Source organism: Megascapheus bottae, chromosome 17, assembly GCF_031878675.1.
Source record: "Megascapheus bottae isolate mThoBot1 chromosome 17, mThoBot2.hap1, whole genome shotgun sequence".
NCBI lineage: Eukaryota > Metazoa > Chordata > Mammalia > Rodentia > Geomyidae > Megascapheus > Megascapheus bottae.
The window spans coordinates 12,451,024-12,521,867 of NC_143525.1; the positions used below are offsets into that span (position 1 = coordinate 12,451,024).

Consider the following 70,844-nt stretch of genomic DNA (forward strand, 5'->3'; position numbering starts at 1 on the left):
GTTAGGAAATGGAAAGACTTAGAAAAAATCATATTAAGTGAAGTAATCCAGACTCAAAGGAACTTAGGCTCGATGGTTTCCCTCATTTGTCATAATCAGTAGAAACCTTGGGCTCTACTAGCAGAGATTTGCAATAGAGCAAAACCTTGATACATAAGGCCATATAGTATGAAGCTAATTGAAAGGACCTCCAGGATATAGAAACAAAAGCCATATAATGAATGATTGTTGTCCTTAATGTACTATGTTATCTCTCAAACTTTTGCTGTCCCTTGGTTATATCATATTGTTACAGTATCTCACTTTGTTATCTGTTATATTGGATATATTTGTATTTGGTTATTTGAAATTGGATAGGGAAGGGGGAAAACCAAGATGGGAGGGGTGGGGGGAAGGGTAATGGGGACCAAGACATGTGAAAGGGTATCAATGTATGTGAATTAATGCACCTTCTATCTGGCAAATATCATGTAACCCTTTTATTAATAACAATAAAAAATATTTTTAAAAATTCAGGAGCATAGAAGGGAAATTAAGGGTAAAAGTATCATAATGATGCAATTTATTCTCAAATGGCTCAAGGAAAATACTAAAGACAAACAATTCAAGTATGGTAAAGTTAGCAATTATTCTAAGTTAAAGGTATATGGATGCTTGTTGTAGTTATGTTAGCTTTTCTGCAAACTTGAAAATAGGAGAAAAAACTAGGAAATTTTAAAATCTTTTTTAACTGTAATACTTTGTTATGATAGTCAAAATACACTGCTTCTTGGTTCCAGCTATTCAGAATTAATGGAGTCCCCTAACTTCTTCTGTACAAGCCTGTTCCCAGCCCTCCCCAGATGATAAACACTGCCCTCTAACACCTTTCTGATATCCTGAGCTCTTCCAGAATGCCCCACTCTCTTCATGGACCTAGCAGTTCTTTAGGGGTTCCCCTTGTACTTTAAAGTAAGCATATATGGACGTCATGTCATTGCATGTCCTTTCTCTTCCAAGAGATGGGGAGATCCCTTCAAGTCAGTATCTTTTTTCATTTTGTTAGCTTCAGTCTACAGTTTAATGTGTGCCCTCTAAGAAACACTGTACATATTAAGAAAGGAATCTACTGGCCAGGAGTTTGGTCTAGTGGTAGATTCTTGTCTAGCCTGCACGAAGACCCCTTCTAGGAAAACCCTCAAGAATTTTAGAAGTGTTTACCTTTTAGTCACTCATCTGACATTTGAAAACCTGAGCCCAGATAGGCATAAACCAGAAGAGTGACTGGGTACCAAGGCTGAAGATCTATGCGACCCTGTAGAGACAGAGGCCAGGGAACCCAGGGTGCTGTGGATGGCGGCCTTTAATCTTCACTTGCAAGGATTGAGGGAGGAGGGTGTGGAGTTTCAGGGGTGTCCTACAGCCAGCCCTGGCCTGTTCTTTGTGTGTCTGCACCAGAGTTTCCAAGGAAAGGATTGAGATCAACTGCATGAAATGAGGCCATGGAACCAGGGCATTTCTCAGCCTCACTGATGCTTCTCTCTCCACTGCCTGCAGCTCTTTCTTACTTGCCGTGACACTGTCTTCTCCAAGCTCTCTCTACTTTCACTAAAATGCACTTCTCGCCTTTTGGCCAGAACTACCATCTTCCAGTAATTTGCCAAAATGACGAACACAAAGAGAAAAAGGAGAGGTACTGGGTACATGATCTCTAGGCTCTTCAGGAAGCATGGAGTTGTTCCTTTGGCCACATACATGAGAATCTACAAGAAGTATTGTAGATATCAAGGGAATGGGTAATGTTCAAAAAGGAATGCCCCATAAATGCCCCATGGCAAAACTGGAAGGATCTACAATGTTACCCGGCATGCTGTTGACATTGTTATGAACAAACAAGCGAAAGATCGTTGCCAAGAGGATTAACGTGCGTACTGAGCATATTACGCACTCTTAAGGGCCGAGATAGCTTCCTGAAATGGGTGAAATAAAATGACCAGTGAAAGAAAGGAACCTGGGTTCAACTGAAGCGCCAGTCTGCTCCACCCAGAGAAGCACACTTTGTGAGAGCCAATGGGAAGGAGCCTGAGCTATTGGAACTTATCCCCTATGAATTCATGGCCTAAGATGTAAAATAAATAAATGACCTCTGGACTATTTTTTTTAATGCGCCTCTCGTCCTTAAATATGGTGTTATCCAAGTTTTCCACTCGGATCATTTATCTTTTCATCTCAGCTTCCCAGCTGATCTGTCCCCTGCCAATCCCCCCCCAACTCTGAGCCTTCTCCCACATTCCTAACCCCACATATGTAGCTGTTCCTCCAGTATTGCCAGACCATGAGGCCCGCTGAAGAGGCATCTTCTTGTAGAATAGATTTTTCCCAAAAGTTTTGTGCCAGAATCACTCAAACTATGTGTTTGGATAGTTCTCCCTTTCACTCCTCCCAGCACAAGGCAAATCCTATTACTTAGGGACAGGCCTTTCCATTTGAAGGATTATCTTGTTTCCAGTGATCCATTCTCCCAAACCATATCCGTAGGAGGTGGAAACTTCAGCAACGACTCAGCGCCACGAGAATGAATGACAACAGAATCCTGGAAGCCTGAGCCCAGAAGCCAACTCTTTGGAGGATAAAAACACAAAGACTGAGAGACTGCTCAGAACAGCCAGCCTTTGGCAAGAGTCCTAAAGCATCTGTGTCTGTGAGGCAGCTGCCCAGGAAAGCGTGCCCACAGTTACTTAGCCATGACAGAGCAGCTTGACCCTGACCTCCCTCTCTGACCTCAAGAGTTCCCAATCTCCACAAGTCTATGCTCATTGACAAAGCACACTGAAAAATAAATAATTTCCCTCAAGAATAAACTTTGGTGAGTTTTTTGTTGGTGGTGGTGGTGGTAGTGGTGGTGGTTATAGGGCTTGAACTCAGAGTCTGGACAGTGTTCCTATAAGCTCTTTTGCTCAAAGGCTAGAGCAGAGCCTACTACTTTAAGCCATAGCACCACTTTCCATTTTAGAGTAGTTAACTGGAGATAAGGGTCTCACAGGGACTTTTCTGCATGGCTGATTTTTTTTTTTTTTTTGCCAGTCCAGGGCTTGGACTCAGGGCTTAAGCACTGTCCTTGGACTTTCTCAAGGCTTAGCACTCTACCACTTGAGCCTCAGCACCACTTCCAGCTTTTTTCAATGTATGTGGTACCGAGGAATCGAACCCAGGTCTTTGTGCATGCTAGGCAAGCACTCTACCACTAGGCCAAACTCCCGGCCCCTGTATGGCTGATTTTGAACTCAGTTTTCAGCCTCTTTTTCTTTTCTTTTCTTTGGGAGGGGGGAGTCATGGGGCTTGAATTTAGCCTGAATGTCCCTGAGCTCTTCAGCTCAAGTGCTTTACCACTTGAGCCACTGCACCACTTCTGATTTTCTGGTGGTTAATTGGAGATAAGAGTCTCACAGACTTTGCTCAGGCTGCCTTTAAACCATGATCCTCAGATCTCAACCTCCTGAGTAGCTAGAATTACAGGCATGAGCCACTGGGGCCTGCGTGATCTCAGCCTTTTGAGTAGCTAGAATTATGAGCCACTGGCACCCAGCAAGAATAACTTTAAGCAAGGCACTCACACATGTAATCCCACCTATTCAGGAGGCTGAGATATGAAGATCATGGTTCAAAGCCAGCCCCAGGAGGACAGTCCATGACACTCTTATCTCCAATTCACTACCAGGAAACCAAAGTGGACCTCTGGCCCAAAGTGGTACAGCACTAGCCCTGAGTAAAAAAAGCTTAGGGACAACGCCAGACCCCAAGTTCAAGCCCAAGAGGAGAACGAGGAGAACGAGGAGGAGGAGGAGGAGGAGGAGGAGGAGGAGGAGGAGGAGGAGGAGGAGGAGGAAGAGAAAGTACTGGAGGCAGGGTGCAAGTAGTGGAGCACAAGCCATGAGCAAAGCTGAGCAAGAGCATAAGTCCCTGAGTTCAATCCCCTGTACAACATGAAAAAGAAAGAAAGGAAAAATGAAAGAAAGGAAGAAAGAAAAGAGGAAAGGAAGGGAAGAAAGAAACTCTAAAGGAATTTATACTTCTTACAATGAAGCCCCAGCCCCTGAACACAGATTTCAAATAAAAACCATTCAACTCCGTCTCTGCCCATTCATCACTGTACCACTTGCTCTAGCCACAACACATATTTAGCAAACCTAAGCAGAAAGCCTCCCTTAGATCCTCCACCATCTCTGAACCCCCCCCCACTTCTTTTTTTGGGAGGAGGGAGGGAAGCCAGTCATGGGACTTGAATACAGGGGTTGGGAGCTGTCTCAGCTTTTGTGCTCAAGGCCAGCACTCTTCCACTTTAAGCCACAGGGCCACTTCCATTTCTCTGATAGTAAATTGGTCATGAGAGTCTCAGGGACTTTCCTGCCCAAGGTGGCTTCGAACCGTGATCCTCAGATCTCTGTTTCCTGAGTGGCTAGGATTACAGGTGTGAGCCACCAGAGCCTCTACCCGCCCCCTACTTCTCTAAAACATATCTTCCTGCTGTACTGACACAGCTGAGGGCCCCCCAAAACAGAAGCATAGTTGACCTCAATAAAATCCCACTGTGCAACCTTCTTTTGATGGTACTGGAACTCAAACCCAGTGCCTTACACATGCTAGGCTAATACTTTACCTGAGGGTAAGACCACCTCCAAACCTTATGCAACTTTTTAAAAAAATGCTTGTCAAGTAATTTCAAACTAACTTTCAACTTTGTGTCTCATAAACATTAAACAGAACTTTATAATCAAGCTTTTAAGTTACTTTTATTATCTTGAAGTAAATGTACAAGAGTTACCACTCAACCTATCAGTTTATAAGTACTGTATCACCCCTTTAGTCATTCTTCCCCATCAAGCTACTTTTAATAGTAATTTTTTTTTGCCAGTCCTGAGGCTTGAACTCAGGGCCTAGGCACTGTCCCTGAGCTCCTTTTGCTCAAGGCTATTGCTCTACCACTTGAGCCACAGCGCAACTTCTGGCTTTTTATGTTGATGTGGTCCTGAGGAATCAAGCCCAGGGCTTCATTCACACTAGGCAAGCACTCTACCACTAAGCCTCGTCCCCAGCCTGACAGTGATCTTGACCCAAATTCAGGACCACATTCCAAGAAGCCTTCACTAGAACAAGCCTGGTTTGTCCTAGAATGAGTACGAAGTGCTCATTTACTACTCAGACCACAAGAACAAGCTGAAAGATTGAGGGCTTGCCGAAAGTCATAGGCTGTCCTTATTTCCCTTACTACCAAACCAGAAGTCCAAAACTAGCCTGAGAAACCCAGTTCGGAAGTGAAGTCTCATTTTAGGTTTTAGTAAGTTATCCCTCCATAAATCAAGACAAAACATGCATTAACCTATTTCTACCACTAGATAGTAGAATATAACAGCTATAATAAGTATGGGTACACAGGTAGATCAACAGATCATAAGAAATAAACATCAAGCCAGGTGCTGTGGCTCATACCTGTAATTCTACTTACTCAGGAGGCTAACATCTGAGGGCAGGAAAATCCATGAGACTCTTATGTCCAATTAGCCACAAAAAAAATTAGAAGTGATGTTGTGGCTCAAAGTGGTAGAGCACTAGCCTTGAGCAAAAAAAGAGGAAAAAAGAAAAGGTTTAGGGATAGTGCTCAGGCTGAATTTAAGCCCCATAACTGACATAGGTGGGGAGGAGGGAGAAACATCAATACCTTTAGAAATAGACCCTGTAATACAGGTAGTTTCAAATTTAAAAAGTGGGTGCATACATAATGGTATATGGAGGGGCAAGGAGTGTGGTCTAGTGGTAGAGTGCTTGCCTAGCATGCCTGAAACCCCAGGTTTGAATCCTTGATACCACATACACAGAAAAGTCAGAAGTGGTGTGGCACAAGTGGTTGAATGCTAGCCTTGAGAAAGCCCCAGGACTGGCATGTGGCAGCCAGGGCATGTGGCTCACGCTTGTAAACCTAGCTACTCAGGAGGTTGAGATCTGAGGGTCGTGGTTCAAATCCAGCCCGGGGAACTAAAGACAATCAGACTCTTATCTCTAACTAATCACTAGAAAAGGGGAAGTGGGGCTGTGGTTCCAGGGATAGGGCAGTAGCCTTGAGCTGAAGAGCTCAGGGACAGAGCCGAGACTCAGAGTTCAAGTCCCATCACACACACACACACACACACACACACACACTTCTAAACATTTATCAAAGAAAATGAGGAAGCTCTGTATGAAAACAGATCTTCAACTATCAATTCCACTTTCAAAAGTTCTCTCAATTCCACTTTTCTGCAATCTTGTAGGAAGCAAATGAATTAGATCCCAACTGGCATCTCTACCACTAATCTACTACCTTTCATCTATTCCCCTAGAACTTCAGACACAAATCATGCTAATTATCTGCTTAAAATCCTCCTGCAGCCTACCTAATCTCTAGTAAAGCCACATGATTTCATTCCCACTTCACCCATTCTTCCCCCGTGTTCATCTGCCCTTTTATTAATTCCCTGGTTCCCTTGAAAACAGCAAGACAGCTCCTTTTAGGATCTTTGTTTTTGCCACCAAAGTACACTCCTAAAAAACGCCCCAGAATTCTACACTGCTTTCAACTTTGAGAGCTGAAAATTACATATACAAGAGCCAGGTGGGGTAGCACACACCTGTAAGCCAAACACTAAGGAAACTGAAGCAGGAGAACCCTGAAGTTAAGGCCACTTGGACTACATTATAACTTTGAGGTGAGCCTCAACTAAAGACCCTGCCCTGTTTCAAGGAGAAAGTTTGAGTGTGTAGGAGATGGGAGTTAAGACTTTAAAACAAACCTTGAATTCTAAAGCACATGAATGTATTATTAATATAGCATAAAATTTACCTTGGGAAATGTCTACTCTCTAGACTCTTTCTTAAAGTCATTGTCAACTTTACCTATCTACAGTTTCCAGAAATTAGGTTCTTTCCCTTTCTGAAAAATTACTTGACTTTTTACACTTCTGCACCTCTGTCCTGAAAGCAAGGGTTTTTAAGCCTCAAGTCCTTCTCCACCTAATAAAAACACGTTTTGAACTTGACTGGGGGGAAGAGGAGAACTAACAAGAATTTTCAAATAGGGACATGGCTCTAGTGGTAGTGTAAAGGTCTGGCATCCATGAAGCCCTGAGTTCAAACTTCAGTACTGCCAATAAGTGAACAGGAAAAAAAGGATTATTGCAATATACAAAACATACTCATTTTGCAGTGGTATATGAAAACTCACTGTACTATAAAGACAAAATTTTTTTTTAAATCTAGGGGCTCTGAGTTCAGCCTAGTGTTAGAGTGCTGGCTTGCATGCACGTAGACCCAGGTTTGATTCCTCCATACTACTCTACATAGAAAAAAGCCAGAAGTGGTGCTGTGGCTCAAATTGTAGAACTCTAGCCTTGAGAAAGCCCAAAGATATGCTCAGGCCCTGAGTTCTAGCCCCAGGAATGTCAAAAAATAAAATAAAATCTAAAGCCAAACCATTATCATATCACTATTTTCTTAGTATTGACAATGGTAGTGTATGTGTGCCAGTCCTGGAGCTTGAACATGGCCTGTTTTTTTGCTCATCTAGTGCTCTATAAATTTGAGCCCCATCTATACTTCTAGCTTTTTGCTGGTTAGTTGGAGGTAAGTCTCACTTTCTTGTCTTAACTGGCTTTGAACTATGATCCTCAGATTTCAGCCTCCAGAGTATAGGCTTTTTTGAGTCACTGGAGCCCAGTTTTGAAACTATATTCTTCTTAATCTCAATTTAGGAAAAGGGCCATGATATCTACAAACTTTCATAGTCCTCTCCCATTCCAAAAAATGTGGACATATATTCTACAGATATATGCATACCTATAGATACATGTCTATGCAGATAGCTTCACATGTATCTATATGCACGCAAGGCTAATTTGAGTAAATATTGACAATTGCCAGTTCTATACAAGGATTATACTTTGGACAATTCTTGTAATTTTTCTGGGGTATTAACATTTTTCAAAACAAATTAGGATACATGTAGTTTAGAGAGATGACTCTCTTCTGTGTTTCAAAAGTATTTTTTGCTTTTTCCTCCCAAGAGCTAAAACATTTTAAGATCCATCAAGACTTAGGCTTGAGTGACACCAGAGAACTCCTAACTCTGTGCCTCTTAAGACACAACTCTAGGTTCATGCTTCCCAACAAGGACTTAAAAAAAAAAATACACACACACACACAAATAGTCTGGTGCTGGTGACTCATGCCTATAATCCTACTCAGGAGACTGAAATCTAAGGATCTTGGTTTGAAGCCTGCCTGGGCAGAAAAGTCCCTGACGTTTTTGGCCAGTCCTAGAGCTTGAACTCAGGGCCTGGGCACTCACTGCCTTTGGACACTTTGCTCCAGGCTAGTGCTCTACCATTTGAGCCACAGCACCACTTCCAGCCTTTTCTGTGTATGCGGTACCAATGAATCGAACCCAACCAAGGCTTTTGTGTATGCTAGGCAGGTACTCTACCAGGCCAAACTCTCGTCTTATCTCCAATTAACTACCAAAAAAGCTAGAAGTAGAGCTATGGCTCAAATGGTGAAGCACTAGCCTTGAGAAAAACAAAGTGGTGGGGGGCGGGGAGCAGGAGTGTCACCTTGTGGTACAGTGCTTGCTTAGCATACATGAAGCCCTGGATTCCTCAGTACCACATACACAGGAAGAGGCCAGAAATGATGCTGTGGCTCTAGTGGTAGAACACTAGCCTTAAGAAACCTCAAGGACAGGGCTAGTAGCATGGCCTAGTGTTATGAGTGCTTGCCTAACATGCACGAAGCCTTGGGTTTGATTCCTTGGTACCACATACACAGAAAAACCCAGAAGTGGTGCTGTGGCCCAAGTGGTAGAGCTCTAGCCTTGAGAAAAATCCAAGGACAGTATCCAGGCCCTGATTTCAAGCTCCAGAACTGGCAAAAAAAAAAAAAAAAAAAAAAAAAAAAAAATCAGGGACAGCTCCCAGAATTCAAGCCCCAGTACCAAAAGTGTGTGTGTGGGGGAAGTGTTTGTATGTATGTATGTATACATATATACTTTGTATGTATGTCATACAGAGTATGTATATATACACATGTACACATATGCATATGTGCATATGCTATGTTATATATTAATACGGAGCCATATAGGTCTATGATGTATGTGTGTATGTACTTCACATTGGCAGAAAAATATCCAGGTCTCAAGAGCAAGCAGGGTTTGGCCTTCCTGCCAAGGAAGGGTTGGGGTAAAGCCAGATGCCATCATTAGAAGTAGTTGCCCTAGAACAGAGTTCATCCTCAGCCTGTGAAGATCCCTTTGGAGTATCCAAAGTTCAGACTGTACAGAATTCATAACTAAACTCCATCACAATCACTCGAGCCATTCTCTCAGATCAAGGGATTGTATACACTGATATGTACTGGTTTGTGTGTGTGTTCACTCCCTGGCCCTATTAAGCCCTTTAGTTTTCTTACCCCTTACTCAAAAGCAAGGCTACACACAAACTGTTTATAGTGTTACACAAGCAATCCTTATCAGGAAGAGCAGTGGGCAAGATCTCTATAATTCATACACTAACTTACTGAGTGACAGAACTTACTCCTGTAAGTCAATGGCTCCTCCCTCAGACAATGAAAACAACAAATCAGCTGCTGGGGATATTTGAAGACTATGGATACCTTGCAAACCGCAGGGGACACCTAGGTTCCTGGCTACAGACAAGGTATAGCAAGAACCAGAAGCAGCATGAATAAGAACATAACTTTATTAGGAAGAAAGTGGTGGAAGTGCAGAAGAGGGCTAGGAGTCAGACTCCACGGTAGGCGGTGGCTTCTCATCATCGGGGGGACAATCAATGAAGTCAGCCAGCATGGCAGCTGTGTCATCCTGCTCCTTTTAGGGACAAAGACACAGGATTCAGAACAGTAACACACATAGACAGGAGGTGGATCAGGTTAGGGCAAACCTCTTCCTTTACACTAGCAGATGCACCCTTCTCCCACCCAGGCCTACCCCACGGTGTCCTCATTGCCTGGCCTACTCACCTTTTCCTGGAGAGCTGCAGTCTCTGCCTCTGTCTCCATCTCTTCTTCTACTTCAGGTATCTCTGGCGGAGGTGGAACCTTGTCACCTCCACCCTCAGTCTCCTCTTCCAACGGGGGTGGGTGCACAGAAGGTTCTTCAACAAGCTCCTGAGGAGGTGGCCCTACTGTGGGGCTTCCCCCTTCTCTTTCCACCTCCTCCTGGGAGGGGAGCACCTCTGGAGCCAGGGTGGGTGCTGTCTCAGCCCCAGGTTCCTCCTCTGTCCCTGGTTCCTCCACTTCTAACAGCAGCCCAGGTTCAGGTTCTGGCTCAGGCTGTACTTTAGGGGACTCTGGAGGAGGGAGAGCTGGAGGCAGGGTTGGGGGTGGAGGCCCACCTTCTTCTACCTCCCCTCCTGCTGAGCCAAACTCCAAGTCTTCTACCTCTTCCAACTCTTCTTCTTCCTCTTCTTCCTCCTCCTCCTCCTCTTCCTCTAATTCACCCTCTTCCTCCTCAAATTCTTCCTCAAACTCTTCCTCCTCTTCTTCCTCTTCAAAATACTCTTCTTCATCATCATCTTCTTCCTCAAAGTCCTCTTCCTCCTCCTCATCTTCCTCCTCTTCTTCCTCTTCTTCCTCTTCCTCCTCCTCTTCATCACTGCTGTTGATATTTATAACTGTCAGATCTTCTTCCAGGGCCGGAGCTCCTCCACCTCCAGGAGCCCCCTCAGGGACTAGTTGAGGTGGTGGAAGTGTTGCAGTCCCAGACACCGGCAGAGGGGGGGGTGGAGGAGGAGGAGGAGGGAGAGGCCCTGGGGTTGCAGAAAGTTCCTCAGGTTCCTCCTTGGCTGGTACAGGAGGAGAAGCTGTTGGTGGCCCAGTGGGGGCCACAGAGGGAGGAGAGGTGCTTGTGGGAGGTGGTGGTGGTGGTGGTGGTGGTGGTGGTAGGGGCGGAAGCCCCTCAGGCACAATCACCACACTGTCATCAGAGTCACTTTCCAAAGAAATTTCTACATCTGACACCTCCTCCTTATCATAGTGGACAAAGGCTGGTCTGGGCACTCTTCCCCCAAAAGTTTCATCTGGGGGTATGGTAGGTGGAGGAGTCCCGCTTGAGGCAAGGACAGGATCCTCATTGGGACCTGCACGGTGGTTCTCAGGGCCAGGAAGGAGCCGGGATGGAACAGAGACCAGGCCCGGGACAGAGAGGCCTAGGTGGTTGGTGGTGGCTGGAGGTCCAGGGCGGGTAGAGGACATAGGACCTGCAGAGGGCAGAGGGCCTGCCGAGGGAATGGGGCCTGTGGAGGACATTGGACCTGCTGAGGGTGCGGGGCCTGCAGAGGGCAATGGGCCTGCTGAGGGCATGGGGCTTGGAGTGGGCATGGGTCCTACAGAGGGCATAGGGCCTGGGGGATGGAAGGGTGGGGCCCTGAATGAAGATGGGGCCTCAGGAGGGGGAACTGGGGCAGGTGTGGGGCAAGTGGGGCCCATGGTTTGCAAGGCAGGAACACGAGGGTGGGTCAGAGCAGCGCAAGTCACCAGTGCTTCTGAACAGAAGGAGGAGACCTGAAGAAAAACAAGGGCCACGAATGAGCGCCAGTAACACAGAATCTGCAGCCGAGAGCATGGCCTAGTGGTAGAGTGCTCACCTAGCATGCACGAAGCCCTGGGTTTGATTCCTCGGTACCACATACACAGAAAAAGTCAGATGTGGAACTGTGGCTCAAGTGGCAGAGCATCAGTGTCCAAGCCCCGAGTTCAAGCCCTAAAACTATGGGGAAAAATCTGCTGGGCACTGGTGACTCATGCCTGTAATCCCAGCTACTCTGGAGGCTGGGATCTGAGGATTGTGGTTCAAAGCCAGCTGGGGCAGAAAAAATCCCTACGAAGCTCTTAACCCCAATTAGCTACTCAAAAACTGGAAGTAGAGCTGGGGCTCGAAGTAGAGCTGTGGCTCAAAGCTTAGAGCCGAAAAACTCAGGGAAAACACCCGGCCCCAGATTTCAAGCCCCACCATCAACAGTAACAAACAACACAGAATCTCACAGGTCTAGCATCCAAACCAGGGAACCCAAGAACAAAGCAAAAGGAGAGTTTGCCTCAGTTAACAGTACCTCAAGGCTGTCTTCTTGCTGGCCAAAAGAGAAAGCTTGCAGGGCACAGGCAAGAGGAGGTGGGCAGCGAGGGGAAGGGGCCAGCAACAAGGCCAATAGAAGACGGTAGAGTTCACGGCGGCAACAGGCACTGTTGTAGGGGGAGCTGCCCAGCACCTCACCCTGCTGGAGACTCATGAGCAGCGGCAGGACCAGATCGTGCAGTTTCTGAAAAGCAGAGAACAGACCTAGAAACTCCACCAAGACTGCTAAATCCTTCTCTAGGACCTCAGCCCAGGTTTCTGTGGACCCATCTCTAGGGTGGTACATATCCCCCACATTCAAAGAGTAGCAGCCCTTCCCCAGGTTCTAAGGAGATCAGGCTCTACTAACCCTGTGAGTCTCCTCCTTGATAAGAGGCCCACACATGAGGATGGTCCGGCTGAGACCTGGGAAGAGAATGGAATGAAGAGGCAAGCTACTGACAGAACAAAACACATTCAGGAACAGCGTCCAGTGAAGACCCAGCTCTGCCACTGGTGGCTATAGGAGGTGAAGGTGATGGTGGTGGCAGGGCCAGGCAGATGGGCAAGACACCTAACTTCTCTCAGTCTGTCTTCTCAGAGGAAACCACAGATATTATGCACAATACTACACATGTCCATCTATGTACACGAGGGAGAGTAGACTACATGTCACCCACACTAACTTCTATTCAGAGATCATGTTGCAGTGGAAGCAGGGAAGCTGTCAGGCAGCCTCCTACTCTGTAGAACTCCACCAGCCCTGCAGAAGCTCCACAGGTAGGGGCTTTTCCCAAGTGTTAGAACTGTACCTGGCAGACAGAGTGCATATATGAAGTGCTTCAGGAGTAAATGAGATAACTGAGATGGGGGAGAAAGGCACACGGCAGGGAAACCATCAAAACCTCAGTCTCACAGCATGACCCAAAAGTCCACCTGCAGCTCTTGGCCCTGATGCTTCTCCTGTCCTCTGCATTTGATATATACCCTTCCTCTTAGCCAAGTGGTTCTGAGTTCTCACTCCATGCCATCCTATAATCCCAAGGGTCCAAGGCCTCGCTCACCTCTCAGGGCAGCTGCACACACGTCACTGTTGGCATTGCTATCTCCTTTCCGGTGGCTGGGTGGGGCCATCGCATCCCCCATATCCAGCTTTAGCTTCTTGGGCGCACTGGGTTTTGCACTCTGCAAACCTCCATCAGAGTTCCCCCGGGGGCTACGAAGCTGGTAGTGAAGGGAAATATAAATCACAAATGTAAGACAGCAGGAAAGAAGAACAGAGTTAGGAGACAGTGTTTGGTGAGAACCAAAGAAAGGAGCCAATATCTCACTCACCTTAAGGGTATCAGTTGGTGGGGAGATGTCACTGAGCAGATGGGTGAGCAGAGCCTCTCCAGGGGCTCCTCCCTGAAGCACACCTGCTGAAGCCCCGCACACCTTCACCCACAGCTCTAAGACTGCATACACCTTGATCCGGATGGTGCTGTGGTGTGAGCCAGGAGGGCAGGTTATGAACTGAATCCATGTGTCAGAACCCCAGGGCCACTTTCATGCCCTCAAGCACACCTCTCTATCCCCTTCCTGACCGGTCACCTGTAAGGCCTCTCCTGGCCTGGAGAGAGGTTGTCCCTTCCGATGCTCCAGGCATTGAGGACCTGGGGAAGCAGACGGCTGATCAGCGCCCCAAAGCGTAAGAGCCGGCCTCCACACCTAGGGACAAAGATGGAACAGTGACACTCATTTCCAGCAGGGCCCAGCCCCTTCACATCCTGCCCAACCCCACTCACGCGAGGATGAGGGAGGAGAGCAGATCCAAGGCTTCAAGGTGGATAGAAGGCAGCAGCAACAACCTCAGGGGACCGTCGCCAAGTAAACTCTGAGGAAAGTCCCACAAAAATGGGAAGAAAACAAAGGGAGAGATCCAACAGACGTGTATGACTACATATACAGGCACAAACCATGAAAGAACCCATTCCCTGTCCCCAGCTCTCCCAACAAAACCAAAACCACATCCTCTGAGCAGACCCTGCATGCAGGGCAAAGGGATGACAGCTGACCCTCGAAGCAGTAACTTGGCTGGACACCAAATTCACGCTCTGCCAGAGAGGCACTGGCCACAGTGGTCCTGCTCTACATGAGCAAATCCACTAAAAGATATGTATCAGGCAAGCTCAGGGAGTAAGTAATAGCATATAGCCAGAAGAGTCTAGGGCTTCAGGATGACACCATCTGGAGTAAGTAATAGCATATAGCCAGAAGAGTCTAGGGCTTCAGGATGACACCATCTGGAGAGCTTCAAATCCCAGGCTCCTGAATAACAACTGCATGCGCAAGGGTTAGATTACTCACAATATTCTTGCCACTGATACTAAGAATCCGGCAGATGAGATCCAGAACTTCCTGAACAGGCACAGACACAGGAGCCCCAAACTCAGAACTACGGAGAGTAGAACAAAAGACCCTCAGTGCAGCCCCTTCCACCCAAGTATGACTCCACATCCATCTTAGCTTCTCCTGTGCCAACATAACTTCCTCCAACATCAGCATACCTGAGCATGAGTGCCATGCAGTGAGCCAGTCCTGAAAACCTCTGCTGAAGACGGAAGAGGGCATGGGTGTCAACATCGTCTAAGTGGGAAAGCAGCGTCTCCATTCCAGAGTCTTCACTCTGCACAGGAGCTGGGCAGCAACACAGTTTTCATGTACTTATGTCTTTCTTCCATCTCCTCATTTTCCATTTATAGTAAATGTTCTGCCTATGTTCTCATCCATTCTGCCCAGAAACCCGCGGCCTGAACAAGCATCCTGTTCCCTCTGGCCAAATTTTACAACCCCTGTCCTACTGATTCCCAAACCCAGTCCCCACCTGTTTCAGATCCCTCATACAGGGCCCCTAGCAAGCTGTGCAGGGAGGTCAGCAGGCTGTGCAGTTCCTGCTCCCAGTTCTCAGTGTGCTTCAGGCCCTGGGAAAAGCCAGCCCCTAAGGAGGGCAGCCTGGAGTAACACTCGCAGGCCAGCTGCAGAAGGAAGGACAGAAGGCTGGTTAGAATCAAACTAGCCCAGCCAGTGTCCCACCCTACTAATGCCCAAGACAGATGGACACCAAAGGGAGTTGAAGGGACAATGAGAAAGGTCTAGGCGGGCACAGGAAGCCAAAGTCTGGACTTATAGATATTAGCAGGAAGGAAGTGAGAACTGGATTCAAAAGCTGAACAGATAAAAGCTAAGAATGAGCCATAAGAGATGACCCAGGCTCAGATGGCTAAGCCATACATCTCTCTCCTTTCCTCTTACCTGCTGAAGCTGGGGGCTCAAGGCATCCACGCGAGACAAGAAAAAGGAGGCCAGTTTGCCCTGGAGGAGAGAGAAAGAAAGAAGTTATAAGGCAGCTCTAGGAGCCAAAGATATTCACCCATCTGTTCCTAGCAGCAAACATTCCACTCATGTCTTTTCTCCTTTCCTACAGACATGAAGCATGCTCCCCAGTGCAGCAATGGCGATCCAGACACACTTTCATAGTGCAAAGATACTCCACACATCACCTCTGGCTGGTCCACAGACTCCTGGCCTCTGCCCACAAATAATTCAGCTCCCTCTTGCCAACTGTTACGATAGTCATCTTTCTCAGAACAAATTGTTGAAAAACATAATCATCAAATTCCCAGTTCTATTGGCTTTGACTCAGAAATGAGGGTCCAAGATGGGAAGGTGGCATTATCCACAAGTATGAGGGCAGGAGTAGTCAGAAAGACTGTAAGAGCAGAGTGAAAGAAGCCAATTTCAGAGAAGCAACCTGAGAACAAACAAATCTCTTTGTCTGCTACGAGAAGGCCCTGGAGTGGAAGTATTCAACCCAAAAGCCATAATTTATTTGGGCCTGTCAACGTGGATAGGGAAAATATATATATTATTTTCACTAACTTATAAGTGAAATGTAGTGAGCTCTTCAATTCTAATCTGAAATTCTAGTAGTAGAAAGAGCTGCATATATTCCTGTAGTGAATTCTTCTAAGTCTACCTTACCTCAGCATTCAGTATGAATATATGCTGAGCAGTTTCTAGTTCTCTATGTCCTCTCATTCCTCCTGGTGGGAAATCCAGACATATGTGCCTTACAGAACCTCCTTCTGATAACCACTCCCTAGATCCTAAGGCTTGCTTTCTCACAGCCTGCACAAACTATGCAGAAATACCACAACGACTGCCTCTCAGCAGGACCTCTTGCTGACTACTGCTTCAATTAGAACCTCCCTACAGGACACCTAGTTGGAGACACCTAGTTGGTAATACTCTGGAGCTAATAAAAGTATTGGTCCATGGCTCTGAGTGTATGTGTGCCTCCTCACAATCGCTCATCTGTATATATGATTTCCAAGCATGACATAACCCTCAAATGTAGGTCCCTGTAGGACTTTTATTTCTCTAGTTTCCTATGTGTCTCGCCTAATCATTGAAGGAATGCTCTCCATGCTCAAGATTGTACTGTAAGGCCGGGAGTTTGGCTTAGTGGTAGAGTGCTTGCCTAGCATGCACAAAGACCCGGTTTGATTCCTAGGTAGCACATACACAGAAAAAGCTGGAAGTGGTGCTGCAGCTCAAGTGGCAAAGCTCTAGCCTTGAGAAAGCCTAAGGACAGTGCTCAGGCCTGAGTTTAAGCCTTAGAACTGGCAAAAAAAAAAAAAAAAAAGAGATGGTACAATAAGCCAGGTTCAAGCTATAATCCTAACTACTTGGGAGAAAAAGACTGAAGATTGAAAGTTCAAGGCCAGCCTGTGAAAAAGAGTATCTAAGACTCCCATCTCACTCAATGGCTAGGTACAGTGGCACTCATTTGTAATCTCAGCTACAGAGGAAACCTATTCTGAGCACAGTGGCATATGTTTGTCGTCCCCAGGTAGCTCAAGCAGGAGGGCTGCAGCCCTGGCTTGGGCATAATATAGCAAGACTTTACCTTGAAAACAAAGTAAAAAAGAGAGTATAACATCTCACTAGCAGATTCTATTCAACTATAATTATTTTAAATACTTTGAATGGGGAGGGAACTTTCCCACTTGAGCAAAAACACAGTTCTCTCTCTCTCTCTCTCTCTCTCTCTCTCTCTCTCTCTCTCTCTCTCTCTCTCTCTCTCTCTCTCTCTCTCTCTGTGTGTGTGTGTGTGTGTGTGTGTGTGTGTGTGTGTGTGTGTGTGTGATTTTTCACAGTCTTGCATTTTTGCCCAGTACCTGAGAAGAGAGGCCTGAGACACTACATCTAGCCACCATGGTGATACCTATATTTTAAATACAAAAGGTTTGCTTGCTATTCCATGCATTTTCTGTTTCTGTTCTTGGTCGTGGGGGTTGAACTTGGGGCCTGTGCACTTCCTGAGCTCTCTTTGCTCAAGGCTAGCTTTCTACCACTTTGAGCCACAGCACTACTTCTGGTTTTCTGGTGGTTAACTGGAAATAAGAGTCTCCCAGACTTTCCTACTGGGCCTGGATTTGAACCATGATCCTCAGATTTCAGCCTCCTGAATAGCTAGGATCTCAGGTATGAGCCACCAGCACCCTGCTCCTGCATTTTCTTTCCTTTTGTGTGCTGGTCCTGGGACCAGCTCAAGGCTAGTGCTCTATCACTTAAGCCACAGTTCCACTTCCAGCTTTTTAGAAGTTAACTGGAGATAAGAGTCTTTCTCATGGACTTTCCTGTTAGTCTGGGCTTTGAACCATAATCCTCAGATCTCAACTTCCTAAGTAGCTAGGATTACAGGCGTGAACCACCAGTGCCTGGCTCCATGCATTTTCTTTTATGAATTTTAAAGCATTCACTCTGAGGGAACTAGGAATGAGATAACAGCAACGTGCACGAATTCTATTAGCATGCAGAAAAAAACAGAACCTTAGCTAAGAAGGGGCTCATGGCAAAAAAAAAAAAAAAACAACAACAAAAAACAGCACTAACAATATAGAATAGAAAAGCAATTTCTATTTCTAATGAGTTTCTGTAGTCAGAAAAAGAAAAAAAAAAAAAGAAAAAGAAAAATTCAAGGCAAACAATAACCTAGACCCAAACACTTGAATTGTACAGGAAGGATAGAGTTGAACTGACCTGGTAAGGGCAGAGGAGGGGGGGGTGCCAGCACACACACAGGGACAGAAGTTACAATAAAAAAATCAGAAGATGCCACTGAGGCCTTCACACCCACACCAAGAATGAGAATGCTGGCAGCATCATAGATACAAAGGTAAACTTTTAAAAGACAAACTAGCCACAGCACCAGCCACCGCCACCAGGAAGGGCTTCGCTGGGAAGAAACCAGATGTAGGTGCCCCTCCCAGCATGGAGTTCAGAGACCTGTCCTCCAAAGACTCCCTCCTATCTACCTGCAGGCAGGAGCCAGATGAAGTTTCTCATTTTCCCTTTGACTTATAGAGCAATTATACACTTTGATGAAGTTCCAGAATATTCGCAAGGAGTTCCCACTCAAAAGCTTCTGATTTAAGACTTTTGAATCCAAGAAAGATAAATTCTTCTATACCAACACCTCATCTAGAGCGGCACTTACCACTTTTAGCCAATATACTGTTCAGGCTTTCCCTAAAGCCCTGATTCAAAAAGTCAGGCTTTTTGTCAGATTGTATGATTATGAATATAGTGAAATAAAGCAACATGGCTCCAATCAAGGTTTCTCCTGGCTGGTCCACAAAACAAACTCAAGTAATGGTTCACACGGAACATTTCCCTTAAAACATAAACACACATATGCAACATGTCCTGGATATCTTTGTGGGAGAGGGGGTGTCATAGGGCTTGAACTTGACCTGGGCGCTGTTCCTGAGTTCTTCAGCTCAAGGCTACTGCCCTACCTGGGTATCTCTTAAAGAGTGATCTTTCCATTCTTTCTTAGGAATTATTAATCATTCTGGCAAGAAGTTTTCAGGCTAGAAATGTGACTTAGTGGTAGAATGCTTACACATAAACAGAAAAGGCCACAAATGGTGCTGTTGCTAAAGGGGTAGAGCACTAGACTTGAGCAAAAACTCAGGGACCGTGCCCAGACCCTGAGTTCAAGCCCCAGGACTGGCCCCCCCAAAAGAAGTAGTTTCCACAGGGTCTGATTTCAGGGACTCAGAATGCTTGAGACACATCATCTCAGAGGCTGGAGACTACACCTGCCCTAGGAGCATCTAGGGGATGGAACCGAACACAAAACAAGACATCTGCAGTAACATCTCACAAACATTGGTTGGGGATAAACTGCTCTCATGAGTACCTGAAAAATTACCTTACTTAACATTTTATAAGCCAAACTGGTGGCTCACACTTATAATCCAACCTACTTAGGAGGATGAGATCTGAGGATCACAGTTTAAAAGTCAGCCCAGGGAGAAAGTCTGTAAGATCTCATCTCTAATAACTTACTTAGAAAAAGCTACAAGTGCTGCTGTCACTCAAGTGATAGAGTGCTAGCCTTAAGAAAAAAGAATCTCGGGGCCAGGAGTTTGGCCTAGTGGTTAAAGTGCTTGCCTAGCATGCATGAAGACCCGGGTTCGATTCCTCGGTACCACATACATAGAAAAAAGCCGGAAGTGGTGCTGAGGCTCAAGTGGTAGAGCTCTAGCCTTGAGAAAGTCCAAAGACAGTGCTCAGGCCCTGAGCTCAAGCCCAGGACTGGCAAAAAAAAAAAAGAAAAAAGAATCTCAAGGACAAGATCCAGGCCGAGTTCAAGACCCAGGTCTGCATACACAAATAAAAAAAAAAAGGCTGGGAGTTTGGTAGAGTGCTTGCCTACCATGCACGAAGACCTGGGTTCGATTCCTTGGTACCACACACATAGAAAAGCCAGAAATAGTACTGTGGCTCATGTGGTAGAGCATTAGCCTTGAGAAAGCCCAAGGACAGTGCTCAGGCCCTGAATTTAAGCCCCAGGACTGGCCAAGGAAAAAAAAAGCTTTGTTAACCATTAGTAAGGTAACAAGCTACTCCAAATACTTTCTCAACAAAAATCCTGCTCTGGGCCAGGAACAGTAGCTTAGTCCTGCTATCTCAAAGCTTCTACTAGCAGTGGTAAGGTAATTTACAAGTAAACAGTCAGCAAGGCTATTACCCTATGCTTACCAAGAAATATCAACTTCTCATACACTCTAAGTAATCAATTACAGTGGTCCCCTGCCTCAGTGAGTAGTATGTTCCAAGACCCTCAGCAGATGCATAAACCAGACAACAATATATATTAGGCTTATGTTTGGGGTTTTTTTTGTGTGTGTTTTTTGTTGTTGTTTTAATATGTATACTCATTCAACCAAGGCTTGAACTCAGGCCCTTGCATGTGGTTGACTTTTTTGCTCAATACTGGCACTACCATGTGAGTTTACCTCCACTTCCTCTAAAACAGAGAGGGACATCAACTCTAAAGAATAATTATAGCCGGGTGTGGTGGCTCATGCCTATAATCCTAGCTACTCAGGAGGCTGAGATCTGAGGATCGCAGTTCAAAGCCAGCCCAGGCACAAAAGGACCCGTGATTCTTCAATTAACCTTTAGAAAATGGGAAGTGGGGCTTGGCTCAAGGGTAGAGTGGTAGAGCAGGGACAGCCCCAGGCAGATTCAAACCCCATGCCTCACAACAACAACAAAAGATTACAATGGTAAAGTGAAACAAGACATCTTCTTATTTGCAGTGAAGCATGGTGGCCCCAACCTGCAATCTTACCACTCAGGAGGCTGAGGCAGGAGGATCACAAGTTCATCACCAACTGGGCTATTCTGGCTAAATAAAACTGTGTCTCAAAAAAAGGAAGGTCTTACTTTTTTGATTTGGTATTGAACCACATAATCAAAGTCCCTCATAAATTATAGCAATTTTCATTAACTGAACATGTTATTTTTTTTGGGGGGGTGGTGGTGGTAAGAGTAGGTCATGGAACTTGAATTCAGGACCTGGGTGCTATCCCTGAGCTTTTTTGCTCAAGTCTTACACTCTACAACTTAAAACCACAGCACTACTTTCAGTTTTCTAGTGGTTAATTGGAGAGAGAAAAGTCTCATAGACTTTATTGCCTGGACTGGGTCCTCAGCTCTCAGCTTCCTGAGTAGCTGGGATTACAGGCACAGACTTTGGTACCTGGCTGTAAAAGCTATTAATTCTAGTTCTCTATATTAGGAATTTAACTTCACAATGGCTCATCAAGCTAGTTAGAATAACGAAGGAAGAGAGAAATTCAACCTGTAGGGGAATGCCTACTGGTTCTTAGGTACAGCTAGCATCCAATTACATGGCAAACAAGAAAATGTGCCCATTACAAATGATTCTGTAACTGTTACTGCTTTGAGAGAATTTGAAAACCCTTATTTGCAACACTGCTCCTTGAGGATGCAGATTTAAGTCTTTCACTAGCTTCCTACCTCACCTGGCCCACATATATCCTGTCTGTAGGCCAGGATATATCCTGCTCTACCTTGCAAGGGTCACTGTTGGCAGGCTGGAATGCCTAACAGGAGAAAAGTTAAAGCAAGAATGTAAAAGGGACCAAGAGTTTGGCCTAGTGGTGGAGTGCTTGCTTAGCATGCACAAAGACCTAGGTTCAATTCCTAGGTATCACATACACAGATAAAAGCTGGAAGCGGTGCTGTGGCCCAAAGACAGTACTCAGGTCCTAAGTTCAAGACCCAGGACTGGCACACACAAAAAAAGTAAAAGTGTTAGGAAAGCTTTAGATCAGGAAGACTTACTGAAGAAAGTAAAGAACTTCAAAGAACAAAGTGAGACAGAATGGTAGAAAAATAGGCAGAGCCCTCTAGAGATTCAGGGAAGGCAGGGCAGAAAAAGCAATCTATGGGGTATAGCCTGGGACTTAGCCTCAGAGAAAGATAGGTTCCAATCTCTTCTGGTCTTTGCCAGGTGACTTAATTCAGATTTATCTGGGAAGACCAAATAAGTGTTCAAGGGAGTATCATTACAGTTGTCAAAATACACACTTAAAATCTCAGGAATGGAATCTGTGTTAAGCTAGTAATTATGGCTTATATTAGTAAAAACAGGAATTATCATAAATACTTACTTTGAGAGAACCACAAGCCCGAGGAAAATAGGTCATACAAGCCTTCATTCCCTCCAAAGCTGCATGTTCACACTGTGGGAAAAACAGAAGGTCAAGAGGCCAAAAATACCAATGGCCCCATATTACTCCACCTTAGCCACATCCCCTCTTGATCGCGTTCCCATTCTTCAATCCCATTTCCCAATCACTTCCTTTCTCACCTCTGGTCTAAGGCCAAGCAGAGAAGTGAGAAGGCCGGGGAGATGGTTGGTAGAGATGTCCCGGAACAGGGTCGGAAGCTGGGCTGCGTACCGCAGCAGGTCCCTCAGGACAGCCACAGCCAACTCCATGGTGGGTGGTGAGTCCTGGGACTAAACGCAACAAAACCCATGTGATTAACCTCAACATCACTGTTACCAAGAGGCTGAGGAAATATAACAGGAAGAGGAAGTATAACAACAGTGTACTTGACAAATACCATGGCTGATGTCAATATTATTATCAAGTCTACTAGCTCTAGGGGAAAAGGAGCAAAAGAAAATATAGAGGACCGAAAAGGATCAGCACTGTCTATAGAAAGGACACATGTGTACACTTTAGTAACAAGGATATATAGGAAAATAGGCCTGTAATACTAACGTAGCAAGCACTAGATTCAAACACATATACATATACGTGGAGTGCCTGGGCACTGTCCCCAAGCTTTCTCACACAAAAGGCTAGTGCTCTACCACTCTGAGTCACAGTACCACTTGGGTTTTCTGGCGGTTAACTGGAAATGAAAGCCTCACAGGCTTTCTTGCTCAAGCTGGCTTTGAACCGTGATCCTCAGATCTCAGCCCTCTGAGAGCTAGGACTACAGGTATAAGCCACCGGCACCCAGAATAAAAATAATTTTCAAATAAAAGGCTATCTGTGATCCTAAGAAATTGTCTGAGAAAAAAGGTAATCAAATAACAACTTACAAGATCTGACTAACAGGAAGATCTCAAGACCTTTGGTTTTTTTCCTCCCATACTATATATTTTTTTTTCCTGGTAAAAATGGAGAACACTTTTCAGACTGAAAAATAAGTCTCAGATACAACAAAACCCCCAAATTTCTAAGCTGGGCTCACACCTGTGCTAGACCACATGGAAGAAAAAAACACTGTGGATTTAAAACTTGGAAAGTTAACATCTACATTAAGAAAAGCATTTGGCATATATCTCCCTTTTCAGATATGGCCAGGTATCAACAAAACAAATGAGAGTACATAAAGAAAGAATAGCCAGGTATGCTGATTAATATCTATAGTTTCAACTACTCAGGAGGCTGAAGTAGTTAGATAAGCTGAACCCCGAAGTTTAGGCCCAACATGGGCAACATAAGCAACTTTCATTTATCAAAAAGATAAATGAAGGGGCCAGGAGTTTGGCCTAGTGGTAGAGTGCTCACCTAGCATGCACGAAGACAGGGGTTAAATTCCTTGGTACTACATACATAGAAAAAAAGCTGGAAGTGCTGCTGTGGCTCAAGTGGTAGAGCTCTAGCCTAGAGAAAGCCCAAGGACAGCACTCAGGCCCTGAGTTTAAGACCCAGGACTGACAAAAAAATAAACAGATAAATGAAAGTTTTTTATTTTAATTTTTTTTGCCAGTCCTGGGGCTTGAACTTAGGGCCTGGGCATTGTCCTTGGACACCTTTTGCTCAAGGCTAGTGCTCTGCCACTTGAGCTACAGTGCCACTTCTGGCTTTTTCTGTGCATGTAGTTCTGAGGAATCAAACCCAGGAGTTTATGCATGCTAGGCAAGCACACTACCACTAGGCCAAGCCCCCGGCTCTACTTTATTTTAAAAAGAAAGAATACTTAAGAAGCTAAGATCTGAACATCAAGATTCGAAACCAGCCAAGGCAAAAAGTCTATGAAACTCTTATCTAGCAAAAAGCAAGAAGCAGCCATCCTGGTGGCTCACACCTGTAAATCCTAGCTACCCAGGAAGCTAAGATTTGAGGACTAGGGCTTGAGCCAGCCCAGGTAGGAAAATTCCTAGAGACTCTTATCTCCAATTAACCACACACACACACACACAAAAAAAAAAAAAAAAAACAAAAGTAGACCAGTGGCTCAAGTGGTAGAGTGCTAATCTTGAGCAAAACAACTCAGAGACAGCACCTAGGCCCTGAATAAGCCCTAGAACCAACACACACACACACACACAAAAGCAGGAAATAGAGGTGATAATAGTGATAATAGTGCCTGCCAGACATGAGCAAAAAAGATGAACAGAAACATGAGAACTTGAATTCAATTTCTAGTACCAGCACCAAAAAAAAAAAGAAAAAAGAAAAAAGAACCGGGTGGCTTCTAAGTTCCAACTTCCCCACCATCAGCTCTGTATGGTCTTGCCTATAACTTAGCAGGAAAAACTGAAGTCCAAAGATAGGAAATGCGCTAGTGTTCCATTCCCAAACCTAAAAACCTAATCATTATCTTCAACTACCTTCTTCCTCGCTCCTCCTTCCCTAAATACTACTGCTATCCTCCTACTCACTCTTCAACCAGCTCTCTCCTATCCCAAGTGAATTCTTCTCAACAACATTTACATATTCCCAACATATTCTTACCTCAGAATTCATTCCAGAGCCTACACTGTACTATACTAGCAAATGCCAAAATTACCTTCTTTCCCTTATCATCCTACCTTTGCTACTTTGCTACTTTCATTCCCCTTCATCCACTTGTTCCCCCACAATCTCAAGCATCTCTACTTACATACTAGTGTAGCCATACAACTCTTAAAATTACTAGGATTAGTACTATATCTATCTTGTTCTAACTCAAATGAGTACAAACAGAAACAACTCATCTCTCTTTCAAGTAGTCATCCCCAGGAATCAATCCAACCCCTTCGCCTTCCACTGGATTACACCCAGCCCACATTTCTGAGTACTATGGATCAGATTGATGAGATCCATGTAATCTTCTAAGACTCTTCCCTTATAAAACATACCAACTGAAGTTCCCATTACAGAACCCTGGGAGGTTGCGGAGGGACACTGGTCACTAGTGATGCCATGATCAGGCTGTGTGTAAAGGGTTTCTAAACACTCAAGGCCACGACCGATAGCACCCCAAGTGTGACCAGAATCTCTTGCCCTACCCTCAGAGAACTGTTGCTATTACCCCTATAGATGAAATCTCAGAGCCAAGCCCTGGTGGCTCATGTCTATAAACTTAGCTACTCAAGAGACTAAGATCTACAGGGGTAGGGGGAAGGAAATAGGGACCAAGACATGAGAAAGGGTATCAATGTTTGTGAATGCACCCTCTATTTGGTGAATATAATGTAACCCTTCTATTAATTACAATTTAAAAAGAGAGAAAGAGAGAAAGAGAGAGAGAGAGAGAGAGAGAGAGAGAGAGAGAGAGAGAGAGAGAGAGAGAGAGAGAGCGCGCACGCGCACGCGACACTAAGATCCGAGGATCTCAAAGCCAGCTTGGGCAGGAAAGTCTATAAGGCTCTTATCTCCAATTAACCACTGGAAAACTAGAGGCGACACTGTGGCTCAAAGTAGTAGAATACTAGCCTTGATCAAAAGAGCTCAGGGATAGCACCCAGGCCCTGAATTCAAGCCCTACAGCTGACAAAAAAAAAAGGGAAGAGGGACAGGAGTGTGCTCTAGTGGTAGAGTGCTTGCCTAGCATGCATGAAGCTCTGAGTTCGATTCCTGGGTACTACATGCATAGAAAAAGTCAGAAGTGGTGTTGTGGTTCGAATGGTACAGCACTAGCCTTGAGAAAGGTCAAGGAGAGCGCCCAAGTCCTGGGTTCATGCCCTAAACCTGGCAGAAAGAAAGAAAGAAAGAAAGAAAGAAAGAAAGAAAGAAAGAAAGAAAGAAAGAAGCAAAGAAAGAAAGAAGCAAAGAAAGAAAGAAGCAAAGAAAGAAAGAAAGTACGTTTGAGAAAAGCAATTTCAATTTCCTATTTACACTCACTTTTATCATTATTTGGTTACACGTGAACTCCGTTAAGGGTAAGGGAAGAAGATGAATAGGAAGGAATGAATGTGAGGCTAGGAGTTTGGCTGAGGTTAAAGATGGTGTTTCAAAGGCAGCCTAGGCAGAAAAATCTATGGGACTGTTTTTTTTGTTTGTTTGTTTTGTCGACTGTGGGACTTAAGCTCTGGGCCTGGGTGCTGTCCCTGAGCTCTTCAGCTCAAGGCTACTGTCCTACCCCTTGAGCCACAGCAACACTTCCTGTGAGACTCTTTATCTGCAATAAATTACTCAGAAAAATCTGGAAGTGGCACTGTGGCTCAAATGGTAGAGCACTAGCCTTGAGCATAAAGAAGCTTAGAAAGAAAGAAAACAGCATATAAGCAAAGCACTGGTAGCTCATGCCTATAATTCTAACTATTCAAGAGTTTAGGGGGCCGGGAGTTTGGCCTAGGGGTAGAGCACTTGCCTAGCATGCACAAAGACCCAGGTTCCATTCCTTGATACCACATACATTAAAAAAAAAGCTAGAAGTGGTTCTGTGGCCCAAGTGGTAGAGCACTAGCTTTGATAAAGCACAGGGACAGTGCTCAGGCCATGAATTCAAGCCCCAGGACTGGCAAAAAAAGAAGTTTAGGATCTGAGGATTGATCATGGTTCAAAGCCAACCAGAGCAGACAGAAAAGTCCACAAGACTCTATCTCTAACTAACCAGAAAAAAGTGATTCACTTCCTAAATGATGCTTGTCACCTTAAAGGACTCAGGAACAGAGTACTAGTCTTCAGCAAAAATGCCAAGTAAGAGTGTTGAGTCTGAGTTCAAGCCCCAGTAATGGCACAAAACAACAACAACAACAAAAACATTTACTTTACTAAAATATTTACTTTCTGTAAATACTCCCTTCATGGAGGAAATGTCCCAACCCCTATGCTAGATTCCGCCTATTACAAAAGCAGCCTACGTATCTTTCTTGCCACTACCTGCCCCTAAAACACATATAACACCCAGAAAAAGGAACTTTAGAGATGTCACAACTTAGCAAAGCTAATGAATAAGTAAAACTATCAATTTAGTATGTGAAAGGTCAGATCAGTTAAAGTAAGGCAAGAGAAAAAAACATTAAAAAATTTGGGCTAGGAGTTTGGCCTAGTAGTAGAGTGTTTGCCTAGCATGCACAAGCTTAGCTAGCATGCACAAGACTGGGGTTCGATTCCTAAGTATCACATACATAGAAAAAAGCCAGAAATGATGCTGAGGCTCAAGTGGTAGAGCTCTAGTCTGGAGAAAACCGAAGGACAGTGCTCAGGCCCTGAGCTCAAGCCCAGGACTGGCAAAATAAATAAATAAACAAACAAACAAACAAATGCCTGTTTGAAGCTTACCTCACTCACAGAAAATTGCTTCTGCCTCCAAAGTGAAAAATGTCCAAACCACAAAGAAAATCCGAGACCCAGGATGGAGAATTGCATGGTTGAGAGAAGGAAGATGTTTGACTCCTTACCTGCAGCACATGCTGAATGCACCGAAGCCAAGACACACAGTGCTGCTGGAACAACTCTGTGGGGCTCTCCCCTACCAGCAGGGAGAGCAGACACAGGCCTTCAAACCTTAGAAGCAAGAAGAGAGTGATGACCAGTGAGAGGAGGTAAGATGTTGGAGTACCCTATTTACTGACTGCTGTTGCATTCTCACTGGGCTATGTAACAAAACCTCATGCTAAAACTAACTTCTACAGCTTCTACCTCTTGACTTGGAGTGAGGTGTGGACAAGGAAAGAAGGAAGCAGAGACAATCTCAGGTGGGAAATAGGAAACTTGAAAGCTGGGAAGAGTGGGTTCAACTCAAGTGAACTCACAAAAAGAATGAAACTCCCCATCCTCTTGGGAATGGAGAAATCTCTTGAATCCACGAGGGTGACAATGGAACGACAGATGTACAGGCAGCCCACTTCCTAAGGGAACATCCCCCTGAAGAAAAAACAGGGTTAAAAACTTACCGAGTTCTCATAGAACCAAGATGTGCATTACTGAGACTCACCAATGTCCCAAGAGCTGAAAGATTCTAGAGGAAAGAAAACAGAGGAATAAGTCAGGCAAGGTCAAAGATGAAGAATTTCCAGTCCTTTCTGTCCCAGCCCTTTCACAGTCACACCTCCTCAGAACTCAAAGTCCATCCTTCTAAAGGCCATTAGCCGGTATTATAGCTACCTTTCCTAAAGTTCTCTTGATTGACCCTCACCCCTCTTCCCCATCCAAACCAGAGTTAATAGAAGACAACCCAACTCCTCTACCCCACCAACCACCGAGACTTCAATAATGGATCAGCTTGACCTGGACCCCCGAGAGAACACCTAGCACAAAGATATCCACAAATAGATAGATGTACGTAGGCTTCTTTCATGGTGCTTGACCTGCTAACCTTCTTTAACATCACTTCTTCCTCCTGTTCTTAGAGCTAGAAGAGCACCAACAGATCTCATCAGCGTCCTCCTCCCAAACCTTCCCTTCTTCCCTTTCCTCACATTGTGGAAGCCCATGAAAGATGTTTTTGGTGTTTTTTTTTTTTTAAATTATCTCTTGATACCTCCTAAAAGGCCAGCTCCTCCCAAGGTACCTGAATCTCTGAGATTGAGGGTATATGTCATTCATTATTCTTAAACACACATTACAGCATTACTCAACTAACTGGATCAGGTGAAGGAAAGCACAACTGAGTAAAAAATAAATAAAGTCCCTACTCTGATAGATGGAAATGTTCATTTATTTAACTTAGTTAACATCCCCTTCATATGAGACATTATTTTCAGTGTCTGGTAGCTTTTTTTTTAGAGGAAACAAGAATTAATGAAATACAGAATATCAAAAATAATTCAGTCCAAAATGTTTTGAGAGCAGACATGACACAAATGGAAAACCCTATAAATAACCTCATGTGATAGATTAAAGCAAAAATATAGGTACACAAAAAGACCATCTTAGCTCCACCTAGTGGGCATGCATCTTTACTGAAAGCCCAGAATTTCTAAACACACACAAGACTGATTTGCCCGTTCACTAAGAATAAGAAAAGTCCCTCAATGGCCAAAATCTATTGCTCACTATGGATTTTTTGTTCCTTCTTATCTGTTCTATGATGTAAATATATTGTCTGAAATATCAAAAACAATTTTAAAAAAGAAAATCTGCAGACACATCCATACTCAAGAAAAGTAAGAACAAAGAAGAATATTTAACACACACACAAACACACACACACACACACTGTGCAAGCAAGCATGCTAGAAGAGACAAAGATGGCCTTAATATTGCAGATATTACAGCCAGGTGCGATGACTCACATCTGTAATCCTAGCCACTCAGGAGGCTGAGATGTGAGGATTAAGGTTCAAAGCCAGCTGTAAACTCTGTGAATTCTTATCCCCAATTAACCACTAGAAAACCAGAAGTGGCACTGTGGCTGAAAGGGTAGGGTGGTAGCCTTGAGCTCTAGAGCTCAGGGACAATGTCCAGGCCCAGAGTTCAAGCCCCATAACTGACAAAAACAAACAAACATTGCAGAAGTGGCCATACAGGACATGGGGAAGATTTGTAAAGGGATTACTTTACTAGAGAAGGAAATAGACAGGTGTGCATGTATGCATGCATAACAGAACAAGAAATTGTGTTCAATAAAACTAAAGGAAGACTTAAAAAAAATGTTAAGGATTGGAGAAATATCTGAAAAAGCCACTCAGATGAACACCTTCTCATCCCTACAGAACTCACTTGCTAGTCCTACAACTGCTTCTGATGTGTCTTCACACCTAAAACAGTAAGAGTTCAGTATATACAAACTTTGTTGTGAGCATAAAACTGAAAAAAAAAAACAGGATAGAAAACTTCCTTTAAGCTATGTGGATAAGTGTATATGAAAAAGCAAAAATGAATTTCATGTTTAGGCTTGAATACTATTCTCAGACATCTCATTATTTGCAAATATTTTCAAAATCAAAGAAACTCAAACACATAACACTTATCAGAGGCATTTCAAATAAAGAACAAAGGGCCGGGAGTTTGGCCTAGTGGTAGAGTGCTTGCCTAGCGTGCATGAAGACCTGGGTTCAATTCCTTGGTACCACATACACACAAAAAAGCTGAAAATAGTGCTGTGGCTCAAGTGGTAGAGCTTTAGCCTTGAGAAAGCCCAAAGGCGGCACTCAGGCCCTGAGTTCAAGCCCCAGGACTGGCAAAAAGAAAAAAGAACACTCACTCTGCAAATAGGGTGTCAGGTGGTGCTAGGTAACTGCTGCAGGAGACTGGGAGAATGAGAGTTGAAAGACATGGTACATGGAAGACATGGCACAAAGGAAATGTACTCACTTCCCGACTCATGTAATTGTAATCCCTCTGTACATCATGTTATAATAACAATAAAGTAAAATTTTTTGTATGGGTATGGGGCTTGAACTCTGGACCTGGGCTTGGATCCTGTGCTCTTCAGTTCAAGACTACTGGGAGCCACTTTCTAGTGATTAATTGCAGATAAGAGTCTTTAGTGCCTAGACTGGCTTCAAACCGTGATCCTCAGACCTCAGCCTCCAGAGAAGCTAGGATTACAGGTATGAGCCACTGTGCCCAGCTAAGTCAAAAAATTTTAAAGGTAAAATGGCACAGCCACATTAGGAAGGTCTGGCAGTTCCTCTGGGGGTCACATAGTCATCTGACTCCGTAAGTTAGGAATTCCACCCCAAGGTATATGTGCCCAAGTGAAATGAAAATGTCTTCATAATGGCTTGTATGTAAAGCCGCATTAGTTGCAATAGCCAAAATGTAGAACAACAACAAAAAATGCCAAAGTAATCTAGATGATTATTTAGCCATAAAAAGAATGAAGTTTTGATACATGAATGAATCTTGAAAACTAAATGCTACATGAAAAAAGTAAGAATCAAAAGGCCACATGTTATGATTCATTTATATGAAATGATGAGAACAGATTAGAGAGGAAAAAAAGTAACCATGTAAGGCTAAGGAAGAGTTGGTGCATGAGTGACTACAAAAGTCCTTGTGGAGTGAAGATATGTAACATGGATCCAGTGATGGTGGCACAACTCTAAAAATATAGGAAGGCTAGGAATGTGGCTTAGTGATAGAATGCTCGCCTAGCATACATGAAGACCTTGGTTCAATTCCTCAGTACTACATAAACAGAAAGAGCCCAAAATGGCACTGTGGCTCAAGTGGTAGAGTAGTAGGCTTGAGCTCAGAGAGGATCAGGGACAAAGCCCAGGCCCTCAGTTCAAACCCTAGAACTGACAAAATAAGCGTGCGTGCGTGCGTGCGTGCGTGCGTGTGTGTGTGTATTAAAAGCCATTCAATTTTATACTTAAGTTAATTGTTTGGTACATGAATTAATCTCAATAAAGCTATTTACCAAAAATGAGGAAAGGAGGTCCTGGGTTCCATCCCTAGCATTGCAGAACTTGAGGGGGTTTGACACTGAGCAGAGGAGTAACATTATCTAACTTGTGATTTATTAAAAATAAATAAATACATAAATAAGTAAGGGCATTGTTAAGGCAGAGTACAGATGAAATAGGAATATCCAGATACAAACCAATGTAGATAATGTCACTTCTGTGCTTAAGTCTTTCTTAACTTCCACACTTTTTCTGTTATTCAGGTTCAAAGCCAAGAGCTGCTTCTTTGACTCTACAAAGTATGGCCCCTACAGTCTTGACTCCCATTATTATTCGTGTTGTGTCTGTGTGCCCACACGCGCACACATATGCGCGTACAAACACAAACATACACACACACAGTTCTGGGATTGAACTCAGGGCCTGGGTATTGTCCTTGAGCTTTTTTTTTTTTTGCTCAGAGCTAGTGGAGTCAAAACTCCACTTGTTGTTTTTGTTTGTTTGTTTGTTTGGGGGGAAGTAGTTAATTGAATTGAAGCTCCCAGACTCCTCTGCTAGCTTCAGATGGCAATCCTCCTATCTCTTCTTGCTGAGCAGCCAGGATTAAGGCAAGAACCACATACGCTTCCTCTTCTTTTTTTGTTGCTGTTATCAGTATGCCTTTGAGATAGACAGACACAGAGACAGAAAGACAGACACAGAGACAAAGAGAACAGAGAGAGAGCAAGCACAAGGAAGGTACCTCAGGAGTGCTTATTTCACATGAACTCAGTTTGAACCTCAGCACCAGGAAGGGGGAAAAAAACATGAATTTACTTGAAAAATCATGCCAGAAGGATTTCAAACCAAATTAGACATGGATGATGAGCCATGGCTAGGAGTGACTCACACCTGTAAACCTAGCTACTCAGGAAGCTGAGAACTCTGGAGGCTGAGATCTAAGGATTATGGTACAAAGCCAGCCCGCACAGGAAAATCTGTGAGACTCTTGTCAACTAACCACCCAAAAAAGTGGGAAGTGGGGCTGTGGCTCAGTGGCAGAGTCTAGCCTTCAGCACAAAAGCTTGGAGACAGCACCTAGGCTCCTGAGTTTAAGGCCCATGACCAGCACCACCTCAAAAAATAAACTTAGTTATGATGGAAAATACAGAAATAGGTCAATGAGAACTTGAAGATGTTTCACTTATGCAACTAGAAAGATGGGGTTGTTATTTACCAAGAAGGGAAAGGATGTAGACAAGCAGGTTTGAGGGGTAAAAATCAGGAGTTGAGTTTCAAATGTATTAAATCTGTGGTATCTAACAAAGAGCTAACAAAGAGTTGCCAAATAGGCACTGGGTAAATAATCTGGAGTTTCAAGGATAAATCCTATGAAGCTGCTGGCCATGAGACTGGATCAGTTCACTAAGAAAATAAGTATACACACCCAGAGAAACAATGTGAGGACTGGATCTTTGAGCATACCAACTTTCAAAGGTCAGAAAGGTTCAGAATCAGTCTGACTAGAAAGGGTGACCAATATACTAAAGAAATAAGAGCCCGTTATCTCTTTGAAGCCAAGCAAAGAATTGTTCTTTTTCAAGAAAAAGAACAATTAACTGAGTTTTGTGGTGGGCTTTTTCTTTTAATTTCACTCTTGTTCTAGCAGGGTATCATTATATACCCAGGCCAACCTCAAATTCCTGATCCTCCTGTCTCTGCTCCCAAGTGCTCAGATCACAGACATATAGCACCATATCCAGCAAATAACAGGATCATAGAGTACAGGTTGCTCAAGAACCATGAGAACCAAAATTTGCCCACCAACTTCAAGAGTTACCATACTGGGGTTGGGAACGTAGTCTTGTCCTAGAGTGCTTGCCTAGGATGCATGAAGCCCTGGATACCACATATACAGGAAAAAAAAAGCTGGAAGTGATACTGGGGCTCGAGTGGTAGAGCACTAGCTAGCCTTGAGAAAGCGCAAGGACAGTGTCCAGACCCTGAGTTCAAGCTCCAGGAATTGAGTCACTATATTATACAAAAATGGTTGTTTTGGTGAAGTGTCCAGGTAAAAGCCTAAACAGAATGAGTTGAATTAAAGAACCATTATAATAATAATCCATTCATAGGATGGATGGATATTAGAACAAGTAGGTGAAGAGTGGACAAGAAATTGATATCAAGACACCTATTATGGGAAATATAAATTTATAGTGGAAAATCGCAGAAAGTATCCCATTAACCAAGTGATGAAACTTATCATCAACCATCTGGTGGTGCTTTTTTTTTTGGTGGGTCATGGAGCTTGAACTCTAGGCCTTGGCACTGATCCTGAGCTCATCAGCTCAAGCTATGGCCCTACCCCTGGGCCCAGGAGTTGTCTCTGAGCTCTTCAGCTCAAGGCTACCGCCCTACCCTTAAGCCATAGCCCATTTCCGTTTTCTGAAGGTTAATTGGAGATGAGTCTCAGGTCCTTTATGCCCAGGCTGGCTTTGAACCTTAATGCTCAGATCTCAGCCTCCTGGGTAGCCAGGATTACAGGGGTGAGCCATCGCCCCCAGCTTAATGTTGGATTTCTTAACCATAAAAAAATTCTGACAAATGTTAATCCACTACCTACTAAATCAATAATATAGATGTGGATCCATTTGAAAAGTTCAAAAAAAAAAAAGTCTACCTGAGATAATGGCTAAAAATTTAAAGTAAAATCTGAAGTTTTTAATTCCCATTTCCTACATAGGAAGCAGTACATGTTTCTCTTTTCCATTTCACCTTCTTGGAGCCACATAATACTAAAATAAACCCTTGCTTCAACTTTCAAAAAATAAATAACAGAGGGCCGGGAGTTTGGCCTAGTGGCTGAGTGCTTCCCTAGCATGCCCAAAGACCTGGGTTCGATTCCTTGGTACCCCACATATATAGCAAAAAGCTGGAAGTGGTGCTGAGGCTCAAGTGGTAGAGCTCTAGCCTTGAGAAAGTCCAAGGACAGTGCTCAGGCCCTGCGCTCAAGCCCAGGACTGGCAAAAAAATAAAAATAAATAAATAACAGAAAGCCAAGCACCAAGCTCAGGGATAGTGCCCATGCCCTGAGTTCAAGCCCCATGCCCACCGAGGGGGAAAAAAAAAGCTGGAAGTAGCGTAGCGCTGTGGCACTATGGAGCTGTGGCTCAAGTAGTAGTGATAGCCTTGAGTAAATGTACTGAGGAAAGTGACTAGGCCGTGAGTTCAAGCCTCAGGATGGGCAGACAGACAATCAACAAGAATACATGTTTTCTCAAAGCCAGGCGAGGTGGCCTATGCCTGTAATCCTAGCTACTTAGGAGGCTAAGATCTGAGGATTAAGGTTCAAAGCCAGCCTGGGTACAAAAGGTCTTAAGACTCTTATCTCCAATTAACCTCTAGGAAACAAGGAATGGAGGTTGGCTCAAGGGTAACTTGGTAGCCTGGAGCTGAAGAGCTCAAGGACAACACCCAGCCTGAGTTCAACCCCATGACCCACAAAAAAAGAAAAATGAAATGTTTTCTCTATAGTTACAAGCAGGCCTAGAATAGAGACAGACTTAATATAGACAAGGTATTGCTGAATAAGAGGCAAGGTATAGATTATAATAAATCACAGAACTTCAAAACTGTGCATGCAGAACATGAAAGATAACACAGTTTTTTTCTATACAGATAAATAATAAAGAACAAAACAGGATAAAGCAAGAATGACTGGATGGGACTACGTTTTTTTTTAATGACAGTAATTAGGTAAGATTCCTCTGAACTAAAGGCATTTGAGACAAACAAAATTTTACTTCCCAATTAAACACAGAAGGTCCTAACAAGCAATGGCCTAAACATGTTCTAGACTAATGTCTCATGAGTAGCAACAGCAATGTCAAGAGAAGCTGAAATCCTAAAGGCTGAAGTCAATGGGTAAGCAGAAAACACTATGTAGAACCTCATACAATGTTGAGTTTCAAGCAGGAGAATACTATGATCCTACTGTTATTTAGCTACTTGCTAAAGAACTCCACAGTACTACTCCCTGGGAATATAGGAACAAGAAAGATACTGTTTCTGTCCTTCAAAGAATACAGCTATCAGAGACATGTATCTAGAATTTTCTTTAAAATGCTCCAGGAAAAAAAAAGGAGGCGAGGAATGAAAGGGTTGGGTTAGGCAGGATTTAAAGACATTTAAAGATACAGTAAGTCAGGTGCCCACGACTCATATATGTAATCCTAGCTACTAAGAGGACTAAGATCTGAGGATCACAGTTTGAAGACTGTTTGAATCCAGGTAGGATCTCCAAATAACAACCAATAAGCTTTAGCTATGGCTAAAGTGGTGGAACACCAGCCTAGAACAAAGAACAGCTCAGGGGCAATGCCCAGGCCCTGAGTTCAAGCCCTAAGACAACACACAAAAAAATTTGGTAAGGGGGCCGGGAGTTTGGCCTAGTGGTAGAGTGCTTGCGTAGCATGCATGAAGACCTGGGTTCGATTCCTTGGTACCACATACATAGAAAAAAAGCTGGAAGTGGTGCTGAGGCTCAAGTGGTAGCGCTCTAGCCTTGAGAAAGTCCAAGGACAGTGCTGAGGCCCTAAGCTCAAGCCCACGACAGGCAAAAGAAAAAAAAAAAATTGGTAAGATGTTCACTGTTAAATTTGACAGAATAGTACACAGTGGAATGACCCAAAATAGTGTACCTGTTATTTTCTTTTTCTTTTCTTTTCTTTTTTTTGGGGGGTGACACTAGTGTTTGAATTCAGGGCTTTATATTCAGTTAGACAATCTACTACCTGAACCAAGCCTCAAGAAGAAAAAAAAATTTTTTTCTGCCAATGCAAGGGCTTGAACTTGCATAGCTAAGATTACAGGCATGAGTCACTGTCACCTGGGTAAGATTTTTTTTTTAAGTAGTACTAATGCTAAAACTGAAGGGTTCATTTGTTAGATGGGTACTCAACCACTAAGCAGGGATTTCAGGCTTAATTTCAGCTTTACAGAAACGAATTTGAAGAAGTGGTGCTGTGGCTCAAGTGGTAGAGCGCTATCTTTGAGAAAGACCAAGGACAGTGCCCAACGCTATGAGTTCAAGCCCCAGGACTGAAAAAAAAAAAAAAAAACACGTACACACACAAATTTGAGGAAGTGGAGCTATGCCTCAGTGGTAGCATGCTAACCTTGAGCTAAAAAGCTAAAAAGACTAAGAGCTCAAGGCCTAGTAAGAGTACAAGGGAAAAAAAATTAAGGAAAGTTGTATACACTATACATAAAATGTAATAAACAAACAATGTAATAGCAGATAATCACAGTTGTTAGGGAAGTTTTCTTAAAAGGTATGGACATATTAGAAATTGAAATAACTGGGGGCAAGGGCCCCACTGCAGCTCAGGAAGAATTCCAAGAGAAGAGGAAGCACAAAGGCTATAAGAAAAAAGAAAAAGAAAACAGCTCAACTAGTAAAGAAGGCAGCAAACAAATTTAGAATTTTACATAGAAAATTCACAGCACCTATGGTGCAGAAAATGGAGGTAAAAGGGCAAGGCTAGAGACAAGAAAAACACTTAAGAAAATTCCTACTATAATCCAAGCTAGAAAACGTGCACTGTGGGGTCAGGAGTTTGGCCTAGTGGTAGAGTGCTTGCCTCGCATGCATGAAGACCTGGATTTGATTTCTCAGTACCACATACATAGAAAAAAAGCTGGAAGTGGTGTTGTGGCTAAAGTGGTAGAGTATTAGCCTTGAGAAAAGTCCAAGGACAGTGTTCAGACACTGAATTCAAGCCCCACAACTGGCAAAAACAAAAAAATATGCACTGTGGTGGGACAGTCCCATTTCAGAACTGTGGAGTTTGTGATACCTGTGAGAAAGCCAAGTTGGTGATTAAGCCTAGAAGGAAGGAACAAACAACAGATCTCTCTCCTCAAACTCTGGGCCTGTATCTTTCTTTCTTTCACTTCTTATATCAACTAGACTTCTCTGAAAAAAACAAGTCTCGCCTACTTTGAAATGAGAAACAAATCTGAACGTAAGAAATATTCAATGTTGGGCTGGGAGTTTGGCCTAGTGGTAAGAGTGCTTGCCTAATATACACGAAGACCTGTGGTCGATTCCTTGGTACCAGATACATAGAAAAAGCCGCAAGTGGTGCTATGGCTCAAGTGGTAGAGCTCTAGTCTTGAGAAAGCCCAACAACAGTACTCAGGCCCTGAATTCAGTTGCCAGAACTGGCACAAAAAAAAAAAAATTCAATGTTGTTGAATGAAAAGATAACATTGCTTATGGAAGATGAGTAGCGGGGCATGGTGGCTCAAGCCTGTAATCCTAGCTATTCAGGAGGCTGAGATCTGAGGATTGCGGTTCCAAGCCAGCCAGAAGCCAGCCCTAGCACCAGCCCTAGCACTAAAGTCCATGAGACTCTTATCTACAAAACTGGAAATGGAGCTGGGGCTCAAGGCCTAGGGTGGTAGCCTTGAGCTGAAGAGCTCAGGGACAAGCCCAGGCCCAGAGTCCAAGTCCTAGGACCAACCAAAAAAAAAAGTATTCAGAATGGCAATTATGTTTCTAAAGAGCTAAAAAAGCGCCCCCATTCTGAAGCAGCAACCATCTTGTTGTTTATGTAAATTGTGAGAGACCCAAAAGTGCACATAAATTAAAGAAACAGAATTGTGGTGCCATTAAGTCCCAGGAACTGACCTGTCTGTGTTAAAATTAACCAGAACTGGTATAAATTCAAGGGATGGCATTTGTTTTCTAAAGCAGAAGCGTAAATTCAAGGGATGGCATTTGTTTTAGCTCCCACTGCCCTGAACTGTCCCTAACCCCTACCTTATCTCACTCCAATAGCGGATTGCTGTGTTGACGTAAATCTGTAGTCTTTGCCTTTAAAAGCCCTGTAGAAAAGCTGTTCAGGGCTTCCTCCTAGGCTCCCGCTGTATGGGAGTGTAGGACAGAGGCACAGAGGCCCGGAGCTAGCCCGCGTGAATAAAGCCTTGCTTTTGCATTTCGGAATGTCTGACTGTCGGTGGTCTCTTGGTGGTAGTCCTGAGACTTGGGCATAACATTTCTAGCCTGGAAAACTGGATGTTAGATGCTTAGATACTGTTCTTGGTCCAAAAAACCTTTTTAATAAGACCTACAAAGCTCTACATGGCCTACTGCTCACTGCCCACATCCCCAGCTTCAACTCTACACATTTCTCCCTCTCCATATCTGAACCCATGGATAATGTTGTATCTTTGTTTTACTGGCCAGTCCCAGGGCTTGAACTCAATAGACTGGACACTGTCCCCAAGCTGCTTCTGCTCTGCTCAAGGGTGGCACTCTACCACTTGAGCCATAGCGCCGCTTCCAGCTTTTTCTGTTTATGTGGTACTGAGGAATCAAAGCCAGGGCTTCAAGCACGTTAAGCCAGATCTCTACCACTAGGCCACATTCCCACCCGATGTCTTTCTTTTAAGGTATGAGGATTTGGAGCCCTTATTTTAGTTACTTCCTAGCACAGTGCTTTCCCACTTAAGCTTTCCTCTAACTACGAACTCCATTTTATTAACTCGTCAAAGGGGGTTTCATCGTGATGATCGTGTACTTTGAGCCAGTTCACTCTCCACTACTCGAATCCCATCTTTCCTTTTCTAACCTTCACGCCTTAGGACCTTCTCTTCAACTCAGTTCCTTCAGGAAACGTCTAGCTTAGAAACCTCGAGGGAGGATTCGAGTTTCATGTTATGCACAACATTTCACTCCTCGCCATCACATCTGTAATTGGAGCATGCCTCGTAGTTATTAGGCCCTAGGTAAGAGTTAATAAATATGTCCCAATAACTCGAAGAACTTTCAACCAGTGAGTGACCCGCCCTGCAACTGAATCCATTCCTCGGTGACTAGCGACAGCCCCGCCACAGAGAACAAGGCCTTATTCTCCCCGTGGAGAAACGGCGGATAAAGGAGGGTAGACAAGTCTCAACTGAAATCCTAGGTGGACCGTCGTTCTGCTCTGAGCTCTCTTTCCCCGGAACCTCCCCGCCTGAGCTTCAGTGAGGGGAAACTCCCGCCGCCCAGGTGCTCCATCGACCTTCCTAACAGGGCCGCTGGCCCGCCGGCCGGCCGCGAACTTACCTGAGCCCCGCCCACCGACCCATGCAGCCGCAGCAGGCACATGAGCCCAGGAAAATGTGGGGCCCAATGGACTGGGGGATGCGCGGGGGCTGGGGGCCCCGGTCGTGGCTGCAGCAACCCGGAAACACTCTCTAACAACAGCAAACGTAGACGTGGACCCGAGCTCATCGCCGAGAGACCCCCGGTCCCGCCGGGGGCCCCCACGGAGGAGCCCGCGGACGGCCCGCTAAGAACGGCTGCGGCCATCTTCCCGGGCTCGAGTAGTGGCGCGGCGCGATGACGCAAACACACCGCGACCGACGTCGGTCCGGGAAAGGAAATGGGGAGGGGGGCTGCGGCGCCGCGCGCGGGGTAGGTGGAGGACACCCGGGCCCCGGCTGCCAGGGAGCATGCGCACCGCGGGGGCGCGCACGCGCCGCGGCGGTGGGGATTTCGCTCGGAGTCGCGCGGAGGGGGATGAAGCTGGAGCCGGGGCGGGGCGGCGCGCCCCGAGGTACATCATCAACACGTGGTCTGGACAAAAGGCGCCAGAGTACGAAAGAGTTCCTTCCAGCCCGTGGCGCGGCCGGGGCTCAGCAGCGCCGCTCCTCTTCCGCGGTTCCCCTTTTCCTTGCCGGGCTCGGCGCCCCTGCTCGGGCAGGCTTGTGCCGCAGCCCTTTGGTCTGAAACCGCAGGCCGCATCGAGAAGAATGAATTCGCCTTTGAAAAGCAAAAGTTCAAGCAATAGAGGGAGACACAAAGTAGACAATGAAGCCGGGCGCCGCAGTTCGAAGCCATCCCGGATCAGGAAAGAAAGTCTGGGAGACTGGGGTCTCCAGTGAGCTCCACTCGGGAAAAAGACCACTGAGGCCCAAGGAGTAGAATACTACTGGCCCTCAGCAAAAGATCTCAGGGACCGTGCTCAGGCCCCGAGTTCAAGTCCCAAGACTGGCAAAAAAAAAAATAGGGAGGGAAACTGGGAGAAAAACATGGGAAGGGGTATTGATATTCAAGACAAACGATACCCTTTATACATCATCTCGACAATAGAATAATTGAAATACATATAATAAATAGGAAATGCCAGGCACCCGTGGCTCACAGCCTGCCTGGGCACTAATGTCCGTGAGACGCTTATCTCCAATTAACCACTTGAAAACCAGAAATGGGGCTGTGCCTAAAGGGGTAGGGCGGTAGTCTTGAGCTGAAGAGCTCAAGGACAGCTCCCAGGCCCAGAGTTCAAGTCCCACCATAGTCCAAAAAGAAAAAAAAAATAATAGGCATGACCAAAAATAAGAAAATGAAATCCCCATACTCGAGATAACATGTATTGTCCTATTGTTAGTCTGTCTACAAATGCATAGTCTACCTTGGCTTTTTCCGTTCATACCTCGTGGCCATCTTTTTTTTTGGGGGGGGGGGTCATGGGGGCTTGAACTCTGATCCTGGGCATTGTCCCTGAGCTCTGAAGCTTAAGGCTACAGCCCAACCCCTGGGTCTGGGCGTTGTCCCTGAGCTCTTCAGCTCAAAGTTATCACCCTACCCCTTGAACCACAGCCCCACTTCCCGTTTTCTAGTGATTAATTGGAGATAACAGTCTCAGGTTCTTAAATGCCCAGGTTAGCTTTGAACTGCCATCCTCAGATCTCAGCCTCCTGAGTAATCTTGTGGGCATCTTTAAGCTGAATAGTAGGGATGAAGTATATATAGGCCATGATTTAATAGTTCTATATCTCAGTCCTTAGCTCAACCTCCAGGTTTTCACTAATATAGATTGTGTAATCAACCCTTTCCTATTATACTTGTATGATTGTTAGATTCAAATCTAATCATTTTGTTGTTGTGATCAGTCTTCTTTTTTTTTTTTTTTGCCAGTCCTGGGGCTTGAACTCAGGGGTAAGCATTGTCCTTGGACTTTTCTCAAGGCTAGTGCCCTACCACTTGAGCCATAGCACCACTTCCAGCTTTTTCTATGTATGTGGTTCCAAGGAATCAAACCAGGGTCTTTATGCATGCTAGGCAAGCACTCTACCACTAGGACACACTCTAGCCATTTTTTTTTTTTTTTTTTGCCAGTCCTGGGCTTGAGTTCAGGGCCTGAGCACTGTCTTTGGACTGTCTGAAGGTTAGAGCTCTACCACTTGAGCCTCAGTACCACTTCCGGCTTTTTTTTTAATGTATGCAGTACCAAGGAATCGAACCCAGGTCTTTATGCATGCTAGGCAAGAACTCTACCACTAAGCCAAACTCCAGGTTCCCCCCCAATTTTTTCTCTTTTGGTAATAGTGATGTTTGAACTCAGGACTTCATACAGGTACTCTACCTCTTGTCCTATTTGCTCTTATTTTCTCTTTTCTTTTTGCTTTTGATACTATACTGGGGTTTGACTCTGGTCTTGCATTTCCTAGGCAGGTATTCTACTTGAGCTATGCATCCAGCCCTGCTCTTTTTCCTTTTTGCTCTGGCTGGCCTGGACCTATGAGCTTCCTATTTGTGCTTTCCATCTACCTGGATCTGCACGACCACACCCAGCTTTTTATTGATTGATAGGAGGTCTCAAAAACTTTTGCCCAAGTTAGGTATGAATTACACTCCTGTTGTCCACTCTCCTCTTAGCCTCCTGAGTAGCTAGGATTACAGGCAGGAGCCATAGATTCTTGTGTTGGTCCCTTCCTCTTCCCAAAGAGTCTCTGTAACTTCATGTTTTGTTTTTTTCTAGATTGTATGTGGGAAAGAAAACATGCATATCTGCCTGAGTACAGCTTATTTCATTTAATATAATGATGATGATTTCTAGTTCCATACCCCCCCTTTTTTTTGAAAAATGACATGATTTTGGTTTATATGGTTGAATAATATTCCAGTATGCATACATATACAATGGAGTATTATTTTTACCCATTCATTAGTTGATAGACATCTAGGCTGATTCAATTAGTTGGCTATTGTGAATAGTGTTGTGATAAAAGAGGGTGTGCAGGCAATTCTTCTGGCATGTTGACTTATAATGCTTTGGGTATATACCCAGGTTATCTGGATCATATGAAAGTACTAATTTTAGGTTCTTCTGCTTTTTTTTCTTATTGATGGGGCTTGAACTCAGGGCCTGAGCTCTTTTGCTCTATCACTTTGAACCACAGCTCCACTTCTGGTCTTCTGGTGGTTAATTGGAGATAAGTGTCTCCCAGACATTACTGCCTGTGTTAGCACTGAACTGTGATCCTCAGATCTCAACCTTCTGAGTAGATAGGGTTACAGTCATAAGCCACCATAAGCCTGGCTCTAAAGTTAGCTTTTTAGAGACATCTATGTTGACTTCAATAATAGCTGTACTAAATTCCCATTAGAAGAAGATAAGTGTTCTTCCTCCCGCCCATCTTTCTTCATTTGAATTTATTGTTTAGTTTTGTTTGTGCAAGTACTGGGGTTTAAATTAGGGTCTCAGCCTCCTGCTTAGCTTTTTTAGCTTAAAGCTGGTGTCCTACCACTTCAGCCACCCACTTTTTGCTTTGTTTGAAGCCCAGGCTGGCTTCAGTGATCCTCAGATCTCAGCCACTTGATTATCTAGGATTACAGGCATGAGCCACAGCTATCCAGATAAAATTTTTCCCCTGATGACTAGTAAAATATTTAGTAAACATTTGTATTTCCTCTTTATTATAGTACTATATCTTTTTATTTTTGTCAGTCCTGGGCATTGTCAGGCTTCTTTTGCTCAAGGCTAGCACTCTACCACTTGAGCCACAACTCCACTTCCCAGCTTTTTCTGTTTTAAGTGGTGCTGAGGAAGCAAACCTTGGGCTTCATGCATGCTAAGCAAGTACTCTACCAGTAAGCCACCTTCCCAGCCCTATATTACTATATCTTTATCTGAACGCCTTGCAAGTATTGTTGCTGAACCTAAGCCCAAAAATGTATTTCTATAGAAGAAAACAGTAGGGAAATGCCTGTTGGGAAGAGAGGCTTTCACTGGCCAAATTCTCCATAGCTCATAAATCAGCTTCTCATTTCCAAGGAGTTGAACAGTTGTAGATAAATGATAGAGATGCCAGGTCCACAACTAGAATCCTAGCTGATATCTGAGGATCACAGTTCAAAGCCAGCCAGGAGAGAAAAGCCCATGAACTCTCCACCACTGCCAGTCCTGGGATTTCAACTCAGGGCTAGCTAGCACTCTGTAACTTGAGCCACAGCACCGCTTCTGGCATTTTCTATGTATGTGGTACCAAGGAATCCAACCCAGGGCTTTGTGCATTCTAAGAAAGCACTCTACCACTAGGCTATACTCCTACCCCAAGCCCATGAAAAAGCTGGAAATGAAGCTGTGAATTAGTGGTAGAGCACCAGCCTTAACCAAAAAAGCTCAGGATCGGGGCCCTGATCCTGAATTCACGCCTCCACACCAGCAAAGAAAGAAAGAAAGAAAAGAAAATCTTCATGTTAGGAAAATAGAAGAGAAAGGAAGGAAACAGGCTGGACTCAATCTTCCACAGGCAAGGACTGTTTATTGAGATATAGCAGAAACAAGGAACATGGCCTTCCTGAGGGCTTAGAGACTATGTGTTCAAGCTGGGACAGCAGCTGAGCTAAGCAGAGCTGGGATCTAAGCAAGGAGTTGGTGGTTAATGCAAAAGCCATTAGATCAACAACAAAAGATAGCCAAAGCAATTGTAGGCAGAAAGAGCAATGCAGGTGGTATTACAATACCAGACTTCAAACTCTACTATACAACCATAATAACAAAAACAGCATGCTACTGGCACAAAAATAGACCAGAAGATCAATGGAACAGAATAGAAGATCCAGAAATAAAACCACATACCTATAGTCAACTTATATTGACAAAGAAGCCAGAGATATACAATGGAATAAACAAAGCCTGTTTAGTTATTGTTGCTGGGAAAACTGGGCAGCCACATGCAGAAAACTAAAAAATTGATCCCAGCCTGTTGCCACGCACAAACATTAACACAAAATGGATCAAAGACTTCAATATCAGACCTGAAACTTTGAAACTGCACCATGACAGAGTAGGAGAGACACTGGAACTCATAGGTACAGGCAAAAACTTCTTGAACAGAGTCCCAGGGTCACAACAGATTGGAGAGAGACTCGACAAAGAGGACTCCCTAAAAAATAAAAATAAAAGTTTCTGCACAGACAAAGACTTAGCTACTAAAGTAGAAAGACAGACAACCAACTGAGAAAAGAGATTAACCAATAATACATCAGAAAAATGCTTAATATCCGATATCTACAGGCAATGCAAGAAACGAATCCCCCCAAACCAAACGAATCAATTGATAAATGGGGAAGGGAACTAAAGAGAGACTTATCAGAGGAAGACATAAAAATGGCAAAGCCTGCCAGTACAGTGGCTCAAACCTATAATCCTAGCTACTCAGGAGGCTGACTGGGCACTAAAGAACTTGAGACTCTTGTCTTCAATTAATAACCAAAAACTGAGAAGTGGGGTTGTGGCTCAAGGGGTAGGGCAGTAGCCTTGAGCTGAAGGGCTAGGGACAGCGCCCAGGCCCAGCATTCAAGCCCCCTGACACCCCCCAAAAAAGGCAAAGAAACATGAAAAAATGCTCATTATCCATGATCATAAAGGAAATGTAAATAAAAACAACCCTAAGATACCACCCCATCAGAATGGCCAATATTCTGAACTCAGACAATGACAAATGCTGGCAGAGATGTGGAGAAAGAGGAACCCTACTGTACTGCTGGTGGGAATGTAAACTAGTTCAGCCACTCTTCCCTATGATCCAGCCATACCACTCCTGGGCATCTACCCTGAACATCATAACCCAGGATGTGATAAGAACACCTGCTCAGTCACGTTCATCTCTGCACTATTCATAATAGCCAAGCGATGGAAATGATCCAGAAGCCCCACTACAGATGAATGGGTACAAAAAATGTGATATATAAATACAATGGAATTCTACATAGCCACCAGACAAGATAAAATAATGGCATTTGCTGGGAAGTAGATGGAACTATAGCAAATCATGTTGAGTGAGATAAACCAAGAACAAAGGAACAAAAGGTATATGGTCTCCTTGATATGTGGATATTAGATCCAAACTGTACAAGAGCAATGACTCAATTCTCAGGTACTCAAGGTCATTGACATGAACTGGGAGATAAAAATATAACTATGTAGACATATAAATCTATGATGGGATATATATTCTGTAGACATATTGATCTATTTTATAGATCAGTATGTATCTATGACATACAAACTCCAGCTTAATTTTAATTTTATTCTTAAATTTATGTGCCAGCAATTGCATATAGAGATTCCATTTGTGAATACTTGTTAAACTTGATATTAGAAATATGAAGTAAAAAAATCAATATTAATAAATTCTTTTAATTTAAGGGAGATGGGGCTTCCTTGTTGGGCCCACAATGGAATGTTTACAGCCTGACTTAGATATGTTGCCCTACTGGAGTCAGGCAGTCTACACTGCCTGCCTGGTTTCTGAATCCACCTAGGAAAATATAGTCCATCTTTGGATACATAGAAAGAATGGGCTGAGGGAAGAGGCAGGTCCTTCTTATAGGGTCTTTTGGATACATAAAAAGATTGGACTGAGAGGGGAGTTAAGAGAACAAAGCAGATTCCCATCACTTCAAACTTCACAGACATTATCAATAGCCATGCTAGTGGGATACAATAACGCATTGTATTGCTTAAGTGACTTCCCAAAGCAGCCATTGTTAAGGCAGCTAAAAAGCAAGTGCAACTGGAGATTTGGTGAGGTTTTTCTGTTGTATGCTGGAAAACAGAGAGACACCCCATACTCAGTTAAAATAGCTAGGAGTTTTTTATCAGCTGCACAGCAACTAGATCCACTTTAGAGTGCAGTTCCAGCCTTCCATCCAGTGGGTTTTTTAAAGCCATAAACCACACTCACATGCAAAAAAGCAAGCAAGCAAAATTACAGAGGCAGAAATTAGCGGTTAGTGATACCAATCACAATTCAGGTAGACATCATAAATCATTAAGCAAAACAACAATTTCAGTAACCATTATCGATCATCAAACAGAATAAGGTTCACATTCACAATTTTCGATTGTTTCTGGAATTTCCTGAGGACAAGGTAGTTATGCTCAGTTTCCTTCATTCCTTTCTTTGACTACTTTCGGTTCCTGCTATTCCCAGTTTCTGGGGTGGGGGTGGGGGGTTCTACATTTCCTGATCCTGCCTGCAAGCAAGCTGGTTTATAGTAGTGAAATTTGCAGTAACAATTTCATAGGCAATTTTCATAAGCAAGAGCACGAGGTCACCTGTTGGAGCCATTAGGGACAGAGGTTACCTCAGCAGCTGTTTCTGAACAGCAAAGATTCCACATAGGTCAGGGGGTGTCAACAATTGTGATCAGATGTAGGCAGCCAGCATTCTGCTGCTATTGCTGGAGGCTAGAGGTACTCACAGTTTCAGGACTGGGAGATGGGGCTAGCACAGGTTACAGGATTTAATTCAGGGAGAGGGCTGAGAGTCTAAAAATGATATGTAAAACTAGGTTCTTATAGTCTTTGAAAACTATATCTAAAACTGGGTTCTTACATTTTCCTTCATAACAGTATCGGAAATTATTCTACTATATGTATGACAAAAGTTTTCTGTCTATTTATTTATTGTTTGTTCTGGGGCTTGAACTCACAACAGTGCCTAGGCCCAGTGTTCAAGTCCCAGGACTGGGGAAAAAAAAAGTCTAATTGTTGCCTAGAATGGCTAGTGGGCTACCAGCACCTGGCTACAACTACTTTTCAATACTAATAACACTTTAAAGATCTCATTAGGGGCCCGGAGTTTGGCCTAGTGGTAGAGTGCCTGCCTACCATGCACAAAGAACAGGGTTCAATTCCTCTGTGCCACATACATAGGAAAAAAACGGAAGTGGTGCTGAGGCTCAAGTGGTAGAGCTCTATCCTTGAGAAATCCCAAGGACAGAGCTCAGTCCCTGAGCTCAAGCCCAGGACTAGCAAAAAAAAAAAAAGATCTCTTTACCTTCTAGTCACAACCTTTGGCCTGAGTCGAGTTTGAATAAAAGCAATGCTTGAGTCTAAAAGTCGTGATAAATAAGAATACATTTAGAAGGTGATGATAGAAGCGAGCATGGTGCTGTTCACAAAGTGGAGATAGGAGGGTTGTCTTTTGAGGCCAGCCCAGGGAAATTAGAGCGAGACATTATCTGAATAAGAAACTAATAAGAGGTAGAGTTGGGAGTTTGGCCTAGTGGGTAGAGTGCTTGTCTAGCATGCAGGAAGACCCAGGTTCAATTCCTCAGAAGCACATACATAGAAAAGAGCCAGAAGAGGGGCTGTGGCTCAAGTGGTAGAGCTCTAGCCTTAAGAAAATCACCCAAAGACAGTGCTCAGACCCTGATCCCAAGTCCAGGACTAGGAAAAAAAAAACAAAACTAAAAGCTAAAGGACTGGGATATGGCTCAACCAGTAGAGTGACTGTCTAGACAGCTCTACACCTTGCATTTAGTTGGCAGTACCACAAAAAGAAAAAAAAAACATGTTAAATGTGAAAATAGAGCTTAGGGGTGTGGAAAGGTGACATTGAACAAGGCTTTGTTTTGTTTTGTTTTGGGTTGGTGGTTGCGGGACTTGAATGTGGGCCTGGGCACTGTCCCAGAGCTATATCTCAAGGCCAGTACTCTACCACTTGGAGCCACAGCACTACTTCCAGATTTTGGTGGTTAATTGCAGGTAAAGGTCACTGGGACTTCCATGCCTGGGCTGGCTTTGAACTGTGATCATCAAATCTCAGCCTCCTGAGAACCTAGGATTACAGGGGTAAGCCGCCAGAAGCCAGCAAGGCCTATGTTTTTAACTTAAAGTTGATCTCAGAATCTGTCTTTTTTTTTTTGTCCAGTCTTGGGCCTTGAATTTAGGGCCTGGCCACTGTCCTTGGACACTTTTTGTTTAAGGCTAGTGCTCTGCCACTTGAGCCACAACACCATTTCTGGCTTTTTCTGAGTATGTGGTAGCTAGGAATCGAACCCAGGGCTTCATGCATGCTAGGTGAGCATTCTACCACTAGGCGACACTCCTGACCCGAAAAACCCTGCTTTTGTTAAGTCCAGATATGTCAGTCATCCTTTATCTTCCCTCAAGTCCAGTCAGTTTCACACTAGAAATAACTCCTGGTTTTGTCCTCCCTTCTTTCTTCAACACTAGCATTCATTTTCCTTAGGCTCGTTTACTTATTGCATTGTTGCTCCCATTTACTTATTGCATTGTTGCTCCACACCCCTCCACATTGCCCAGAATTAGTTGTGTGTGTGTGTGTGTGTGTGTGTGTGTGTGTGTGTGTGCATGCACATGTGCCTGTAATAGAATTTCAACTCAGGGGCCTGGAAGCTGCCCCTTAGTGTTTTTGTTTGTTTTTGCCAGTTCTGGGGCTTGAACTCAGGGCCTGCACACTGTCCTAGGGCTTTTCTCAAGGCTGGAGCTCTACCACCTCTGCCACAGCACTATTTCTGGCCTTTTCTAAGTATGTGGTACCAAGGAATCCAACAGCGGTCTTTGTGCATGCTAGACAAGCACTTAAGACTAGGCCACACTCTGGCCCCTCCTTTGACTTTTTTTACTCATGGATAGCACTCTAACACTTGAGCTACAACTCCACTTCCCAGGTTTTGGTGGTTAATTGGAGGTAACAGTCTAATGGCTAGCTTTGAATCACAATTCTCAGATTTCAGCCTCCTGAGTACCTAAGCATCAGTATGTTTCCAAAACAAAAATCACATCTTATCTTCAAGCTTTGGGAGAGGGATCAGGAGTTCTAGGCCAGCCTGACCAACATAGCAAGACCCTGTCTCAAAAGAAAAAAAAATGAAAATGAATAAAAAGTAACCTACTCCTGGTTTCATGAGCCCTCTTTTGGGGAAGGGTCACAGTATCTTTCCTTCCACTCTATCAAATCCTTCAAGATTTCCTCCAATCCTTCTCTCTCGGGTCACCTAACCCCACTAACATTCCATTCAGAACAGGATGTGCCTCGCTTTTTTTCCTTTGAAATGCCCTTTCTCCACTTCTGCCCATCCTTCAGAACGCTTGTCCTCAAATTTCCTTTCCTCTGGGCAGCCTTCACTCCTCCCCCGCGCTGGCCAAGCAATTTATTTGCTTTTGAGTTCTGACTCATACCTCTATAATAACATTCCTGGGATCAAAATACCTGTTTTTATGTCTCCTCCGCTACATCCCAGCGAGGTGGGGACCATGGTAAAATTATCTGACAGTGTCCAATTATCTGACAGCGACTAGCATAAAACAGGGACGGATGGACGGATGGACGGATGGGACGGACGAGTGGCCGGGTGTCAGCTGGGATGGGTGAGTAGAGATGGAAAATCAAGAGGAAAAATTTCAAGGGACCCTGAGGAAACTCGAAGACAGCAGGGGGAGCTTAGACACCACATCATACTAAGCCAGGCAGCAATCCCTTGGAGGAGCGGTGCACACAGCATCACGCACTGGAGCCGCTCACCCACGTGTGCATCCCCGCGCCTGCCTACCCAGACCAGGTCGGCGTCCTCCCCTCTCCTCCCCGCAGTGCCACAGAGATAAGCAAACAAAGGGGCGGGGTCCTGCGGCGCTCGGGACGCCCAGACCAATCAGAGGGCCTGGATCCCGGGAAGGTTGACGCCTTCTTTTCAAGGGGTCCAATCGGCTTTTACAGGGCTGCGGCGGGGCGGAGAGCCGAGCAGGAAGGGCTGGAGCAGGGCTGGCGCGCGCTGGAAGGGCTCCCCGGGGGAGACCGAGGGCGGAGGCGTGGGGGCGGAGCCGCCGCCGTGCGTGTCGGAGAGCGGAGGGCCGGCCGCCGTGGCGCGCGAGCGGGCTGACGCAACTGGCCCAGGCTCTCCCGAGCCGCGGGGAGGACGGGGCGGGCGAGCGGGCGGGGGGGGGGGGGGGGGGGGGGAGAAGAGAAAGAGCGAGGGCGCGCGTGCGCAGTGGCGTGGGGAGGAGCAGGGACCTGGCAGCGGGCTGCAAGGCTTGCGAGCCAGCCGCGATCCGGGCGGGCGGCGGGCGCGCGCGCACCATGGGGGAGAAACCCGGGACCAGGTAAGGGAGGTGGGACCGTGCCGCGGGGCGCGGGCGGCCGCCGCGGCTCGGCGCGGGCGCTGCGGGGCTGAGCAGGCAAGGGCACCGGGGAATCGGGGGGCTGGACGCCCGATCCCCAGGGGGCAGCCATCCGGGGCCGCCAGCTCCGGTCCTTGAGGATAATGGGAGGTGGGGGCGCGTGCTCGGACTCCGGCAGAAGGCGAGGCCCGGAGGGGATCAGGAGGCCGGCGTCGGGGGTTCTCTGGGAATGGCGGGGTCAGACCGCTGGGTTCGCCCCTGCAGGCTGCGATGCAGGGGCGGAGGAAGGAGCAGGTGGCTGACCCGAGGGGCTGTGTGCCCGGAGAGGGGATGCGGCGAGGGGAGTCCCTCTAAGAACCCGTGCCAAACCAGTAGAGAGCCTGCTGCCCCCACCTGTCCCGAGGGCCAGGTGCTCCGGCTCCCAAACTTCTGCCTTCCTTGGGGTTGCTAAGAGCAACAGCTTCATCTTGAGAGAGTAGTGTGTCACGTAGTGACCCTCCCTGAAATTGGTCGAAAACCTCTCCCGGGGGGCTGGCGGTGTTGGGGGGGCACTATATGCCCCGAGCACGCCTCCACTCCCCGGATGTTTTCTGTGCAATCAAGGCGCCTTCCTTCCACTGACACCCCGAGTTCTCTTTTTTTTTTTTTTTTTTTTTGGTCTCTAGCAAGCTCTGCTTCCTGTTGTGACCCAACACCCCTTAGGGGCAAAGGGATGAATGCCTTGAGTTCTAGGGGAATAGGGGCAGAAGAAAAGGTTGAGGCCATACGCTTCAAGCCAGAGAGGATCGGGAATAGCGGCCTGGTCCCGCCGAACATCATCATCCATCCCATCACTCCCCCACTCATGGAGGATGAGAACCCATCAAGACAACCAGTTATCTAAGAAAAATGGGTAGCTTCCTCGATGAGGATTTAAACATCCCAGAGAAAGGAGAAGTAACTGTCTTCAGGAAGGCCCCCAGTTTCCGTTCTGTGGGTCAGGGAGGGGGGACAGATGGACCAAAGAGAGCCTGCTGACTTGGCACAATTCTCTCCACCCTCACCAAATTCTGGGCCACAGGAAATGGAGAGAATAGCAGGAAATGCAAAGGGTATCTGCTTCAGCTGACACCCTCACCCCCCGCCCCAACACCCTCTGGGCCCCACCCTGGTCATTCTTATAGTCTGCTTCTGTGGTCAGTCTGGATACATACACCCTTCTTGTCCTCCCTACACTAGCAAGAGGTGCTTGGGTTAGGTTCCAGAGGACAGGTGCCCTGTAGTTGCTCCAGGCCATACTATAGTTGGCCAACTCATTGTGGCTATCAGCCCTCTGCCAAGGGCTCCTAAGGGAAGGCTTCAGTAGGACAAAAGGGAGAACCAGAAGTGGAGGGGAGAGCCTAGACGATGTCACAGCAGTTAGCCTCAATATAGGACAAAAGGTTGCGTATTCTAACTGTCACCATGCCCACGTCATCCATGCTTCTTTATTGGTTGGGGGTACTCAGGAGTGTTGCCCCATTCTCTGGCATGGCATTCTAAACTGTTAAACTACAGGAAAGAAGAAACAAGTAGAGTTGCAGTAGAATTCAGGGTGATAGAGTCAGACAGTTGGGCATCCTTCCCAGGATTGGAAGGAGTAGAATAAGATATTGCCTTACCCTCCTACAAATGGGCAGAGTCTAGACTTAGATTGTTTTAACACCTGGGTAAAAAAAATCAACTGGATATTAACTGGGTGCAGTGGCTCATGCCTGTAACCCTAGCTACTCAGGAGGCTGAGATCTGAGAATCATGGTTCAAAGCCAGCCTGGGCATTAATGACCATGAGACTCTTATCTCCAATTAACCACTAGAAAACGGGAAGGCTGTGGCTCAAGGGGTAGGGCAGTAGCACCCAGGCCCAGAGTTCAAGCCTGGTGACCAACCAAAAAAAAAAAAACAAAAAAGGAAAGGAAAGAAAATCAGCTAGACAACCATGTTGCTACCAGTTGCAGAGGATAGTGAGATTGGTTAGTGATTAAGAACAGGGACTGAGAGCTAGACTGCCTCTGTTTCTGAGTTCTACCAGTTTCAATCTCTGGGACATCAGACAATATTGACTTCTCCATGCTTCAGTCTCCTCACCTAAAATATGAGTATAGGACCACCGTCATTGGATTGTTGAGAGAATTGAATAAGGTATTCACTTCAAACACTTCAGAACAGTGCCTGGACATTGATTGCGCACCACTAAATAAAAATCAGCATTATCAGCTTTGTCATTTGGCTATGGCTTTCAAACGATCTCAGCATACAAAGTCCACCAGAGCTCAGTCTACAGAGGGAGACAAATGAAACATAACTGCCTTTTGGGCTACCAAACCACAAGTAAAGTGTGACAGTGTGACAAGAACACTTACCCTCTCCCCCTAAAAAACAAAGTGACTAGGATTGGGTTGGATCTATATCCAAAAGCAGGAGATATTTGAGGCTTTTATAAATTGCTGAGTATATCAGAGCTTAATAGAATAAGATCAAACTTGGGTACCACTTAAATGACAAAAATGATCTGAGAGGGCAAAAGTCAAGGCCATTGCTTATCCATGTACCCCCGCTGTCACTGGGACTGGAGGTCAGGTGGAAAGATGGATCAATCTGACGTAGATACTGCAGCCATCTCATTTAGGCCTACTCTGGAAGGTGGAGGAACTTGCATGTTCCTAGGGCAACAGGTGGCCATTACTGTGGAAGGAGGGGGACTAGTTTGGGTGGACCAAGACAAGTGACTTCAGAAGTGTTTTATAAGAAATGTGATGTAAGGCTGGAGATGTGGCTTAGTGGTAGAGTGCTTGCCTAGCATGCATGAAGCCGTTGGTTCAATTCCTCTATACCACAAACAGAAAAAGCTGGAAGTGACTCTGTGGCTCAAGTGGTAGAGTGCTAGCCTTGAGCAAAAGAAGCTCAGGGACAGTGCCCAGGCCCTGAGCCCAAGCCCCAGGACTGGCAAAAAGAAAGAACTGTGAGGGAGACCAAGTGCCAGAGGCTCACAATGTAATCTTAGCTACTCAGGAGGCTGAGATCTGAGGATTATAGTTCAAAGCCAGCCTGGGCTGGAAAGTCTATAAAACTTTTATCTCTAATTAATCAGCAAAAAGCCAGAAGTGAAGCTCAAGTATAGAGCATTAGCTTTGAGCAAAAAAAGCTCAGGGACAGCATGGAGGCCCTGAGTTCAAAGTTGGCACACACACACACACACACACACACACACGCACACACAAAGAAAGAAAGAGCTGGGTGCAGTGGCTCATACTTGTAATCCCAGCTACTCAGGAGGCTGAAATCTGAGGATCAAGGTTCAAAGTCAGCCCAGCACTAAAAAGTCTGAGAGACTCTTAATTCCAATTAACCACTTGGAAACTGGAAGTGGTGCTGTGGCTCCAGGGACAAGCTCTACAGCTCAGGGACAGTGCCCAGGCCTAGAGTTCAAGCCCCACAACTGACCAAAAAAAAAGAAAGAAAGAAAGAAAGAAAGAAAGTGTGGGGGTGGGGGAAGAGAGAGATAGAAATATGAAGGACCTTCTGGAAAGATGTTGGGAGGTTATAAAGCTTTAAACCAGTAATCTAAGGTGGGAGGGGTAAAGTCCTGGTGTGGGGTTCCCTGCTGAGTCTGAGGGAGGCAGTGGGGTTTCCCTTTCTGTTTTGTTAGGGTCTTCAAGAAGTCGAGCCCTAACTGCAAGGTGAGTTACCCATGGGGCTTACCCTTTGATCCTCCCTAGGCCCTACCAAAGCTCAGCTTGCCCCTAGATGAGACAGTCTTCTACCCCTGGCTCCCCACTTCCTGTGACAGCTAAAAGCTGACTTCCTTCCCTCAAGCCCCTTGCTGCAGAGGCTGCTCAATCTGAGCCAGCCACAGAGGGGGACAGGAGTGGATCCCTAAGCAAGACCAAAGGGAAGGGACTAGAAGCAAACTCTGTTCCTCTAACCTTAGCAGCCTGGGGCTGTTAACAGTCCCTTGCCCCTCCCCCAGGCTATGGCCTGTTTATTCGAGAACCCCTGAGGGGACCTAGTGAGGCTGACAGCTGCTAACCAGCTGGTCCAGCAGTTCTCCCTGAGGACACACATACCCAACTGGTGAGTTGAGGTGTGAAAAGCAGTAAGGGAACAGCTAAAAAGCCTCACTTTGGTTGAGTGATCCTTACCTTCCAACACTACGGGGAGAAATTTCCTTTCCCCTATCCCAGTCTGGGGAGCCCAAGGCAAGATTACAAGGGGTCTGTTCCCTGGTCACCATCCTCCCCAATCTTCCCTGTTAACTATTGACATCCTCAGCTCACCGTGTACTTGGGCAAGCGGGATTTTGTAGACCACCTGGATAAAGTGGATCCTGTAGGTAAGTTTGTCCGGAAAGGGACAGCTCATCCCCTAAGGGAGAGGTTGGAGGGGGGTGGGGAATTGAGATTCCTGAGCCCAGGCTTGGGGAAATGAACCTGGATGCCCCTTCCCTAGATGGTGTGGTGCTGGTGGACCCTGACTACTTGAAGGACCGAAAAGGTACTGGCTTCTAGTCCAAGAACCTGAGGGGAGGGGGAAGTGACGTGGACCAGCATTGGTAGGTAGGTGCCCCAGAGAGATGGGTACTGAGGCAGAAAGAGTCTGGCATGTTCGTGTTGCCTAAGGGAAGGGAGGGATCTGGTATAGAGGTACTACTCTTGCTTGCTTTTTTTCTGCCTTCCTCCCTTCTCTTCCTCCTCCCCTTCTTCCTCCATGCCAATACCGGGGTTTAAACTCAGGCCTGAGCACTGTCCCTTAACTCTTCCACTCAAGGCATTTTGCCACTTGAGCTGCAGCTCCACTGAGGGGTGGTTCATTGGAAATAGGCATCTCCCGGACTTTCCTGGCATGGCTGGCCTCAGCCCTCAGCTTCCTGAGTAGCTAGGATCCCAGGCGTGAGCAGTGGGTGCCTGGTTAAGGAGTTACCTCGCGTCTCTTTTTGCCAGTGTTTGTAACCCTCACCTGTGCCTTCCGCTATGGCCGAGAAGACCTGGATGTGCTGGGCCTGTCCTTCCGCAAAGACCTGTTCATCGCCACCTACCAGGCCTTCCCGCCAATGCCCAATCCACCTCGGCCCCCGACCCGCCTGCAGGACCGGCTGCTGAGGAAACTGGGCCAGCATGCTCACCCCTTTTTTTTCACTGTGAGGATCTCTCCTACCCACGACTGGACATGAAGTCTGGGATGGGGTTGGGCTGAAGGGCAGAAGACCCCTGTCATGGACAGACCTGAGAGAAAGTCAGAAAATTGTCCCTAAATGTCCCTTCAAGGTCACCACTCGTTCAGGCAGCATCCTCGCTAGGACCCCTCGCTGCTTCCAGTCTCACTTGCAGGTGCCCTTCAAGTTGAGATTGGGAGGAGGAGTTGGGGCTTTCTGAAGGGACTAAAACCTCCCCCCACCTCTTTCCTCTGCCACAGATACCCCAGAATCTGCCCTGCTCAGTGACGCTGCAGCCAGGACCAGAGGACACAGGAAAGGTATGGGAGGAAAATTTCTGAAGTGGCAGAAGCAGAGGCCTAAAGCTCAGTTGAACTGCAAAGAGTAGTCTGGGGACAGCCAGGTGTCCCCTGTGGGTGCTGCCCATTACCTGCATGCACCTGAGGGCTCCCCATGAGCAAGTCTCTGCCACAGCTCGAGTGGAGGGAAGGAGGGAGGAAGGAAGGGGTGTGGTGGGGTTGGCAGCAGAAGCCTTGGGTAAGATTTGACCTTTCTTCTCCCTTCCTGAGGCCTGCGGAGTAGACTTTGAGATTCGAGCCTTCTGTGCCAAATCACTAGAAGAGAAAAGCCACAAAAGGTGAAGGAAATAACCTCCTCTCTGGTTTCACCACTCCCGCCCTACTTCCTAGAGCCTCAGACCCTGGTGAGAGTGGAAGTGAGGGGTACCTGGAAATTGAGCCACATCTCTACCCCCATCTTCTCCCCCTAGGAACTCCGTCCGTCTGGTGATCCGAAAGGTGCAGTTTGCCCCAGAGAAACCTGGCCCCCAACCTTCAGCTGAAACCACACGCCACTTCCTCATGTCTGACCGGTCCCTGCACCTCGAAGCCTCCCTGGACAAGGAGGTGGGGAAGTCAGTGGGTGACACCAATGCCACGGGCAGGCCAGATCCATGGGGGGTAGGGGGCCTCAGGCAAGATAGTGGTTTGCCTTGCTGAGTGTGGAATTACTATGGGCTTAGGCTGGGGTGGGGAAGCACAGTTGAACCTTGGTGGGGAGCACCCCAGGAATGAGACCAGTTAAAAACAAAAACAGCAGCAATTCATATGACTCCCCCCTCCCTGCCCTTCAAAAGCTATACTACCACGGGGAGCCCCTCAATGTCAATGTCCACGTCACTAACAACTCCGCCAAGACCGTCAAGAAGATCAGAGTCTCTGGTAGGAGGTGGGGGAGAAGGACAGGGGAGGGGGTGGGGGGACCCCTGCATAAGTGACTTCACTGCAGCCTCTACTCAGACCATAACCCCATGTGTAAAACCTCCCAGGAACACAGGCTATTCAAGAATGATAAAAGAGCAGGCCCTGGCCTTCCCTGGTAGGGGAAGTTGGGGGGGGGGGGAGGGAGAGGCTCAAGCATGACCTGGACTGCAGTGCTCTGTAGTCTGTGCTCCATCTAGAGCTGTTTGATGCCCCTCTCCCACAGTGAGACAGTATGCCGACATCTGCCTCTTCAGCACTGCACAGTACAAATGTCCCGTGGCACAGCTTGAACAAGAGTGAGTATCCCAGGACTGGGGACAATATGAGGTGGTGGCTTCATTCCTTCCTGAGCCATGTCTCCCCTACAACCACTTGGCTCTGAGCTACTAGGTATCCTTGAGTAGGCAGGGCCAAACCCTTGTAATCTGTATCCCAAGGGTCAGTGAAGGAGGTAATATTGCTTGCTGTCCCCTCCTAGCCCAACACCTCCAAAAGTCTTGTCCCCTTGTCCCCAACCTCTCAGTGACCAGGTGTCCCCCAGTTCCACATTCTGTAAGGTATACACCATCACCCCGTTGCTCAGCGACAACCGGGAGAAGCGTGGCCTTGCTCTGGATGGGAAACTCAAGCATGAAGACACCAACCTGGCTTCTAGCACCATGTGAGCCTGGGGCTGGGGGTGGGGGGAGGGGGGCTGTGTGCCAGGCTGGGGCTGAAGTGCCAGGGACGTATCAGTGAACAAACAGACAAGCTCTCACATTGTAGAAGAGGAAGGCTAGACAGTCAGCTAAATGGTAAAAACATACAGCGTGTTGAGGGACAGACAGGGTGGGGGGATGTTGATTTTTAACTGGGCGTTCAAGGAAGGCGAATGATGAAAGTGGTCAGGATGTGGAGGGGAAGAAGGTTGCAGGCAGACAGACAGGATGGACCCTGAGGGGCTGAGGGATTACAAGATGGTATTGTGTAATTAGGCATGAGCAGCCCCAGAGGTCCAGACCTTCACAAGGGCTGGTTCTCACCCCTCCTTATCTGATGCCATGACACTGAGCACACTTACACAAGCACACCGCAGGCCTGGAGGCCAGCGTGGTAAGCAGGAACCACAAAGAGAAGTAGGAGGAGATGGACCCACACATGCATGCTTTTACATATGAGACTCCAAGAGGTTTGGAACAGGGGAAACCCCAGGGCGACCTCTGCTGGCAGGGTTGCATTGTTGCAGCTACTGAGACTCCAAAGCCTAGTTTCTAGGGGGGGTTTTTTTTTTGGTTTTTTTTGCCAGTCCTGGTCTTGAGCTCAGGACCTGAGCACTGTCCTTGGACTTTCTCAAGGCTAGAGCTCTACCACTTGAGCCTCAGCACCACTTCTGGCTTTTTTTTATGAATGTGGTACCGAGGAATCGAACCCGGGTCTTCGTGCATGCTGGGCAAGCACTCTACCACTAGGCCAAACTCCCGGCCTAGGGTTTTTGTTTTGTTTTTTGCTAGCTCTAGGTTTTGAACTCAGGGCCTAGATGCTCTCACTTAGCTTTTTTTCCACTCAAAGCTGGTGCTTTATCACTTGAGCCACACCTCTGTTATTGGCCTTTTGCTGGTGAATTGGAGGTAAAAGAGTCTAACAGACTTTTTGTTTTTGTTTTTTGTCCATCATGGGGCTTGAACTCCGGGGCCTAGGTCTTGCCCTGAGCTCTTCAGCTCACGGCTGCCACCCTATCCCTTGAGCCACAGCTGCACTTCCAGTTTTCTAGTGGTTCATTGGAGATAAGAGTCTCTCAGTCTTTAGTGCCCAGGCTGGCTTTGAACCGCAATCCTCAGATCTCAGTGTCCTGAGTAGCTAAGATGACAGGTGTGAGCCACCAGTGCCTGGGCAAGTTTGTAGTCTTGCTCAGAATGCCAATGGGAGCCAGGGGAGACCTGGGTGATGGAGCACCAGGTCCTTGACCCGCCCCCCTGCCATCAATTGCAGTGTGAAGGAGGGTGCCAACAAGGAGGTGCTGGGGATCCTGGTGTCTTACAGGGTCAAAGTGAAGCTGGTGGTGTCTCGAGGCGGGTAAGTGTGATGGGGAGCCAGTTGGGGAGGGGTCACAGTGGTTCTGATTCCTCCTAGTCCTTGTCATCTTCACACAGCCTCTCCCCTCCTCAGGGATGTCTCAGTGGAGCTGCCTTTTGTTCTTATGCACCCCAAGCCCCATGAACACATCACTCTCCCCAGACCCCAGACAGGTGAGCCTTCCACCCACCCCAAGCCCTGCAGGGGAGGCTTGAAGCAGGGCTATAGAAAAAAAAATACTCTGGTCCTTCCAGTGCCTGCCCACCCCCCTTCTTCCCTTCCTCCAGCCGCTCTGGAGACAGATATCCCTGTGGATACCAACCTCATCGAATTCGACACCAAGTAAGAAAGCGCGCCTTGCCTTCCAGTCACATGCAAATCCACTCTTGTACTTCCCGGAGAGTTTTGTTCCATTTGGCAGGGGTGAGGGCAGGGAGGTCGGGTGGTGATGTGTCAGGTCCGATGCCTTAGGAGACACTCCTGTCTGTCTCTTCGTGCACACACACCCCCAGTTGCTTTTTGTTCATACTCCTCTCCCCTGGGGATGAGCGTGGAGGGGGAGGTTGAGAAGTGTTTGCTGCCCTCACCTCCTCCTCTGTCCTTTCTACCACCAAGCTATGCCACGGACGACGACATTGTGTTTGAGGACTTTGCCCGCCTTCGGCTGAAGGGGATGAAGGATGACGACTATGATGACCAGTTCTGCTAGGAAGGGGGGCTAGAAGAAGGGAGAAGATGGTGCTGGGAGAGGTAGGGGCAGGACCAAGATCCCACTGGGAGAGAGGGGTGAGATGGAATGTCCCATTTTTTCCCCCTTCCTTCTTCCTTCTCCACCCAGCAGGTTCCTCAACTAACCCCTCAGCTCCCTCTCTCCCCAAGATACACACTGGACTCATCGCTTGTGCAAAGTGGGCATTAATCTTTTGACTACATACAGCTCTGTTTCCCACACACATATCGTAGGGTGGCAGGCTGGGTTTTACACCTACGTGTTTTACAAGGGGCCACTGAACACAAGGACAGTAGCAGAGTGGGGGAGGGAAGAACTCCCACATTCAGCCTCGTGCCAGTACATCCCTCCTGTCACCATCTTTGCCTGCTATTCCTTCAACATGGGACCCTGTGGGGGCAAGGCCATTTGTTTGTTTCCTAACATAAAGAAGAAAATAAACCTTGTAATAGGTATGAGTGTGTGTGTGTGTGTGTGTGTGTGTGTGTGTGTGTGTGTGTGTGTGTGTGTGTGTTCTGTAGCATTTAAGATGTGTAGTGTTCATCCGGGCTTTTCTGCACCACAGGGCACCTGACACTGGCTATCAATAAATGCTTATTGAATGATTGTACGGTGCCTGTGTTCCAAGGTAAACACTGAAACTTGATTTAGTCAGTCCATACTCAAGAGTACAGCTTGGTAAAGCCACAGAGTAAACCTAAGCCGGTGGCAGGAGGAATAACTAACTTCCTTGCACACGAGGTGCTCCCTGGAGTTGGGCAAGGCAGGTGCTCATGACGATGACACTGTGGCTTGACCCACTCGGGTTTGTTTCTACTGCTCTTCATGGTTGCTCAAGCAGTACACAGTTGGGGCTCAGTGGAACCACATTTGCATGCCTCGCCAGACAGACGCTGCCCAAGTGATGTCTCTGTGGCATTGGTATTTCCCTTTGAACGGGGAAGCCCAGGCTTTGCAGCCTGGAGTCATGTCATCATGTGGCAGTGGGCCCAAGTCCTAGCAGCTGTAAAGATGTCCCCATGACTATTTTGATGAATTGTATTAAGGCCCTCTGAGGCTGGGCTCCCGGGGGTCACGCCTGTAATCCGAGCTACTCAGAAGTCTGAGATCTGAGGACTACAGTTCAAAAACAGCCCAGGCAAGAAAGACCATGAGACTTAACCACCAGAAAACTGGAAGTGGCATTGTGGCTCAAAGTGGTAGACCTTTGAACAAAAGAACTCAGGGACAGCACCCAGACCCTGAGTACAAGCTCCACAACCACAAAATAATAACGATTCTCACTTTGGTCATCAGCTGTGAGGCCTACAGGTGACCTTTCTCTTTTTCACTTGTACAAAGGGATTTTATCAGGCACTTACATACATGCATAGAAATTTGAAAAATTCACCCCTTCTACTACTTGAGCCACACCTCCACTTCTGGCTTTTTGGTGGTTAGCTGTGAATAAGATAAGTCTGTAGAAGCTGGCTTGGAACCTTAGTCCTCAAATCTCCACTTCCTAAGTAGCTAGGATAATGGGTAAGTCACTTATGCCCACCTCAATTTCTCTTTATTTTATATTTCTTTAACATTTTTTTTGTCAGTCATGGGTCTTGAACTCTGGTCCTGGGCGCTGTCCCAGAGCTCTTCAGATCAAGGCTACATCACTACTTCTGGTTTTCTGGTACTTAATTGGAGATAAGAATCTCAGACTCTCATACCCAGGCTGGCCTTGAACCTTGATCCTCAGATCTCAACCTCCTGGGTAGCTAGGATTATCAGAGTAAGCCACCTGCACCAGTTTACTTTTTCTGAACTTTCTTATTCTCCATCTTTAAGTTCCCTTCATTCTATGAGCAATCTTGGTTTGAGTCTATGATGTACCATAGGGAACAGAACTAAATATGGAGTCATTTCCTAGTTATTGAACTACATTCCCTGTGTCCCAAGGAAAAGGATAAGAACTATAAGAACGTGAGAGAGGGGATGTGACCTCAGCTGTAGTTTGGGGACCATCTCCTTGGAGGCAGTGACCTTTAAACAGGAAAGTGAAAGATGAGTAGGACTTTGTGACAAGCACATTCTAGACCATAGCAACATCACATGTGCAAGGCCAAGAGGAACAGCATATTCCAGGAACTCAGACCAGGGCCTGGGATAGCTAAGCAAACCCAAGATAGGTCCAGACAAGGCTGTTGAGGCAGATGGAGCAGCCCATATGGGCCCTTCATCTACAACAAGGCTCTAGAAATTTAATTAAATTATGACTGGTAAAATGGAGGAACCATTCTTTCTAGAACCTTCCCCTCCAGCATCTTTGACCTCTGAGCTGGTGGACCTCAAACTTTTTTTGGGGGGGGGGTGTCATCCCTGAGCTCTTCAGCTCAAGGCTACCACCCTATCCCTTGAGCCACAGTGCCACTTCTGGTTTTCTGGTGGTTAATTGGCTATGAGTCTCATCAGTGCCCAGGCTGGTTTTAAACCGTGATCCTCAGATTTCAGTTTCCAGAGTAACTAGGATTACAAGGGGTGAGCCACCAGTACCCGGCTTCCCAATTCTGCTCTCCACTCCTGGATTGAAGTCAGAGGGTTGCAAGAATCATCTACAGGGGGCCAGGAGTTTGGCCTTGTGGTAGAGTGCTTGCCTAGCATGCACGAAGATCCAGGTTCAATTCCTCAGTACTACATACATAGAAAAAGCCAGAAGTGGTGCTGTGGCTCAAGTGGTAGTGGTAGAGCCCTAGCATTGAGAAAATCCAGGGGGAGTGCTTAGGCCCTGTGTTCATACCCAGGACTGGCAAAAAAAAAAAAAAAAAAAATGGAGAATTGCTGGTTCAGTTGAGTAGGTGAAATATGGTATGACTTGAATTTTAATTTATATTTATTTGATTATGAGTGAGAATGAATGCAATTTATTGAGTTGATTTTTTTTTTCTTTCTTTTTTTGAGGGGAGGGAGGGATGCTGTATTGGTGATCAAATCCACGGCCTCACATACTCTAGGCAAATGACCTGCCAAGGAGCTAGCTACATCTCACTCTTTCTTCTTAATGGATTGTCAAGAGTTCTTCATGTATTAAAAAAAAAAGCAGCTAGGGAAGTAATTCAGTCATATGGTGTTGGCCTAGCATTCCCAAGGCCTGACTTTAATCCCCACCACCGCAAAAAGGAAAAAAAAAACATTTACTCTTTGTCACATACAACATTTTTCCTAGTTTGTCACATCTTTTGCATTTGTATCTAGTTTTTTTTGTTGTTGTTTTGTTTTGTTTTTTTGCCAGTCTTGGGCTTGAGCTCAGGGCCTGAGCACTGTCCTTGGACTTTCTCAAGGCTAGAGCTCTACCACTTGAGCCTCAGCACCACTTCCAGCTTTTTTATACGTATGTGGTACCGAGGAATTGAACCTGGGTCTTCCTGCATGCTAGGCAAGCACTGTACCACTAGGCCAAATTCCTGGCCCCTGTATCTAGTTTCTCTTTAAAAGCACATAACTCAGCAGCATTTTATACAATCTATGTTGGACAGCAATCACCTTTAGTTAATTCCAAACTTTTTGTTTGTTGTTGTTACTGAGATAATATGTAGCTATGTAACCCAGGCAGGCCTGAACTCTCAATCCTTGCCTCAACATCCAGAATGCTTGGATCAAAGAACATCATTTTTCTTTTGGGTGTGTGTGTGTGTGCTTGAGCTTGAACTCAGGGCCTGGACAGTTCGAACTTCTGGCCTTTTATTGGTTAATGGGAAATAAGAGTCACCTCACAGACTTTCCTGTCCAATCTGGCTTCAAACCCAGATCCTCAGATCTCAGCCTCCTGAGCAGCTAGGATTACAGATGTGATCTGTTGGCACCTACACAAAGTCCTTGGCACTTATGTTTCTTTTCAATTTGAAACTTGTACCATTTTGAGACTGTTTGTTTGTTGGTTGGTCATGGGGCTTGAACTCTGGGCCTGAGCACTGTCCCTGAGCGCTTCAGCTCAAGGCTACCACCCTACCCCTTGAACTACAGTGCCACTTCCCATTTTCTAGTGGTTAATTGGCGGTAAGAGTCTCACGGACTTCAGTGCCCAGGCTGGCTTTGAACCTCTATCCTTAGATCTCAACCTCCTGAGTAGCTAGGATTACAGGGGTGAGCCACCGCACCTGGCGAGACTACTTTTTTTCAAGATTTTGTCAACCACTCTCTGATCATCCATTTTTTCCTCCTTTGTGTTATATGTTCTTGAGTCCCCCCCACACCCCACGCTGCCCCTGGGCACTTGCTTGCTGTAAATTGAGGACTGATAAACACTGCCAGAGAGAAAACAAAACAAGAATTTTTTTTTTAATTGAGGTTCTGGGATTTAAACTTAGGGTCCTGCTGCTTAAGTCACCCCTGAGCTTTTATTTTGGGGGACAAGGCTAACACTTTACCACTTGAGCAACAGCTCCACGTCTGCTTTTTCCTGGTTAACTGGAGATAAGAATCTCACAGATTTTTGTGGCTCTCACAGAATTTCTGATTCTAGCTAGCTTGGAACTTCTTTCCTCAGATCTCAGCTTCCTGAGTAGGTCGACTCAGGCACTGCAGGCATGAGTCACTGGCACCCAGTTCCTCTATCCATTTTTATTCTAGTTATTTTTGAGATAGGGGGTTTTGTTTTGTTTTGTTTTTGGTCCAGGTCAGTTTGGACTATGAATCATCCTATTTGTGTTTCCATCAGTAGCTGGATCCCAAGCTAGACTGCACCACCATGCCCAGATTTTGCTATTAAGATGGGCTCTCAGACATTTTAGACTCGGCTGTCCTGGAACCATGATCCTCCTGATCTCAGCCTCCCATGTAATGAGAATGACAGTGGTATGCCACATGACCAACTATTCTAGCTACTGGGCAAATAGCTGGAGTTACAGACCTGACTCATTGGCACTCAGCTAATTCAACAAATATGTATATTTGTGCGTGTGTGTGCGTGTGTGTGCGTGCGTGCGTGTGTGTGCGTGTGTGTGTGTGTGTGCGCGCACGCACTGGTACTGGGGGTTCAACTCAGGGCTCTGGGTTTCTGTCCCTGAGCTTCTTCACAAGGCTAGGCTAGTCCTCTACCTCTTGAGTCAGAGCTACATTTTCAGTTTTATAGTGGTACAGTGCTTCAGTAGCATGTACAAACACCGGGCTGGATTACTCCATACTATAAAACAGAAAAAGCTGGAAGTGTCAGGCCCTGTGGCTCATGCCTATAATTCTAGCTACCAGGAGGCTGAGATCTGAGGATCGAGGTTCAAAGCCAGCCTGGTTAACTAGAGACTCTTATCTCCAATTAACCTCTAGAAAATGGGAAGCAGGACTTGGCTCAAGGATAGGGTGGTAGCCTTGAGCTGAAGAGCTCAGGGACAGCACCCAGGCCAAGTTCAAGCCCCATGACCCACAAAAGGAAAAAAAAGAAAGAGCGAGCGAGCTGGAAGTGGCACTATGGCTTGTGTGGACTTTCTGATCTGTCCTGGCTTGTAATCCTCAGATCTCAGCCTCCTGCATAGCTACAATGATAGGTACAAGCCCCCACAGCTGGCTTCAACAACTATTTTTAAATGCATTCTAGATACAAACTTTGTTGGTATCTAGGCACTAAGCACTAGGATTTGAAGCCACAAAAAATTTAGACTGCCGGGTGCCAGTGGCTCACACCTGTAATTCTAGCTACTCAGGAGGCGGAGATCTGAGGATTATAGAGCCAGCCAGGGCAGGAAAGCCTGTGAGACTCCTATCTTCAGTAAACTACTCAAAAAAGAAAAAAAGCCTTAAGTGGAGTTGCAGCTCAAGTGGTAGAGCACTAACCTTTTACAAAAAGAATCCCAGGGAGGGCACTCAGGCCCTGAGTTCAAGCCCCAGAACTGAAACAAGAATAATAATAAAAAAAAATGATAGTCTCAGCCAGGTGTAGTGGCTCATATCTATAATCACAGATGGTAAGCTATAGATAGGAAGTTTGCAGCCTGAGACCAAGCCTAGAAAAAAATACACAACTTGGCTAGCAGCATAGCCTAGTGGTAGAGTGCTTGCCTTGCATGCATGAAGCCCTGGGTTTGATTCCTAGGCATCACAGACCCAGAAAAAGCCAGAACTGGTGCTGTGGCTCAAGTGGTAGAGCTCTAGCCTTGAAAAAGCCCAAGGACAGTGCCCAGGCCCTGAGCTCAATCCCCGCAAATACAAATACACACATATATACATTATCTCTAATCAAAACTGGGCCTTCCATGCTTAATAACTTCTTGCTTTTTTTTTTTTTTTTTTTTTTGCCAATGCTAGGGCATGAACTCGGGGCCTGAGCTCTGTCCTTGAGCTTTTTCCTCAAGACTAGCACTCTGCCACTTGAGCCACAGCACCATTCCTGTTTTTTTTTTTTCTATGTATGTGGTACCAAGGAATCGAACCCTGGTCTTCGGACATGCTAGGCAAGCATTCTACCACTAGGCTAAACTCCCTGCCCCGACTTCTTGCCCTTCTCCATGTTCATTACCTTCCTCTTCTGTTCTCACCCTAATTTTCTACCTTCCTCATAACTACTCCCACTTGGACAGAGATTAGGCAATGAGGGATGAATGATTTCAGTGTTGGGCCTCCCACTGACAAACACTGACATCTATACCAATTTTGTGCCACCAAGGTTTAAGACACTTCTCCAGTGCTTATAGCTCCCCTCCCACTGAGAGATCTGGATTATCAAGCCACTTCCTTCTCCTCAGTCTCTGTTTCTGGGTTCTTCCTCTATGGTAAATAAACCCGTCTAAGTCTCTTCCACTGAAGGGAGAAAAGAAAGAAGGAAACTAAAAGCCAACTTCTCATAGTTTTTATTATTGTTGTTGTTATCGTTGTTGTGGGGCTTGAATTCTAGGCGTGGGCACTGTCCCCGGGCTCTTCAGCTCGAGGCTAATGCTCTACCACTTTGAGCAAAGTGCCACTTCTGGTTTTCTGGTGATTAATTAGAGATAAGAGTCTCTTAGACTTTTATGCCTTGCTAGCTTGAACCACAATCCTCAGATCTGTCTCCTGAGTAGACAGGATCATAGGCATGAGCCACCAGCACCCTGGCTTAAAGGCGAAACGTCTCTAGAGGCGGCACAGGTGGCTCACGCCTATAATCCTAGCTACTCAGGAGAGTGAGGATTTGATTCAGAACCAGCCCAAGCAGAAAGGTCCACAAGACTTTTATCTCTAATGAATCACCAAAAAGCCAGAAATGGAGCAGTGGCTCAAGTGGCAGAACATGAACATTGAGCACAAAAAGCTCAGGGACAGCACGGGGTCCCCAGGACTGGTACCAAAATAGCTGAGGCTGGCTTCGAATTGTGAGCCTCAGATCTCAGTCTTCTGAGAGGCTAGGATGACAGGGCCGGGCCCCCAGCACCTGCATTTCTAAACATACCTATTTTGCTTCTTCTCAGTTTTTGTTTTAAGAATCGTCTACTGACTTTCCACCTCTGGGGGTGACAGTGGAGCCCTTTTATTGCCTTTTCTTCTATCAGGAAATGATTTCCATCCTGCTTCTGCTCTTCTCAAGAGAATCCTGTCATTTGAGATTGGATCAATATGCTGTATCTAATTATGCCTATGCAAAGATTATTTACAGTTGAGTCATGTACTATCTTATAATAGCCTTTCTCTTAAGTAATTTTGTTTTTCTCTGAATAATGATCTTTTAAAAAATGTGCTTCTTCTCTGAACGTATCACTTATTGAGCCTTGTCTCCTGAAAGTCTATCTGGGACTGGAGGCATGCCCCAAGTGGTAGAGCCCTTGCCAAGTAAACACAAGGCCCCGAGTCAAACCCCAATATGGGGGAGGGGGGAGGGAGGAGAGGCAGCTACCTATCATCTCAATTCACTCAAACAAAACAGGTACTGGTACTCATACCAGTAGTTCTAGCTACTCGGGAGGCTGAGCTTAGAGAACTGAGGTTAGAAGTCAGCCTGGGTGAACAGAGAGATCTGAAAGAGTCTTATCTCCACTTAATCAACAGAAAGCTCAAATGGTAAACAACCAGCCTTGAGTGAAAAAGCTAAGCAAGAACATAAGGTCCTGAGTTCAAGCCCCAATACTGACCAAACAACAACAACAAAAACACCGATGTTTATCTCAATTCCTTGAAGAAATCTCTCCAGAATCCTGCTAATAAGAGTGGATGTTTGGCAGTGGGGCTGTGGCTCAAGGGCTAGGACAGTAGCCTTAAGCTAAAGAGCTCAGGGACAAAGTCCAGGCCCAGAGTTCAAGCCCCATGACTGACAAAAATAAAATAAAATTAAAAAAAAAAAAAGAGTGGATGTTTGAGCCAGGCCCAGTGGCTCATGCCTATAATCCTAGCTACTCAGGAGGCTCAGATCTGAGGACCATAGTTCAGAGCCAGCCCAGGCATTAAAGACCAAGAGACACTGATTAACCAACCAGACGTGGCAGAGCACTAGCCTTGAGCTGAAGAGCTCAGGGACAGCCCAGAGTTCATCCCGATGACCAACAAGAGGAAAAAAAAAAAACCAAAAGGAGGGCCATAGTTCCTGGGTCCCGTATCTTTCTCTTCTGGACTAAGTCTAATAACTTGCTGAGAACATATGAACATATGAAAAAAATTTGAAAGCCTCTGCATTTCAATGTCTTTATTCTATAGTCTTCATTGAGAATTTGGCTGTGAGAGCTAGTTAACATCTAAAATCTGTTCTTTTCTGATTATATAATAGTTTAACTGGCTATCCAGGAAAGGATTGAATTTCCCAGAACCCTAGAGGTACAGAAACCATGTACTAACCTTTTCCCAGAACCCTAGAGGTACATGAAACCATGTCCTAACCTTTCTTCAATGCAGTGAGTAAAAATGAAAATGATTTAGGCTGGGTCCTTGGACTGGACACAGCTCTGCGTCCTCCACATTTTTCTTCTCCCCTTTTTCCAGCTGCAGCCCAGGAACAGGAGCAACTCAGCCTTCTTTTATTTTTTTTCTTTTTGTGGGTCGTGGGGCTTGAACTCGGCCTGGGTGCTGTTCCTGAGCTCTACAGCTCAAGGCCACCACCCTACCCCTGGGCCTGGGCATTGTCCCTGAGCTCTTCAGTTCTAGGCTATTGCCTTTCCCTTGAGCCAAGCCCCACTTCCTGTTTTTTAGAGGTTTATTGAAGATTAGAGTCTCAGGTCCTTCTGTGCCCAGGCTGGCTTTGAACCTTGATCCTCAGATCTCAGCTTCCTGAGTAGCTGAGATTACAGGTGTGAGCCACCGCACCCAGCACCACAAAAGTATGTGTGTATACATATATATATATATATATATATATATATATATATATATATATATATATATATATTTTTTTTTTTTTTTTTTTTTTTTTTTTTTGCCAGTCCTGGGCTTGAGCTCAGGGCCTGAGCACAGTCCTTGGATTTTTCTCAAGGCTAGAGCTCTACCACTTGAGCCTCAGCACCACTTCTGGCTTTTTCTAAGTATGTGGTACCAAGGAATCAAACCCGGGTCTTCGTGCATGCTAGGCAAGCACACTACCACTAGGCTAAACTCCCGGCCCCTCCACAAAAGCGTTTATAAGAATTTTTTCATTGAGTCTAGTGTTCTGATATACAGATCTATTTCTCTATTTCTCTCTCTCGCTCTCTCTCTCGCTCTCTCTCCCTCCCTCCCCCCTCCCTCCCTCTCTCCCCCCACCCTCTCTCTCTCTCTTTTCCCTAGTCCTGAGGCTTGAACTCAGGGCCTAAGCACTGTTCTTGGGCTTTCCTCAAGGCTAGAGCTCTACCACTTGAGCCACTTCTGGCTTTTTCTGTGTATGTGGTACTGAGGAATTGAACCTGGGTCTTCGTGCATGCTAGGTAAGCACTCTACCACTAGGCCAAACTCCCAGCCCCTATTTTTCTCTTTTACCCCAAGCATTTAATGGGCCCTTTTAATCCAGAAGCACAAGTCCCTTTTCTCCTTCATCTTGTCTGTGATCTCTCCTACAATATAAGTCTTCTGGACTAATTTCCTTTTCTTCCCATATATTATCTCTTTTCATTTTGCCTCATTTGCAGAGACAGTTTCTCAATTTCTCTTCCAACTCCTAATAGACTATTCATTCTTTTCATCACGGTATGATTTTTTTTTTTTTTTTTTGCCAGTTCAGGGCCTGAGCACTGTCCTTGGACTTTCTCAAGGCTAGAGCTTTACCACTTGAGCCTCAGCACCACTTCCGGCTTTTTTTTTTCTATGTATGTGGTACCAAGGAATCGAACCCGGGCCTTCATGCATGCTAGGCAAGCACTTTAACCACTAGGCCAAACTCCTGGCCCCACGGTATGATTTTTAAAGTGATTTTTTTTTCTTCAGTCCCACCTCCTTATCTTTCACCCTTTTAAAAAAAAAATACAGTTAGGGATATGGGTGTGGTAGCTCACACCTATAATCTTGTCACTCAAGGGGCTGGGCCAATGTGGGTTATAAGATTCTGTCTCATAAAAAAGGAGTGAGACCAGAAAAACTTCAGACCAGCTAAACAACTAGCTGAAGCCACTCTCTTACCTTAACCTCTGTAACTACAGGTAAGCACTATAACCTCCTAACTTCCGTGTGTGTATCTATCCCAGTTCTGGGGCTTCAAGTCAGGGCCTGGAGGCTTACTGTGCCTGAGCATTTTTGAAAGGCTAGAACCACTTGAGCCACAGCTCCACTCCTGGCTTTTGATTTGTTTGTGTTTGTTTTGGTGAGTGGTGGAGCTTGAACTCAGGGCCTTGGCACTTTCCTTGAGCTCTTTGGCTCAACACTAGAGCGCTACCACTTTGAACCACAGCTCTATTTCTGGTTTTCTAGTGGTTAATTGGAGAGAAGAGTCTCACAGACTTTCCTGTCCTGGCTGACTTCAATCACAATCCTCAGATCTCAGCCTCCTGAGTAGCTAGTATTATAGGAATGAGCCACCAGTGTCTG

The 70,844-nt window shown here is 45.7% G+C and overlaps 2 protein-coding genes across 3 annotated transcripts; one reads left to right on the forward strand and one right to left on the reverse strand.

Annotated features, from left to right (window-relative positions):
• Positions 1–9,741: 9,741 nt before the first annotated feature.
• On the reverse strand, positions 9,742–39,887 carry Pelp1 (proline, glutamate and leucine rich protein 1). Its single transcript, XM_090349776.1, has 17 exons — positions 39,628–39,887; positions 28,131–28,195; positions 27,636–27,741; positions 22,377–22,526; positions 22,177–22,248; positions 15,431–15,490; positions 15,003–15,153; positions 14,686–14,815; positions 14,486–14,573; positions 13,924–14,012; positions 13,730–13,846; positions 13,472–13,619; positions 13,201–13,360; positions 12,507–12,562; positions 12,135–12,341; positions 10,045–11,586; positions 9,742–9,892 (listed from the first exon to the last, which is right to left on the reverse strand). Exons 1-17 carry the CDS (start codon positions 39,871–39,873, stop codon positions 9,800–9,802), a joined length of 3,480 nt encoding a protein of 1,159 aa, XP_090205902.1. The 5' UTR covers positions 39,874–39,887; the 3' UTR covers positions 9,742–9,799.
• Positions 39,888–50,593: 10,706 nt separating this feature from the next.
• Positions 50,594–60,542, forward strand: Arrb2 (arrestin beta 2). Of its 2 annotated transcripts, none has more exons than XM_090349774.1 (15): positions 50,594–50,704; positions 54,390–54,420; positions 55,013–55,073; positions 55,190–55,234; positions 55,681–55,877; positions 56,153–56,212; positions 56,462–56,529; positions 56,662–56,797; positions 57,028–57,112; positions 57,378–57,450; positions 57,678–57,815; positions 59,123–59,206; positions 59,300–59,379; positions 59,461–59,548; positions 59,822–60,542. In XM_090349774.1, the coding sequence occupies exons 1-15, from the start codon at positions 50,682–50,684 to the stop codon at positions 59,913–59,915; spliced, it is 1,263 nt and encodes a 420-aa protein (XP_090205900.1). In that variant the 5' UTR covers positions 50,594–50,681; the 3' UTR covers positions 59,916–60,542. The 2 variants fall into 2 exon arrangements, with proteins under 2 accessions (XP_090205900.1, XP_090205901.1); XM_090349775.1 differs by having other exon boundaries at positions 59,494–59,548.
• Positions 60,543–70,844: the final 10,302 nt, after the last annotated feature.

Bases quoted from the DNA above. Each gene is read 5' to 3' on its own strand.
- Pelp1 (XM_090349776.1), bottom strand. From the start codon at position 39,873: ATGGCCGCAGCCGTTCTTAGCGGGCCGTCCGCGGGCTCCTCCGTGGGG. The intron at 12,342-12,506 runs GTTAGTAGAGCC...TCTGCTTTTCAG, and splicing joins TCAAGGAGGAGACTCACAGG to AAACTGCACGATCTGGTCCT. The intron at 9,893-10,044 runs GTGAGTAGGCCA...TGTCCCTAAAAG, and splicing joins CTGCAGCTCTCCAGGAAAAG to GAGCAGGATGACACAGCTGC.
- Arrb2 (XM_090349774.1), top strand. From the start codon at position 50,682: ATGGGGGAGAAACCCGGGACCAG. The intron at 56,213-56,461 runs GTATGGGAGGAA...TCCCTTCCTGAG, and splicing joins GACCAGAGGACACAGGAAAG to GCCTGCGGAGTAGACTTTGA. The intron at 57,113-57,377 runs GTAGGAGGTGGG...CCTCTCCCACAG, and splicing joins CAAGAAGATCAGAGTCTCTG to TGAGACAGTATGCCGACATC.